At 40.8% G+C, this 72,089-nt stretch overlaps 1 long non-coding RNA gene across 2 annotated transcripts; it reads left to right on the forward strand.

Moving 5' to 3' along the window:
• Positions 1-8,539: 8,539 nt before the first annotated feature.
• Positions 8,540-30,428, forward strand: LOC109264199 (uncharacterized). 2 transcript variants are annotated; one of them, XR_002078651.2, is made up of 5 exons: positions 8,540-8,651; positions 11,865-12,015; positions 18,902-18,987; positions 24,090-24,341; positions 29,412-30,428. It is a non-coding gene; the product is annotated as an uncharacterized LOC109264199 (long non-coding RNA). The 2 variants fall into 2 exon arrangements; XR_002078650.2 differs by lacking the exon at positions 8,540-8,651 and having other exon boundaries at positions 11,145-12,015.
• The last annotated feature ends 41,661 nt before the right edge of the window (positions 30,429-72,089 follow it).

Here is a 72,089-nt window from a genome sequence, read left to right on the forward strand (position 1 = left end):
ACTCCATCATCAGGTAATTAGTATTTTCATTAACTTGCTTATTGTCAAGGAAAATGAGCCTTGATCATCTAATTTTTCCTCAATGAGTTGAATATTGTAATATATCTATAATTAATGTGCTTTATGCCACAAACGTGTAATGGAGTGGAAATCTGAGGCTGCTCCCAGCAGTCACTGTCAGTAAATGTTTGATGAATAAACAGAGACTTTCTAATGGGAAATGGTGGCGACTTTTATAAGCAGACACAATAAAGACTTTATTAACATACTTAAGAAGCATTCTGGGAAATAGAATTGAATGCATTATTACTGTAGGCTCCTTTTGTGAAAAGTAAATTTTACTGTCCCCATAACAAATGTTTACTTGTTTGATGCAAGTTGTAGTATCAGTATTTTATGGTGTGTTCTACAATTTAATACAATGAAGCTTAAATTAGCTACATATTCCTTATGGACTTGAGATTGTGGAAGAAAGTACCAATCCCATTTCCGGCTGTTAATCATTTGCAAACCTGGTTTACCTGGAAAGGAAACAGTGCACCTATTTCAGGATTTTTAGGAGCCCAAAGACAGATTTCAAGGTATTTTTGGTAGATAATAAACAGAAGAAGCGACTGTGGGCGTGCACTTATTTCCACATGTAAAGAGTGCAGTTTTAAATGACAGATCCCGAAAAGGGCCAGTGTATTACATTTTAGAATCTCTATCCACATGTTCAAGTGCAGAATCCAGAGACATGAAAATTTCGTTGTTATCAACACATTTTTCTTTGCTTGTGGAACAAGGTAGTGGTTTGACTTAAGAATTGCCCTTTCTTCATTATTTGTTAAGTAGAGCCAGGAGGGCAGAAGGGAGCCTGTCCATTTGTTCTGCATTTGAAAGATGAGGTGTCTGTAGTGGGAACATTTCACAGGACTGTCCCATGGTTTTATACTGAGAAAATGGCAGTCAGAGAACTAGAACCCAAGTGAACTGATTTTTCTCGTTGCACCCTGTCCCCTCGGCATGGATTTGTGAGCAGTAAGCTCTTCCATCATCGCCGTTGAACAACTCTCGCTATGGTGTCCCCAGGACCAGGGGGATGGCGGCTTGTATCTTATATGGACGAATGTGAATTGTTTCCAAGTCTGCCCTAGCCTGGCCCGAGCCTGGTTACAAGCATTCTGCTAAGATGAACAGACGAGAAAATCAATTTGGGCAAAGAGAGGCGTCGGGTCGCATTTTAACCATGGCAAGAAGGGAGCCAATCTGTCCTTTACGTTGTGCACCAAATGGGTTTCCCAAAACAAAAATCAGGTCATGTCGTCTGCTCAACACCCAGGGGCTTCCCATTGTTCTTGCTTTGAAGACTAAACTTGTTATAAGGCCTTGAAGCCCCACTCATACTTCCAGCACCTCCTCAGCATGCCCCCCGCCCCCGCCTCCCTGTGTATGGCCGCGGGCCTCACTCAGCTCCTCACCACTGGGGTTTCTTCTGTGCTGTTCTCCAGCCATCTCCTGCTCAGCCTTCAAAGTCGGATGCAAACATCACTTTCTTGGGAGAAGTTTCTCCAGGACAGTTCTCTTCCACACACTCACAGAACTGCCAAGTGTCGTCTCTTCTTAGGGTCCCTGACGTCCTCTGTGGGGTTATTTGCTTGGAGTCTGTTTCTTCCCACTAACTGGAAAGTTCTCTGGGCCCGATTTGTATTTGTTTTTGCTTGCTGTTCCTAGCACCAAACACGGTGCCTGGCCCATAATAAACACTCGGAAACATATCTTTGAGATAAATGGGATTATTTACACTCAAAGGATTGAAGTATTCCTCTCACAGACCAGGTCTTTAAATCACAAAGGTATTCATAGTGTTCTCGCTACTGCATCCTGCAGAGTGTGCAGGGACGGAGAGGTTGTAGTTGCACCGGGGCTCCTCTAACGTATGGAGGGAGAAACTGGAAGACAGTGTGTGATGTGAACACAGTGATGGAAGGGAAAGAATCAGCTCCTGTTTTCAAAGGCCTGCGGACATCCGGGGTTTTCTTCAGAGCATAGTGTACACGGCCAGTTATTGAACCTACATTCACTGTGAGCTCTGGATTCTTACTTTCAGAGGCCTCGGGGACACCCACCTGTATGTCTGTACATTTTGCTAAAGCAACTCAAGCGCCGCGGACTGAACGCGTTGCCTTCCCCCTCAGACCTGGCCCTCCCCCGTCTCTGTCACACAAGAACTATTCTCTATGGCCTCTACCCTCTCAGCTCCCAACCATAACCCATTTTAAAAAATTCTTCCCCTAGATGTTTCCCCAAACTGTTCTCTCCTTTCCACCCTGCAGCCAGTGGCCCTCATTTGAATCGTTTTACAAGGACTAATCCTTAGCTTGCTGAGTGCTTTCTCTGCTGCCCATGACCGTCCTCACCAGTCCTTCCTCTATACCACCAGAGTTTTCCTTTCAAAAGTTAAACCTTGAGCATGCCACACTCCCTCATTTAAAATAAAATTTAAAGTCCTTGCGTTTTCTTTTTCTTTCTTTTTTTCTTTTTTCCATCCATGGCCTCCAGGACAAAGTTGGAGCCCCTTACGACTGCAAATTAAGCTTTTCACAGTGTCCCCATCAATTTATCTTTCCAGAATCGTCCTGGGTGCACACCCTGAACCCCAGTCCTTTTGTGAACTGCTCCTTTGTCCTTAATGTGATCTTTCACTTTCAGGAATTACGAAACATTCCTGCTTAAAATCCTCTAGTAACTTCCCCAAACTGTTAGAATCAAATGGACCTAGAGACATTTTATTTTGAAAGATTATATTCATCAGTGAGAGATAGTTGAAGTTCCGGGTCTCATGAAATAAAAGTTTATAGTTTATAATTTCTGATTGCTTACACTTGATTGGGATTTTCAGGCTATGGCATAAGTAGTATTGTAAGGCGATAGGGTTAGAGGACTTTCAGAGATAAAATGGCATAAATTAATTCCCTTTACCTTTGATTCCCTTAAAACAGAAAAACAACACTTTATGAAGGCTGGGCGTTATGTATATGAGATTTTGAGTCGGATGGTCTGAATTGGAAGTCTTCCTTCCTCTGTCCCTTGCTTACGACTTTGGGCAAGTTGCTGTTTCCTTAATCTTAGTGTTCTCATGTGGGTATGTGGATAACAATCACTGACATGGGTGTGTTTTCAGGGTCAGCCTGAAGTATAAAGTGCCGAATAAATGAATTCAAGCATATTAGGTGCTTAAAATATCTCCTTTCATTTTTCTCATTTGTTCTAAGCTCCAGACAATGATTGATCTTATTTTTTAGAAGCGGCGGTATAATTTTTGATGGATGTGGTGGGGATCAAATGGGTGAAATCGTGAGATTTCTGACTTATGTTGAAGAAGAGTTCGTAGGCACTGCTGTCAAACAACTGGAAGCTAGACCTTCCTTACGTTGGGTGTGTTTTAATCTTGGCCTAAGTTTTTCTGTTTTATTTATCCTTCGTTACCTTTTTGGTCAACATAAGCTGGTTATTACTTGCATCCTTACTACGTTTCCTGTGTGTCTTATGTGCTTGGTTTTTTTCCATGAAATGTGACGCAGAGTTAGCCTTTGGACACACAGAAATTGTTTGAATCTGAATGGAAGCATAATAAAAATATTCATTTGGAGTTGAGGGGAGGAGTTACTGGATTAGGGATAAGGCATGAGGCATTTACATTTTAATTATATTTCTTTCCATATTCAATAAATACATGTTTATACATATGCTCACAGACAGAATTGGAGAGGAAATACAGAAAGTGAAGAGTTTAAAGGGCCCCCTAAGTTGGGGGGCTTTGGCCTGTGGCAGTTTGTTTGTTTGTTTCGAGAGAGAAAGAGAGAGAGAGAGAAACCACACCTGGGAGGGGCAGGGCAGACAGAGGAGACAGAGAATCTGAAATTAGCCTAGAGCCTGACGGGACTCCATCTCACCAATCCAGAGATCATGCCTGGAGCTGAAATCGGGAGTGGGACACAACCAGCTGAGCCACCCAGGTGCCCCGTGACAGTCTAGTTTTAAGCCTTTTGCTTTTTCCTCCCAATGAGCCATGCTAATTATTTATTTTTTAAATTTTTTTTAACGTTTATTTATTTTTGAGACAGAGAGAGACAGAGCATGAACAGGGGAGGAGCAGAGAGAGAGGGAGACACAGAATCTGAAACAGGCTCCAGGCTCCGAGCTGTCAGCACAGAGCCCGACGCGGGGCTCGAACCCACGGACTGTGAGATCATGACCTGAGCCGAAGTCGGACGCTTAACTGACCAAGCCACCCAGGCGCCCCAAGCCATGCTAATTATTAACAAGAGTGGTGCAACTGTTACTTTTCGTTATTATTCTTAAACTTGTCCACCCTCCTTTCACCAAACGGGTCCCGATGTTCTTTCCCGCCACGAGTGTTGCGGTGGTGGGAGGCCCACAGGCTTGCAGGTGAGAGGCGACAGCGATTCAAGGGGCACCTGTTCTTCCTGCACCTGCTGCATGATAGGCCTGCAGGAAAAGTTAGTCCCCCCTGTCCCCCCCCACTTATTAGTTCTGTCCACAGGACATTTGAAATTTGATCCCTATCAAAGCCTTAAGCCAGACGAATTAAGCTCCAATATTAACTTCTTGGGGAGTTGGGTGGCTGAGGCCTTTTCTGAGTGTGGGACTGAGAGGCTCCTGTGACGCTCCGAGTGACCGTCTGACAGCTGGTGTGGGAGCCGCGGAGGTCCTCAGGGGGGCCCTGTGGGCTTGAACCAGAAAGTGGAGAGAGACCTTTTCAGTTCTGCCACTTAGTAGCTGCGTGGCTTCTGATATGCCGATGGCCTTTCCTGAGTCACTATGTCCTTAAATGCAAAATGAGAGAAGCGACAGTGTGGATGAGGGCATTAGCAATGATTTATGTAAGTGCCTAGCATATGCCTAACACGTAATCACTTCTTAATAAATAATAATAACAATAATCATGATAATGTGTTGCTCCCCTCCCTCTTTTTTCTTTCTTCTTTTCCTCTTTCTTCAATACAACATGAGAAAGTAAGAAGCCACAATTAATCTAACAACTTCAAAATCTTTAATACAAGAAAAAAAAAACCAAAACACCAAGCATTTTAAGTACCTTTAAAATAAACCAGAGATCTTGACCGAAATAGAGAGAAGATGATACAAATGTCCATGCATTTTAAACCTTGTATACAGTTGTGGCTGGAAAATCAAATTATTGAGCGAGAGTCATCACCATAATGGAATTTCAAGGAACAAGATAAAGTTAAAAAAAAAAAAGAGGCATTTTTGTATATTTGCTTGCTGGGTAGAGATGCAGTTTTTTGTCTTTCAGAATAAGAACTAGATTAGAAATTGTAGTGAGTTTGTTTATTAACTCAATTATAAAACTATTAATATTACCCTACTTAAAATACTCAGCTCTTTGTAAATATTCTACTAAACATACAGAAAAATTTTACTTTCACAGTAAGAGATCACCGATTGTCTTCTCCTGGGATTCAACTGAACAATGTATTTCTGAAGTGAGAATAAAAGCTTTGGAACAGAATAGGCAAAAATTCTAAAGAGTATAGTTTAATGGCCTGTGGGTATATATAAAGCAGATAATGCTATTTATATAAATAGAAAAGTCATAGTGATCCTCAAATGACAAAAGACTATATGTGACTTGTTTTCTTTCTAAATTGTTTCTAAATGGTTGTACCAGATTTTCCTGATTGAATTTTTCTATTTTAATTTTCTATTTTTGAAGTTCAGTGGCACTAACACAGAATCCTTCAAGAGACTACTACCGAATAGTATCCCAGTTTAAAGTGTAAAATTCATAATAACTTCACAGAATATCTAAAATAAAAGTATATAAGAAATGTAATTCTTTATTTTGCTGAATGAAGACAGAGGGGAAAACAAAGTGGGCAAAATAATCCATGTAAAGGCATCTGGGTCCCGAGGCACACTGACACTTCCCTAATGGACGACAGTGCACATAAAAATAATTAATCATATGGAGAAGGCATTGCCAAGGTTAGAAGCGAGGTCTCTGGTTTTTAATGGAAATGTTCCGTGCGTGAACTAAAAGAAAAACTTCCCTAGCTCAAGCATTAGGGCATCTGTCATACTTAGCTCAGAATAGTTCAGGAGTTCAGTAAAATATCAGATAGAGTTCAGCACTTTTATTTCTTGGGGTATTAAAACCATATATAATAAGAAAAAAAGGGGTTGTGATGAACTACTTAACACGGTGGGTAGAACATCAAAGAGGTTAGACTTAGAATCTCAGAAATTTCAGGGAAAAAAAATTTCCCCTATTATAGCTACGACTTTATTTTGTAGGATTTTTGTTGTTGTTGTTGTTTATGGGTGCTTCTGACGATATTGAAGTAAATGATAAGCCAGTTCATACGCTTGAGGAAAAACATACACTGAATGAGAAGGAAGAAGGCTTGGATGTATTTCATTGTTTAATTTAATAAACCAGGTTAATGTGCTCATTTCTTTTTGGCTCCTGGAGAAAGTGTAGACAGGTAAAAGTGGAGTCTTCTGGGGAGTGACCGATGGTTAAATTGTACAGTTCTTTTCTCTGTGGCTCTGTATGGAAAACTACCGCTTGAAGGCCCTGCCTGGGATGGGAGGTGGGGATTTCCAGTGGGCAGGGGGCTCCTGAGGGGTGTAGGATGGAATGGATTCCTGGAAAAAGCATCTCCTGTGCTCCCAGGGCCAAATGCACAGACTAGAAGACTGGCCTTCCTTGATCTACTGAAGTTGATGAACGAGCTGTCACTATCCAATCATGAGCTTAATTCTTATAGTCTGTGGAAGGGCTAATTCCTGGGCGTAGTTAATATGCTTGCACTGGGAGAATTTTGCTCAATAAGCAGGATTCTCTGCAGAAGTGGCCAATGCTGGGATGAAGGTATGGGATCCAGGAAGGGCTGATGGCAGTTTAGGACCTCTTTGAGAGGGTGGGAGAGGAGTGTGTGTAATAATTAGCACAAAGGTTATAACATGAGATGATTAAAATGCGGTTTGAATTTTTGAATATACAAACCGGATTTCACACTCTTAAATCATTTTTAATATTTTTAAAAAATATATTTATTTTTGAGGGAGAGAGAAAGAGAAAGAGAGAGAGAGAGCATGAGTGGGGCAGGGGAAGAGAGAGAGGGAGACAGAGAATCCCAAGCAGGCCTTGCGTTCTCAGCACAGAGCCCAATGCAGGGATCAAACCCATGAACCTGTGAGATCATGACCTGAGCCAAAATCAAGAGTCAGACACTCAACCTACTGAGCCACCCAGGCTCCCCTCTTGACTTATTTTCAATCTCGTGAACACCCCCTGGTTGGATGACAGTATTAAGGCTTTCAGGTCTTTCCTGGACAGGATGGGGTAACTCTGCCCTCTCCCCACCCTCCTGCCATCCCCTCCACTGCAAAGGAAGAGAGGTTTCTAGAACGTATCCGGGGCCACACTGAAGTGGTCACTCTAGGTTCCCACTAAGTCTCTCTGCCAGAATGGTCTAAACTGCTAGGGCTGAAGCATTTTTCCTTTCCTTGTGGGCATCCATCTGCTTTGGATTCTGTTTCTTTGTGGTTTGAGATTATTGATGATTATCATGGGAGGGGAGAGTGTTTCTTCTCTGAATCGAATACACACAGAGAACACCACATGATTTGCAAATACTTTTCTTTGATTTGTTGAAATAGCAAATCCCAAAGTGCAGCTATGGGGAAGGTGGGAGGAGGATGATCAATCTTTTTCATCCAATAAGTACTTGTGTTACTAGGTGCTGTGACTCACTATATGACCTGATCCTTTGCTTGGTGGAGAGATTACATATTAATGTCTTGAGAGAGCTGGAGAGATAGGGCTGAGCAATCTGGAAAGAAACACGAGAGGATTTGCCTGGACTTAAAAAAGGCTGGCTCTTTGAAATACTCCAAGTTTTCCAAAGCATCAATTAGCTCAGATAAAAATGCAAATCAAAGGAAAACTTTCTCAATCTTTTAATATATAAATTCATAACTCAGTTTCCCGGCCCATCTTTTAGGTGCTCCCACCTCCACATCCCTCATAAGCATGATGATAAAGTTTACAGTTTGCAATTTACCTATTATTTTTAGAAGATGGCTTTTGGAAAGAAAAAAAAAGGAAACTGCGATTTTAAATATACATGTACTCAGGAGCTTTTGAGGAGAAGCACAGGGTACACAATGATTGAAATTTTATATAAATTTTATTAGCTCGAACACTAAAGTCAGGCAGATAATGGGATTCAAACATTGCGTCTGCCACTTAATTATTTTGTGACCTTGAACAAGTTTATCTGTCTGAATCTTCTTATCCTCACCTGTAAACTGGGATGATGGTGGAAGCTGTTTCTTACGTTGTGTTGTTATGGGGAATAAGCAAGATAATGCATTTAAAATGCCTGGCATGCTCTCGGGCACCTGAGAACATTTTACAAAAACGTTAGCTATTTTTATAATTGCTATTGTCATCATTATTTTTATTCCCCAGCTCCGTTTTATTTTCTTCTGTATTCCAGAATTTTCTGTCTTCAGTTCATCAAGGAGCATGTGAATTGAATTGGACACAGAGACATCCTGTTGTCCAGTTTTCATCTACAACATCTGCCATGACCCATACTGTCTGCTTCACAAATGTGTGCTCTGCCACTTGCAAATCATTCAAATGCCCAGGAAGCCCCAGGAAACCTTGAACCTACGCTTGAGCCATTTGCTGGCTTTTTCTTGTTTTGTCCACATTTTAAATTTATTGTTATTATTTTTTAATGTTTGTTTATTTTGAAAGAAAGTGAGAGAGCATGTGTGCGTGAGCAGACGAGGGACAGAGAGAGAGAGAGAGAGAGGGAGAGAGGGAATACCAAGCAGGCTCCACACTCAGTGCGGAGCCTGAAGTGAGGCTCTATCTCACCACCATGAGATCATGACCCGAGCCTAGATCAAGAGTTGGACGCTTAACCGACGAAGCCACCCAGGCACCCCTCCTCCAAATTTTTTTAATTTTTAAGGGTTTTGTTTCTCTAATGCATCTTTCGATTGAGTTTGTTTTCCATCATAGTTATATGAGATCTATAATGAATATTTCATTGCTTTACCCTTCTTTCATCTGAATTCTATTAATTAAGCTTGTATATGTTTCTCTTTTCCCTGGTGTTTCTGAAGCAACTTTTTAACTTGTAGCTACTTTCCATTTAAGAAAACCAATATTCAGTCTCCTCATCTTCCTCTTCCCTCTCTCCTGTCTGCTTTTCCCTGGGCCCTGACGCAAAGCAGCGAAAGCCCTCTGCCTCATGGCTGCAACCTGCCGGGCTGTGTTGGGGCCCTCCCATCGTGGAAGAGTGGATTGCCAGAGACTTGTTCTAACACAGTGCTAGTGCTTGTAATCCCTCCCTATGCCGAAAGCGTACAGAGTACGTCCTCTGCCTTCCTTGGGTGCATAATTACTTCCCCTCGTGAGGCAGAGCTTCCTGGAGGACAATCAGAGAGCCGCAGTGTTCAGCAGCCCGCTGATGAAGAATGTCTGCCTGCGGTCTCCTTCTAGGAGGCTATTGTGCTGGAGGAAGGGTTTAGCGGCCCAAGCATCAGCTCTCAAATGCCAGGTTCAAATTCTGACTCCGCCATTTGTCCCCATGCGGTGTTTGAGTAAAGCTGGCGTGGCTGTGCGTTTGGGGAGGGGCGTGTTGCTAAGCAAGAGCCCTGGTGCAGCTCTGTTTCAGATTACCCTAGGGCTAGGGAACCATTGATACTATCTTTGCCTCATAGAAGTAAGAGCTGGGTTGTTTTGTTTCTTTCCTGTGAAATATAGTTCCATGCATCTCAGAGCTTCACGTTTGGGGAGAAATCCTTTAACTTTTCACCTGCGTTTTTCTTCTGGTGCAAATGGGGATAATGTCACTTTTGCCAGTTCCTAAGTGGAGCTGAGGGAATCCCTTAGATATTTCTAATGTTAACAGGAGAATCGGGAAATGCCTGCACAACCATCGTGAACCGTTGTTGTGGCATACGACTTTACTTTCTCACTGTAGTAAATAACTTGTGTAAGGCCACATAAGACAGAGTTGGGATCTGAACTTAGCCTGTGTCTGGTCTTTCCGTCACCTCATGCAGCTCCTGGCCTGCTACTGAGGAGAGAGAGTGCCAGCTTCTTGGGAAACTTCCACTCAGTCTTACTGGAGCTCAGTGTTGGTCTTAGCGGGAGGCCAGAATCAAGGAGCAGTCAGCAGCTCACAGGAGCACGGGAAACATCCTGAGTCAGGGATCCTTCTCCCACTCAGAGCCCTGCCCTTTCGAAAGATGGGAACTGTTTTTATTTGCATTGCAGCCTTTAAGTTAATTAATGGGAATTAATACGTGTGTAAGAACTTCAGAAATTTCCCAAAGGCTCATTATAAATTTAGTGTAAAAGGAGCACTGGATATTTTTTTAAAGACAGGGCTCTCATTAAATTTTTAGGTTATTAATAAAAACATTTTTATCAGGGCAAGTTGAGTGTGAGTGCTGGGATGAAGACATCAGTGAATGCACTTGAGCCAAATTCAACTGACTCCTACAAGGGAAACCATGTGGGGTGTGTGTGTGTGTGTGTGTGTGTGTGTGTGTGTGTGTGTGTGTGTGTGTTTGGTGGAGGGGAGAGGCGGCTGGTAGTGTGAAGTACTAAAGGCTGCCAGAAAAGCACATATCTATAATTTTCTTTCATTAGGAAAAGGTTCCCGACTTAATTGTTTGTATTATCAAATCATCTAAGACTTCCTCCGCTATTACAGGATGTGGCCAAAAAAAAAAAAAAAAAAAAAAAAGCATTTAGTGGTATATAAAAACAGAATGGAGTGTCTGCTTATTTGGGGATTTATATCTGTTTATTCATTTATGACCACCAGCCAGGTAGCTTGATCAATGATAATAGGAGAGCTTTATGAGGAACGTCGCACGTGCCAGCTCCCCTGTTTCCATAGAGAATAAATGTACAGAAGTAAATCTTCAAACAAACAGAAAAGCGGTTTAACTTATGCTCTCTCTAACTGTCTTTGAATAGAGGCTTATCCTGCCTGGGCCTCTGTGGGCTTTCCCCTGGCTTAGCATCACTGCCTTCAGAGCCAGCAGCCACCCTAGGAACACCAGCCACCCACGGCACACCTGTGAACGGCGGAAGGGCATGCTGGGGATGCTTGCAAACCCCGGTAACAGTGGCTCACGCCTTTGCCAGGGTGCTCGAGCCATTGTTCGACCGTGGAGAAGTGGCACGTCTTTGTCACAACATACCTCTCCTTGGGGCGGCATCTCGCTTCCGCACTGCCCATTGTGCACACTGGTCCCAGTGCTCAGAACGGTCCCAAAGGGACCACCGTCCTTGTTACAGAGCACTTTCATGCCGTGTGAAGGGCCTCTTGGTTCTTTTCAACTCATATCTCTTCCTGGGTTAAACAGCTCCGTTTCCCTTTGCCGTTCTTTATCATATGTTCTAACTTTTAGAATTCTTGACATCCGAGTTGTCTCCCCTCTGAAAATCCTATAGCCTAACAACACATTTCCCAAGATATGACACCAGAAGAAGGCTTAGGACACCCTAAGCCACATGGGGTCCACGGGATCACAGGGTAGCGTGTTACTGTCACCTGCCTATGTCTGGAGCCTATATCCCAGCTGCAACAGCTAAAAGTAAGGCTGTGAATTTCTTATGGACAGACACTGGCCTCGGTCACAGCAGGCAGAAGAGTAAATGAATAAGGTTGTCCGAGTGCTTTTTAACAACAGCAGCCACACTTCACAAAGCACTGGTAAGGAAGCATTTCCCCTTCCCCTTTGCAGTCACATGGCTCCCTGGACTCCAGCAGGTCTCTGTCTCCCCTTTTCAGGTCAAACAGCATCTTTCCAGCTCCGCCGCTGACACCACCCTGGCCACCTGAGATCACCGCAAGTTCTCCTTGTCTTCCAGAACTCCAGCCACACCACCCAGTCCTATGCCGCACGCAGACCTGAAGAGCGTGTGGTCTACTCTTCCTACAGGTTAGTGTCGAAGGTATTGAACAGGATACATCCTTACACTCATCAACGCACTGGCCTCCTCTTCCCCCTAGCTCTGACTCTGGTGAATTCTACCACCACAGCCGTCACATCTACGTGGAAACCACAAGCACCAAACTTCAAATTTGCTATTTGTCCTTCTAAAATAAAAACACTCAAAACGTAGCCATTCCTTATATTCTAACATCTAGTCATTAAGAATTCAAATATGCATTATATGGCGCCATGAGTACAATGAGGATCAAAAGGGACAAGGCCCCTGTTTTCATGGAGTTTACATGGTGAGCAACTAAATAAACAAATAAAATGTTTGCAGTTATGGACTTAATTTAAATAGGTTAATTGTGATTGGCGTTACGAAGGAAGTAAGCAGACTGATAAGATAGTTCTGGGCAAAACCTGCTTTAGTACAGAGCAGGCAGGGCCTTGGGGAGTGACTGCAGGGTGAGAAGGAACAAGAGCATCTAAGCCCAAGGAACAGCTACAGCCCAGCTGCTAGAATGGGATATGCGCGCTCTGCGGAGCTCACAGAGGGCCAGTGTGACTGGAGCAGAGTGGGCCTTGTATGGGTTTCACTTGCAATACAACGGGAAGCCACTGAGAAGTTCATCTAGTGGATGCAGAATGGTGTTGTTTGCAGTTTTTGAAGGGCCTTTTGCTGTATGATGATCGCACCGGGGATGGAGGAAAGTGAAAGGGGAAATACCAATGATAGAACTCTATGACAAAGGCTAAGGGAAGCAAGAAAGGGCTTGCACTGGTGGGTGGCAGTGAGATGGGAAGATAGATTCAAGATCTATTCCGAATGTATCCTGCATGCAGGTCAAATGTAAGGGGTGAAGGGAAAGGAAGAGTAAGGGTGATTTCAGCGATTAGAGCGAGGGCCATTCACAGAGATGGGGAGACTGGGAGAAGAATCATTTGGGGAGGGGAGTGGATGTCCAGAGTGTTCATCTGGGACGTGTTAAGTTTGAAATGAATCTGTGACAAGAACACAGAAAGCTAGGAAAATAGATAAGACAATTTTAATTGCCAGAAACAATTTAAAATATGCAGGAAAGTAAAGGTAATTACCATTGATCCCACGGCTTAGCCTTGAATGGTGCAGACTCAAAATAATGTCCATGCTGAATGTTAATGTAATCAAACATTTAAAATAACTATATTGAGAGGCTGGGGTGTGAGAGGTGGGCATCTATGTATGGTGGAGACTAGGAAGGGAAGAGTGTAACGTGCTAACCTTCCATGTGGGGAGTCAATAGATAATGTCCAGAGCTGGAAATATCGAGTACAAGCAACATAAGCGTGTCATTTAGAATATACAGGTAAATACCAACACAATCAGCTACAAATGTTAAAAGTGGTTACCTCTGAAGAAGGGGAAGTTGAGGGTGCTGGGGGGAAGATGCTAACAACAGCTGCTTATTAACAAAATTTATAGACCTGGGTGAATCTTTAAAGTATGTGCATATATAAATTTAATAAAAATGAAAGATTAAAAATGTTAAGAGAGCCAACCAACTCTACAAGGATGTCAAGACAGCCAGCCCTATGAGCATACCTGAATCCCAGGGTGAGCTTGGAACTTCTGCAAAGCTAAAAAGAAAAATGCTGTCATTAGAGATGCTCCTAGAGATAATATGGCTCATTTACTTATGACAATGGGCCTCTAAAATAGATACTTGTGTTACCATTTTACAGATACGAAAACTGAGGCTCAATGGGATTAACTTGTTTGAGATCACCATTCATTCATTCATTCATTCACTTATTTGATATTTATGCATCATCTCTTCTGCACTAGCCAGGCTAGAAGATGGCCATAGATTTTCAGACTCCAGAGTTTGTATCCTTTTCCTCGTACCATTTTGTCTCCCATGAAAACAGCTTCCCCAAACTAGAGAAACCTCATGGACTCTTTAAGAGAATATGATTTTAAAGGGAATGGGAAGTTTAAATAAATATGTAATTCTGACTCTGCAAGTGGGACTAACTTAAGTGAGAAGGAAAGGAGATTGAAGGTTAAAGCACCTAAAATAGTTATAAAATTAGCTCCTTCATGAGTTCAGATTTTGTACTATACCAAATAAGACAGAAAGAACTCATGACTAAGAAAAAAATATAGAAGATAGGCACAAACCTTTAAGATCTGAGTCACCATGGTTGTAGATCAGTACAAGATAAAAGTTTATTAATGTTCAAGATCGTTAAAAATGGCTAAGAAAAATGTGAATGTGTCTGCTGTTCAAAGATGTTATGATGTTAACACATATCAAAGAAAGAGCCAACCTACTCTTTAATCCAGTTTGTTTCTATTTTCTTCATCAAGGAGAATGGTTTTCAAATGGAAAAAAAGAACATAAAAATTGCTGAAAGGTGGTTGAAGACCAAAACATGAGACGAGATAGTGAGTTAATGCTTGGGGAATTTAAATAAGTTTAATTCCCCACACCCAATAGAATTATATGCAAGCTTATTGAAGTTTCTGTATTTTGACCATTGGGTCATCCATGAAAATCAAATAATTCAACCGAGAGCACGGGGACACAGGAGTTATAATAAAATAGTGAACAAAATTGTAAAATGCTGATATATTAAGATTCAAGATAGAAGAAGAAATGGTTGGCTAGAGCTTTGGCTGAGAGGAAAGATGACTTTCTAGGAAAGACGTGAATTCCTTCAGCGTCAGGCATCAGCAGCCACAGCATCAAAGGACGGGCAGCAAAGCCGTCATCTTTGGATGGCTGAGTCCTTCATCACAGAGCCTTGGTGCCTTCATAGCACACTTGTTCCTTTGGTTATCTGCAGCTACAAGATGACCAAAATGATAATCAGGAAGAGGGATTCCTGGAATGTGGTTGAAAGCCCCTTTTCAGAATTCCCAGGTCTGCTCTGAAGGAATCTCGGGAGAGCTGGGGTCCTTAAGAAAGCAATGGGAGCAGAGCCATGAACGTTCTATTTTTTTTCACTCTTGTTACAAGTCTTCAGTGAAACCCATTCTTGGTCTTACAGAGATATTCTTGACTGGTGTGGTGAGCCTATGATACTAATAGCCAATATGTATTAATAGTCTGTGTAATGTTCACATTTTAACAGAGCATTCCTATGGGATGTTTTGATCCAAAGGAATGAATTCTTAATGGTGGAAATTTTGGCTTTAATGGTCTAGGAGTATGATTTAACAGAGGACCTTTGCCCTATTCCCCTCCCTCATATATTTTTTTGAAAATTTTTAATGTTTATTCACTTTTGAGAGACAGAGAAAGGCAGAGCACGAGTAGGGAGGGGTGCAGAGAGAGAGAGGGAGACATAGAATCTGAAGCAGGTTCTGGGCTCCAAGCTGTCAGCACAGAACTCGATGCAGGGCTCAAGCCCACGACGTGAGATCATGACCTGAGCCAAAGTCGGGCACCCAACCGACTGAGCCACCCAGGCACCCCTGTCCCTCCCTCATATTTCTCATAACTGGTGTTCTATCTCTGCTTGCCATGTATTTCCAGAATGTGTCTTTGGATCCCCCATTTTTTTCTCTTTATTGAGGTCTTTGAATTATTTTCTGATTTTCACAGTGGTATATGTCAATTGAAGTAGGAGTATATAGAGGCACTTGTGAGGTCTAGAGATCCGTTTCCTTCATACTATTTAAAGAGGTACAAAGAACACACTAACCGGATTGACTTCATGTTTCAGATGTTTAACAAATGTTACGAGCCAGAGTGTATATCTCAAATGTATATTTATATAGTTGAGCACCGTAGAATGTGTCTTCAGGGTACTATTGTAAACAAGCTGTCAAGCCTAACTGGGTTATCTTGGGGGAAAAAAAAAACAACTTTTGTTGCACATGCCATTTACAAACCTTGTAAGAAACATTCACTGATTGAATCAATTGTACACGTTTAAATACATGAAATGCCGTGATATTTGTTCAAAAATCCAAAGGTGAGACTTTTGCCTATTAGGTTTTTGGGAAAGCTGTCTATTTTAAAAATTAAAATTCAGCTGATTAACAAAGTGCCTTAAAATTTTTTTTTAATTTTTTTTTAATGTTTATTTATTTTTGAGACCGAGAGAGACAGAGCATGAATGGGGGAGGGTCAGAGAGAGAGGGAGACACAGAATCTGAAACAGGCTCCAGGCTCTGAGCCATCAGCCCAGAGCCCGACGCGGGGCTCGAACTCACGGACCGTGAGATCATGACCTGAGCCGAAGTCGGACGCTTAACCGACTGAGCCACCCAGGCGCCCCAAAATTTTTACATCAGTAATTGTTTTCATACTTTGAAGAAATAAAATTAAATTGATTATGTAACGCTGAGAGTGAATGTCAGACTTTGGGGTAAAGTTAATATACTCATTTTCTCATTCTTCTTTTATTAGAAAATAGGCAGCATTATCCCAAACATCCCAAATTTCTGTGATTAAATGTAAATTTGTTTTCATCTGAAACATAAAACACTAGAATACCTAAAATAAAATTTTACTCATTACATTTAATTTTCAGGTTTCTTTGTAAGGAGAATTAATGGAGTAAAGGATCAGCCTCAGCAGTAGCAGAGTTTGGTGTAGGGGAGACTATAGCCAAGGTTATCAGTGAAGGCTTCCTGGAGGAAGGGAGGTTTGAACTAGGCCTTGGAGAATGAAAAGAATAGAGTCAAACTTGAGGACCCTGAAGAAGGAGGAAAAATAGGGAAAAATCTAGGTATGTCTGGGAAATAATGACCAATGCAATTTAGAGTAAAGTATTAAGTAGTGGGTCTGTTGAAGGATCTCTCGCAGCAATCCAGGAAAGACATTGTGGTAGAGGTAATTCATTCATTCACTTCTTGATCCATTTGTCCAGTATCTGTTTACTGAGCACCTGTCACGTGCCAGGTACAACTGTAGACACTGAGAGTATAAAGGACGGGATGTACGAGGTAACTTATGACGGGCCTTTGGACAGAGTACAGCAACATGCTAGTACATTGTAGGCAGGAAAGGCTGAAATTCTCAAGCATTCGGAAGAAAATCACCAATGATACGGGTGGTAGGCAAGTGCCTTCCACTGTAGTCCGAGGAGTTAAAATAAGTGTCAGTGGATAAAAATTCCTAGAGCATTGACTTCCATTCATTAATTCAGCACGTTTTGATGGAGCCCCTGACTCTGGACATAGTGCTGTGCTAACAGGGGAAGGAATTCTCAGCTGCTAGAATGGATGGCAAGGAAGGCATAGAACTCCCTCCCAGGATGTGTTGCCGGAGAGGGCAAACCTGTCTGGAATGGCTGGAGCTCAGGACACAAGAGGCCTGTGACCTCTTTGGATGGGGCAGGAAGCCCTCTGGGCTCCTGCAGCCCTCGGGTCATCGTTATGGACATTGGCTATCTTTGAACTACAGTTTTGCAGAAGTGCCAACTATTAATAGACAGTAGAGAGCAGAGTTTACTGTAATAGGCTGACAAATATAGATCTGAGATATCATTATACGGCCAATTTCTCTTCTGCCCGCAAAAGCTTTGTTGGCCCTTGAGTTTCTTCCTTTCCCTCTCGCTCAACTAAACACAAATGGCTGGGTACAGAGCATATTCTGGCTCTGCCTGCGAACAAAGATAGGACACAAAGTAAGACATAAACTCTGGTATTATAGGGCCCATTTCTTATTTTCATTTATTTATTGTCAGACGTTTTAAAGGACCCAACAGACTTCTTCTCCATCCTTTGCTCCTGTCCCCCCTCTGAGCAGCCCAGAGCATTTGGACTTACATTTATTTTCATGCATGATTTACAAGCCTTGTCTTTGGGAATCTTGATGCTAGGTCACTAAGAGAGAATCCCGAAGTCATGTCAGGGAAAAGATATACTTTTATTTAATGGAGCAATAAACTGGTTATGGAGTCTCCTTAGAACTTTTTAAAAAGGTTGCTGTAGGCAATAGTTTGAATGTCGTCCAAATCCTGAACGTATCTTTTTTAGTCTTAAATAATTATAGAGCTGGCGCGCTTTTGTGATTATCCCAGTGATAGACTCACCTAGAAATAGAGCAAAGGACTCTTATTAATAGTGTCCACACGGTGGTTCCTTCCACACATGAAGACTAAAATAAAATAGTCAAACTTGAGGGAGTTTTAGCTATAACCTGAAAAAATATTCAAATGATTCTGTGCCTCCACTTGTGAAAAAGCTAAGATCAATTTCCAATACATTTTTAAGGGCAACAGTATGTGGTTCAAGTTACCCCTGAATGCAAACACATAGCACTGTGGGTTTTTAAGTGAATGATAAATGTCAGTTCACAGGTTCCCTGTACTGTTGAATTGCTTATCTCAAGACATGGTAGAATCATGGCTTGGGACTTGAAAACATTCTTCCCTTACGGATCTGTTTTCTATCACCTCAACTCTGCCCTCTATTTTGTTACCAAAAATTCTATTGTGTTTTCCTCACAGACTTCCTTGCCTGTAGGTATTTTATAGCATTGTGGTAATATCATCTTTCCATGGCTTGCACTTTTTTCATTTTAACCCTGAATTCAAGGACTACTTTTCCGGCATTTAATGAGGCAAATCTATGTTTTTAATCCATTTATATAACACGGAAGGATTTACTTTGAAGATTTCTTTTTTAATAAGGCATTGTGAAACTGGAAAGTATTGTTCATATTGCAAACGTGGGCATATTTCACCTAGAAAACAGCGAGAAAATAAATGACTCAGAAATCCGCTGTTAGTGATGATGTGAAAACTATCATGTGTTTGTTACGCTTGTTATTTGTTAGTGCAATGTAGACCTTTAAGTTATTAGATATGTCTGTGAAAATACTGGCTGAATAGGAGAACTGGATAAAAATCCAAGAAGATAACATGACCTTTGAACCTTATTCATTGGCAGGGACTAATATGTCTGAAGAAATGCTGTTTGGATAATCATTGTTCCTGTTCATCACATGCATTGAGAACCATGCTGAGACTACTACGGTGAGCAAGAGAAAATCTCTGGCGGAAAGGGCTTGACACATAGTGGGGAGTAAGCCATGACATTACTCTCGGATAAATTCTATGACTGGAAAGTACGGGAAGGCACATGGGAATTAGAGAGTAACTCCACTGCAGAGAACAGCAGATAATCCTAAAGAAAGTAATGTCAAAGTTGCTGTGGTCAGCATAACTTCAAGAAGATCCCCAGTGAACCGTGTCTTTAAGTAATGCCCCTCCCTTGAGGGAAATGGCCCTCTGTGTAATGCCCCTCCTTGAGGGCGAGACCTGTCAATTACTTCCATCCATAGAATATAGCAAAGTTGATAGGATGTTACTCCCATGATTTTGCTACATTGTATGACAAAGGTGGAAGGAATTTGCATAGGTAAATCAGGCTCCTAATCAACTGACTTCATGTTAACCCAGAGGGAGATTATTTTGGGTGGGCTGACCTTATCAGCCAAGCTCTTTAAAAAAGACCAGAAGTCAGGAAGATTTGCCTCTTGGCTTTGAATCAGTAGCTGCCATGTTTCTAGAGGGTCTGGGAGTGGGCCAAACGGTGAAGAATTGTGGGGGTCTCGGGAAGCGGAGAGAGGTGCCTGGCTGATAGCCAGCAAGAAAGCAGGAACCTCAGTCCTACAACCACAAGGAATTAAATTCTGCCAACAACCACATGAGCTTGGAAGAGGACCTTGTGCTCCGGAAAGGAAAGTGGCTCAGCTGACACCCAGACCGCAGCCAGGTGACATCCTGAGCTGTGGACCCTAAGCGCTGGGCTGCACTCAAACTCCTGACTCATGGAAAGTGTGAGATGATGCACGTGTGTTGAGGCAGCTAAATTTGTTATGCGGCATTAGGAAGCCAGTACAGCTGAGACGTGACTGATGGCCCTTAGATGGGGAATGCTCCAGGATTTTAGTAGTATGTGTAAAATCACAGGCTTTCTGGTCAACATTAACTTAGCTTCTTATTTAGCCAGCTGCCTCTGAACAGGTTAGTTAACCTCTCAGTTTGCCTATTCTGGAAAATGGACATTATCATTATCATCACCATCCTCCCTACCATCATCATTATCATCACCGTCATCATCACCACCACCCCCTGTCTCTGTCACATCCTTGTCATTGTCACCTTAATCATCACCGTCCTCATCTGCGTCATCACCATCATCATTCTTCCCTTACAGGGCAGCTGTGAGGATTAAGTGAATTAAGCTGCTGAATGATTTTAAATAGAAGCAGGGCATGAACAGAGCCAGGATTCTAGTTCAGTCTGTCTGACACCGGGTTCTAGAATGCTCTTCTCAACTATAATGTATATTGTCCTTCTCTATTGTTATGCATTCACATTTAGTCATCTGACAGATCTGACTTTAAGATCCAGCTTCACCTTGAGCAAGAAATTAAAATTTTAGGGTGTGTCCTCATATATAAGGTATGAAATAATAGCACCCAGCTTATAGGACTGTAAGGATTAAATGAGATAGCACATACAAAGTGAGTAGCAAAGTATGCACTTAAGCATTTCTTAGACAACTTACATTGCTTAAGAAATGTTTATATGTATTACTACCTGCAGACTTCATTCACTGTACATATGATCCACACACATAGTCCTATCTACACATGTATGAAAAGCTTCTCTGCATAAGGCATAGATTATGGGGGAAGATTATGAAGATCATTGAGACTAAGACACGTTTTGATAGGTCCAGAACGTGTTAGGTCAGGTGAGCGCCGGGAATCAGTGGACATGTTAGATGTGCAGAGATCATCCTTCCAATCGCTGCGTTTCTTAATTTTAAAAATTCTTCACTGTAATTACTTCCTGTGTGTGTGGATGTAGCCGAGCCAACTGATTTACACCCCTCAGGTCCTTCTTCACTGATTATATAATTATTTGTTCCTTGATTTTCAAGGGCTGAATCATTGCTTTCTATTTTCATAGCTTCCCTTTCTCTAAAAGGGCTTGCCTTGCCCTGTGAATAGGTCCTGGTGATGTTTAGTTGGTGGAAAGCACGCTTTTTCACACAGTGTGGCTTATTATTACTATAATTTTCTAAGCTTGGCTCTTGCCACTGCTAGTCCTGAACAAGCCGCAAACTGAAAATGCTGGAAGTCATGATGAGGAGTGGAGAAGATTTGTTTTATTTTCTCACGGTGCAAATGCAGTCTTTCCTGTGCCTGCTCTGCTTGTTTTATTGGCTCTTCTGCTTCCTCCCTCTTTCTGACTCATTGGTATAGACTGTGTTTATTGTTGTCTTACAAATTATCCTTCCATTTGGCATTTGCTGTTGCTAATTGCCTACTAACTTTCTCGCCATTCGAGTAATGAGTGGCAATTTCGCATCTACCTCCAAGCAGATATTATGGTTTCTCATCATTATTACACTGCATCTATTTCTCTCTTATACTCTATTTGACTTATATGTATATAATGTCTTTTTTTTTTACATGAAAGAAGCAGCAACCATTTATATTCATAATTATTCCATCTTTTCCAGAGCAAGGCAAAATAAGTATATTCAACACATTCTGTATGGCGATTTAGATTAGGGAACTGAATTACAGTTACTAACATTTTCAATAAAGTTTGAAAATCGTGCAATTGTACAAACATATCAGAGCCTCTTTATCACTTTTGTCGGGGCAGAGAGCTAAAGCCTGTATGAGTTCTAGAACTGGGTGAGACTCCTGAGCACCTGTGGTGAGCTGACCGTTTAGATGGGGACCTTTTACTGATCATCCAGGGGCACATTTCAAACTCTTCAACCAATTTGCCCACTGACTGATGGCACCTCTTTTCCTGGTACAGGTTGGACCACTGAGAGCCAAGAGACAAAAAGCAATAGAGGGCAGTGTTCTTCTGCTACAGGAAGATTATATAAAACATGGTCAAGTTATTACTCCGTAGCTCATTTGAATAGGCATTTTTACCCAGATTCACCTGATTTTGGATAGCAGAGATCATACGTGTCCTCTAGAGGCTGGCTGATTGTTACCGGAACCACTATTGACAATGCTGCTCGTTTAAGGTCTGTCTCTTGAACTGAAATTATCTCCCACTTGTCTTAACCCTACAGTCATCCCTCCCCAATCCATCCTTTCCATTGTTGCCAGAATTCTCTGTTTGAAACAGAAATCTATGTCATCCCCGTGCTGAAGAAGGCTTGTTATTTCCGCACTGTAATGAAGAGATGATGGTTAAGTGCACAACTTTGGAACAATGGAAACTTGGCTAGACAACTTTGCCTTAGTGATTCTACTTGAACCTCAGCTTTCTCACCTGAAAATGGGGGTAATGATGTGCACTGCATCGGTTTATGTGCAGGTTAGAAATAACATGCCGAGTGCTCAGTGGAGCCTCTTATGTAATGTGAGCTTTCAGGAAACGCTAGCTCTTAGCTAGTCTTTTTTAAATAAGCCTGATGGATTTAAAGTCAGCATTCCTTTCAGAAAAAGGGAAAGCATCAGGAGCGACAATTCATGTAATTTGGCCTCTTCCTCCAATCCATCAAAACTTAACATAATTCAATTGTAAAGCAGTTGTAATTCATGGCTCTGTTTTCTCATGTGCCAGGTTATTTTATATTCAAGTGATCATGACTATTAGAAGAATATTCCATTTTTAGAACCGGATTTCAGGGAGTTGACAGAAATGTCAACATAACATGGCCAAAAAGAAATACATAAACAATCAGATCAAAGAGACTCAGCCAGAAGAGAATCCTATTCAGAGGAAGAGAGAAAAGTGTTCAGAGGGAAATTAAAGAGGCTGACAACAAATTAAATATCACCGGCAAGAACATTTTTATCTGGCGCATGATGCTTTGTGGGTTCTGATTCTTCTTTTGAACACCCGCACTCATGTGAATCCCTTTGCATTTGGGGCCTTCCCCCTGGGATGACCCCAGAGTCTACATGCAACAACATCTTTGCTCATCTCTCATTTCACCTCCCTTGGTTTTGCCTTCTCTCTGCCCCATCTTGTGTTGCCCCCAATCAACACCTGTCCATTTTACTGCCTTTCTCTACATTCTTCTTCTGCATATCACTTGTCACTACTATGAAATATGCAATATTTGTGCATCGTCTTTCTGCCCCACTCAAATGCATCCTGTCCAAGGGCAGGGTATTATAGACTGAATGCTTATGTTCCTTCCAAATTCATATGTTGAAATCAAACCCCCAGTAAGATGGCATTTGGGGCGGGGCTTTGGGAGGTGATTTGGTCACGACAGTGACACTGCCAAGAATGGGATTAGTGCCTTTATAAAAGGGGACCCCAGAAGGCCCCCTCGTCTCCTCTATCATGTGAGGACACGGTAAGAAGATGGCTGTTGATGAACCAGGAGGTGGGTTCTCACCAGACACCAAATCTGCCAGCACCTTGATCTTGGACTTGCCCAGCTTCCAGAACCGTGAACAATAAATTTCCATTATTTATAAGCCACTGGTCTGTGATACACTGTTACAGGGGCCTGGATGAACTAAGACACAGGGGCTTTGTGTTATTCAGAGTTATATCCCCGGTACCTAGAATAGAGCTTGATATCATAGGTAGTCAATAAATCCTTGTAAGATGAGTAGATGGATGGTAAAGTTAAAGTCCAAATCCCCAAGAAGAAATGTTTACAAGCTCTATTTCTTTCTTGTTTTTTAAGTTTATTTATTTGAGAGAGAGAGAGAGAGAGAGAGAGAGAGAGAGAGAGAGAGAGAGAGAACGTGAGCAGGAGAGGGGCAGAGAGATAGAGAGGAGAGAACGAATCCCAAGCAGTCTCTGCTCTGTCAGCACAGACCCTGACGTGGGTCTCGAACTCACGAGTAGTCAGATCATGACCTGAGCTGAACTTGAGTCAGAGGCTTAACCGCCTGAGCCACCCAGGTGCCCCTCTTCTACTTTGTTAATTGTCAAAGAGAGAAATGTCTCATAGATTGGGACTTCTTCCTAAACAACTCTTTAGTGATGGAAAGCTGCCTGGGCACCCATTTTCTTTGCAAAGTGCCTGAAATTCGCTTAATGCATTTATTGGCATATGGTGTTTTGAGTACTTATTATTATTATTCTAAGTATGATAGATTAAAAATGAGATTTCTATTCAGGAATACAGCCTGCGTTACAACAGCGTGCGTCTATTTCTCACAGAGCTGTCTCTGACCATCGCCCCTTTGTCAGACGTGAGTGACTGCACCTAAATGGACCGGCTGAAAAATAGGAGGGGCCCCACTGTCAGCACTGATAGGAACTGCAAAGCCTCACAGCCGCCGCTCCTGGGGTCCCTTCCTGCTCTGAAATCTGCAGCAGTTCCATCTGGCAGAGTTTTCAAAGTTCTTCCCTGTTTCTTCATCTTCCGGGTAAGAGGATTCACAGCAGTGCTCCGAGGGGCACAGAAAGAGGGGTGATGAGTCTGGAGACGTGGGTTCCTGATTTAGTCCCACCACCGTGTACCCCTAATTGAACACCACTTACTCTTCTGGTCCCCCAATTTCCCGATCTATAGATGGGAATAATGCTAGTGCCCTACAGTATCCCAGAGGAATGTCACGAGGAGAAAATGAAGGGCGGCGTGAAAGTATCTTGACAAATACAAGCACAAGTCTCTTTCAAAAGCAACATCCAGTGCAGTATATCAGCTCCTTTCTTGCATCACCAATGGAGACAAAGAAAAAAACTCCACTGTCATTTCAAAAGGTAGTTCCAACTACGTCAAGGACACTCAAGACTATGTTAATATTAGCTCTCCTGGCATAGTCTTCAAACCATCATTTGATATCTACTTTAAATGTATAAATATGAATGGCAGGTTACAAAAAAAAAATCAGGACTAAGACCAAGAGAAGAAATAAAAGAGACTCTGCGAATATATACATGTCTCAATTTTGGGGTATGTTACTAACAAACCACCAAAAAGCAGTCACATTTGTAAGATGTATCATCCCCTCTTTCTCTGTCTCCTCTCTCTTTCTGATTTCTCTACGGATTTTCCAAACTTTGCAGAGGCTCTTTTTGCATATTAAACTGAAGTCAGCTTCAAACACAAGCACAAACAACCCTGCTAAAAACATTTTGTTCAATGAAGGATAAACTATATGACTCACCACATTATTATTTTTGCAAAAAGCTATTATGTAAATATACAGGCTTATATGAGCTTAAATAGTCCGAGGCAAGGATGCAAAGAAAGGAAATACATACACATCTACCGAAGCAATGCTCACGGCGGCCTGGTTTTAACAGACAATTGCACACCCTCACTTAAAGGGCAAAGAAGAAACCATATGTCTATTTTAGTGACTCCATCCCGAAACGGTGTACTTATTCCTTTTATTATATTTTCAAATAAATACATATGGGACCCGTCAGATGTCAACAGTGGCTCAGAAAAGAGTATGAATTAGTCACACTGGCACACAGGGCTCGGGAACAATGAACGGTGCTCTGGAAGACCCTTGAATACAAGCCTATTTGCCTTTTAATCCAAATGAATAATTAATGATAATTATCATGCTGCAGTTATTATCTGTGATAATAATATATCCGTAAGGTGAATAAATTCAATCTGCTACTATGCAGAAATGGCAACTCATAATATTCTTAAGAAATACAGATATAATTATCAGTATTAATGGTCAAGGAAAGAAAGAGACTTTTATATGAGGAATTACAGCAAAAGGTCTAAAGTAAGGTGGAAATGAATCCTCCTGATAATAGTGTTTTCACCGCCGTCACCGCCATGGCCCTGCTGCGGTGACGTTGGGGTTCTTCCTTTTGTGGGTAGGTTCCATTTAAGTAAAAGCTTTACTCTGCACTTGTGCATCGCAATCTGCCCGTAACACTTCCATTATCGCTCTTTAGAAAATGACTCGGGTTAAGTTTAAGATCCTATAAAAGGGGCAAACGAAACATCTTAGGATAGATGGGGGTGGTCGGGCCACCAACTTGACAATTTAACACTTAAAGGGAAAGAGCGCAAAACCCAAACCAAATAAAATGTGAAAAGCTTGGTTTATTTGACTGGGGGGAGTTGGGGCAGTGCTGGTTCATGGCGTTTGGGGGTGATGGCGGTTCTTTATAAAACGCCCTATGAGCATAGAGTCAACTAGTGAAATTAAATGGAATCGTGGTGCATGACCTAATCCCTCTGATCAGTCCTCATCATCGGCGGGCAGGCTGCTTGGCCATCACTTTACCTATGGGTGTGTAAACCCACTCACACACGTCTCCTTTTAGGGAAAGGTCTGTTGAAGGTATAATTTTCATAAAGTAAAAATTACCCTTTTAAAATATCTTACCTCCTAAGTTTTGGAAAAAGTAAATAGGTAACCTCCATCACAATTTAGAAACAGAATCTTTCCATCACCCCCAAAGCCTCTTCCATGTGCCTGGGTAATCATTCTCCTTTCTCACTCCCAGCCCGCAGCACCCACCAGATCTGGTCTGTCCTTATAATTTTGCCTTTTTTAGAATATCATACAAATCGAGTCATGGAGTTTTCTCGTGCCTGACTCCTTTCACTTAGCATATTGTTTTTAAGATTCATCCACGCTGTTGCAGGTAGCATTAGTCTGTTCTTTTTCATTTTCTGAGTAATATTCCATCATATGCTTGTGTTACAATTCATATGTGCACTCATTAATTTGTGGACATTTGGGTTGTTTCCAGTTATTAACAATGATGAATAAGGCTACTATAAAAATTAACCTCACAGGTCTTGGTGTGGACATGCCTTTCCATTTCTCGTGGACAAATACCTAGAAATAGGATTGGTAGACCAAATGGAAAATGCATCATAAGACTGCCAAACTATTTTCCAAAGCGGTTGGAACATTTTACATTCCAGGAACAACAGATGAGAATTCCAGTTGTTCCGTATCCTCACCAACACTTGGCACTGTTGGTTTAAACACTTTTGCCACTCTGCTTGGTTTGTAGTGATATCTAACTCAGTTTAATTTGTATTTCTCTAATGACTTAATGATATTGAGTTTCAACATGAACATGATGAACAACATGATATTGTTTCATGTCTTTAGTTACCATCTGTGAAGTTTTGGGAAGTTTGTTCAAATGTTTTTTCATTGAAAATAATTTAGCTGTATGTCTTTTTCTTGTCAAGCCATGGGCGTTTTTAAACTTGTTTTGAATGCACGTTCTTCATCCAATATATATTTTGCAAATACTTTTTCCCAGTTTGGGGTTTGTATCATCATTTTGTAAATAGTGTCTTTCGAAGAGCAAAAGTTTCTAACTTTTTGATCCTGTCTGAATTTAGTAAGCAAGCAGACTGGAGAGATTGTGCAGATTAAGACACCTCCCTCTTCCCAAATAAATCACTGATATTTACTGAACACTAACCACGTAGAACTGTCTAGGCTAAACCCATAAAAACATGTAAATACTCAAGAAAAAAAAATAACAATTGCAAGAGTAATTCAGTAGCTTATATAATTTAGTTAAATGCCATTCCACACTATGTTATTTTGTCTTTATACACACAGCTGTAGATAGATGTTTTTACCTGGGAAAAATGTCCCAGGGCATGTGTATCACCATGAAAGTGAAGTTTCCCTTTGATAAAATATTATACATTTATTTGAATTCTACCACTTGTAACCTTTATACACTTGAGGTTTGTAAAGAGAGAAACGTTATGAGTTACTTGGTATGTTTAGTATATTAGCACTGAGAAAAGTAAACTTCTATTTGACATTGGTGGAAAACGTCTAAAACATTAGAAGAATATAAGACAGTTAACTCCAGAGAATGCTTAACAGCCAGATTAAAAATAAAACACTTTTAAGAGTGCTATTTATTAGGAATTACTACAAAACTTTCAAGGTTTACGCTCAATAGCCTCAGATTTTCTTGTAAAATATTTCATGTACTTCCTCATTACTGATCAAATGGGGATCAAATGGGAAAAATGATCAAGCCCACTATTTGCAACAACGTTGAAAAGTCTCTCTTTTTTTTTTTCTTTTTGTACTATTTCTAAGTTCTCTCGCATTTGTTTGGTCTTTCCTTGGATGTTTTTCTCAGAGATCCTAAAGGTAATCTGATTTCCATCCTCCAGGAACAAGAGTTTATTTTTATAGAATTAGATTTTCTTTGTCTTTTTTTTTCTTTTAAAACTATTTTCACATCATAATTTTGTTAACAAGTATAAGTTTTAAGAAATTCGGAAAGCTCAAATATTAATTTCTTGTCATATTGAAAAGAAAAAAAAATAGTCTCTTTTACAGATATCCTGATGAACTATATGCATTGTGTTTTTGCTTCTTTTGAGGCAAAAAAAAAAAAAAAATCCCATAGTAGAAATGCCTGTCAGATGTTGGGGAGGGAATAACAAGGTAACAAGAGTTTATCTCCTTGAGGTCTTTGTCTTTGACAGTAGAAAAAGATTTTTTTTTTTTTTTTTTTTAGCTGTGCCCTGTTTGTGCCATTATGAAATTACTCCATTTCACTGGTTTAAATTGACTCGGCAGAGCTGGGAGAGAAAAACAAGTCATTAGAATCAGAACATAGAAAGTCTGACTTTCTTTAAACATATGTATATTTCCCTAGTTCAGGACAAACTTTGACTTGTTACTGAGCGTCATAAATTAAAAATTCATTTTATAATTGTTGATAATAAAAGTTCAATATTGTGGTGTCTTTCAACTGAGAGCTCCCAAAGCTAGGATAGGGTATTGAGTATCTGATACTTAAATATCAGCTTTACAGGAGAAAAATAGCTTTTCTCTAAATTGTTTGAATAATTGATAAATCAGTACAGAATCACAGATAATCAAGAATTGACTGAACTAGAGAACCAGAGATTCCATCTTACCCGTTCCTTTCTTAGGTGCAGAGAGATGAAAAACTGGCTCTGGAAGATCTTTGAGAACGAGTCCTCAATCCAGCTTGTTGTTTGAATCAATTATTCAATAACACTCAAAGCCAGAAAATGTCTGAATCCAATGCCTTCTGCTGTTGCCTTATGAATCCAGTGCTTTTGGCCTTACACATGGCTTCGATTCCATTCTTCCGTGACTCTGTACTCTGTGTGGGAGCCTCACACACCCAAAGACAATAATTAAACCTCCCCAGAGCTTTCTCCAGCACTTGCATCCTCTCGGTGGTGATATTTGGCGGAATCTTCTCAAAATTCTCCATTTCGGGCCCTGATGGAGGGCAGTGCGTCTTGATAAGGTCTTGACTAGCACTGATTCATATGGAGAAAGTGATTGCCTTTGTACATTCTAATATTTGAATTGTTTTGTAAACATTAGGGCCTCCCGTTACTAACTCACTGCAAGTTTATTACTCACTGTGAGCTTCTGATCATTTGATCCCTGCTCATATTTAGTCATTTACTTTCCAGCTTGTATTTTTTTGCATTCTGAAACTCTGTATTAGTTTCTCTCCGCTTCTTCACTCAACAGGGTCACTCGGAGGGGGGATCATAGCCTTTGGTGTGTTGGAAAGTGCTATGATCTGAATGTTTGTGTCTCCCCCAAGTTCACATGTTGGACTCCTAATGCCCAATGTGATGGTGTTAGGAGGTGGGCCGTTTTGGGGGTAATTAGGTTGTGGAGGGCCCTCACGAAGAGGATAAGTGACCTTATAAAAGAGACGCCCTCACAGGGCTTTCTAGCCCCTTCTGTCAGATGAGGACCCAGCAAAAAGTGTGCAACTCAGAAGAAAGCTCTCACTCGACGATACTGACACTTTGACTTTGGATCTCCAGCCTCCAGAGCTGTAAGAAGTAAATTTTTGTTGTTTCTAAGCGACCCAATCTGCGGTATTTTGTTATACCAATCCAATGGACTAAGACAGAAGGAATTGATGGGTTGGCAGAATTTTCATAATTTTGCTGTGTAATCTTTCTGTTATTCACAAACGCAATATAGGAATTAAAAGGGCTGGAAGAGTGCCAGAAACCACTGAAGACGTTGAAGGTGGTGAGGAGGAAGCCGTACCATTGCAGCAGCAATGAAGGCCAGCCTGTCCGCGGGGAGTCTGCAAGCGTGAGCAAAAGTGGAGGTTCTCTTGGTGATGGAAGAAGTTGGGTTTCTGAATGCTTATGGTAGACAGACTTAAGGCAGATTAACTAACTGGGGGGTTCACTGGTTCCCTTGCCCCTTATATTGTCAGAAACTTTCTAAATTTATAATTTCTGTGATTACGAATTCAGTTCTAACTGAAGGCCCAGATATAGGACTGTGTAGAATATATTCACCAAGAAAGTCCACTTGCAATATTGAGACTAACTGATATTTATTTATGATATTTCTTTAATTTATCTGGAAAAACTACATGCTACCTCTTAAATATAAATGCTCTGTTAATCTGAGAAGTAGGATTTTTTGAAAATTTGCAAAAAATATTTTGTGTGAGGTTGTAAGTAATAGTTATGTAACACTGAGGTATTTTCATAAACTGGTCCCTTCATAACCAAAGACTGAGTGTGCTGCCTGATATATGTGGAGATGATACTGTGGGGATAAAGATAATATAGAGTTTAGGCTTTCAGGTAATGGATTTATCCTGATCTACTTATGTTCTCTTATTTGGGAGAGTGTATTTATACCCAAAAAACCTAACGCATGGGAATGAAATTTAGAAGTATATAGGATCTTTTGCACTTAAAATTCTATTAGAAGACTTTCTACATCTCATTTATGAGGATCCCTGGGTTTATCACCTGATTGGGCACATTAAAAAAAAGTATACACACACACACACACACACACACACATACACACCACATTTACAAATCTATAAATGTCATATATTTTGGTAACAGCAGGTGGTCTGATGTATGGCATAGTAGCAAATGTTGAAAAGGCCATGCCATGCTTTTGTGTGTGATGGCCCAGAGCAAGATGACCTAGTTTTGATTTTCACCATGGTTGTCAAAACTGTGTGATGAATGAATTTGTACTGAGCTTTTTCCATCTTTCTTTTCTGACTCCCTTCCCTTCATCGGCTGAAACTTGTGGTCCTCAGTGCTTAGTATTCTCAAGCTGTTTATTGGTTGCTTAGAATCTTCTACTGAGGCATTACCACTTGGCCTTCCTTCTTCCCAGAACCCTGTGTGCCACTCTTTTCCTTTGCCCCATCCCAATGCATCTGCCCTATGTGTTTCATTTTCAGTATTGTTGGGGAGAATGATTTCAGTACTGATGGGGAGAATGAATGTGATTCAAAAAAAAATGTGAGCCATCAAATTCTTTACTTACAGTGATTACTATTACAGGAGTTTAGATTATCTTGCAGGATTGGGGGGGGGAGATATTTGGGGACTAGAGAGTGATTTGGATTTGTGTATGTCATGCCTATAAACCCAAATACTTCCTTAATCTGGCTAACTCAGAAGAATGGCTAGGAGTAAAGCAGGAAGGACAGTAGATTTCCTGGAGCTCATGATGCTCCCTCCTCAAGTGGTGCTTTTCAAAAACATTTTAAATGCAGTATCACTGACATGGTGATTTTTAACAGTGTAGTTAAAAGACTTTAGAGAAAGCAAAGTAATAAAGAAGGAAGTAACCAGGCTTCAGAGGGCAAATGTTCTTACTTTGTGAGTTTCACCCCACCTGGCCTCACCTTGATGCTGGCTCCACCTGGCGTTAGGACCTGAGATTGACTCCGGACTGTGTCCATCCAACGGATTACGAGTCTGAGTCTGAGTTGTTTGGGGGAAGCCTCTTGTAGCTTCTAGAACATTCACTTCTGGCATTTGTCAGCTCTAGGGGAAAATTTATTGCCTAGGAAAAGCTAACTTTTAATACACATGTATTGGCCGAATTTGATCTCTATTGACAGAAGAGAGACATTTTTAGGCATCATGTTGCTGAGGAATTATTTATTTTGAAAGGAAGTCAGGGTCTTTGGATAATTCTGGATCTGGAGACTTATTTAACATGTTTTTCTAAAATTAATGTTTATTTTTAAGAGATGGAGAGACAGAGTGTGAGTGGGAAAGGGGCAGAGAGAGAGAGAGAGAGAGAGAGAGAGATACAGAATCTGAAGCAGGCTCCAGGCTCTGAGCTGTCAGCACAGAGCCCAATGTGGGGCTCAAATCCACCAGCTGTGAGATCATGACCTGAGCCAAAGTCAGACGCTTAACCAACTGAGCCACCCAAGCACCCCTATTTAACACATTTTAATTGAGGACCTGTTTAGTTAATGTCCTAAAGATAGAGCTGAGCCAAAGACACATGGACATTTAAGGAGCTCACACACTAGTGTCACAAAAGCCTTTTGTAGAATTTAAATCACTATAAAAATTAGTTATTGGTTGTAATTTACTATAAATACTTATTCAATAAATATTGAGCAAGTATCTGCTATATTCTAAGCCCCGTGCTTGGTGCTGGGAATACTGGAGAATATAAGGTGCATAAAATATAGTCTCTATCCTTGAGGAATTTATAGCTTGAGATAGAGTTATTGAAACAAATAGCCAAAATGTCAGGAATTACATAATGTCAAGAATGAAACTCCATAAGAGAGGCAGGTACAAAGCACTTCAGGTCCATAAGAATGGTACTTAGTGCTAACTACCTGTGAAGGTCTCGGCAGGCCTCTCCTGAGAAGATGGTATTTGATTTGGATTTGAAGGATGAGAGAAATCTGTAAAATGGAAGACAATGTGGATAGACCGTACTTGTAGAAAACTTAGGGTGAAGAAATCCAAGGTAGAGGGTAATAGGTTCTTGTTACTAATTCTGATGAGTATGTGTGTGCTTGTGTGTGGGTGGTGATGGGAGGTTTCCCCACACCAATAAGCAGTTCTTGGACACCAGCTAGGTATCCTACAATTCAATTCACTCCTAACCCTACCTATCTAGAGACAGCATCAGATCCCACAGGTGAAGAGTTCAGTCCTACAGGACTGCCCCCTCCTCCCCACCACCACTTCAGATGCAGGTATCAAGTTCAGGTTGTCACTTGTGCTTTTGACCTACCAACCAGCTACAGATTGGAGGTTCCCACAACCCCCTCCTGGGCTATGATACATTTGCTGCAGTGGTTCACAGAACTCAGGAAGCCCATTTACTCACCAGATTCCTGGTTTATTATGAAACCATAATTTCTGTTATGGTTTCCATAACAGAAGGAAGGAAGGAAGGAAGGAAGGAAGGAAGGAAGGAAGGAAGGAAGGAATGCAAGGGCAAGGTGTGGGGAAAGAACGTGGAGCTTCCAAGCCCTCTTCCATTTCACGACTCTCCCAGCACCTGCATTGGCCATTGGTGATCGATCTCAATCTCTAGTCCCATTCTCCTCCCCGGGGGCCAGGGGAGGGCGATGGAAAGCTCCAACCCTCTTATCAAATGCTTGGTTCTTTTGGCAACCCCCAGTTTTAGGTGAGGTCCAAAAGTTACATCTTTAACATAACAAAGGACACTTTTGTTGTTTTCTTCACTTGGAAATTCTGGGTGTTAGGAGCTCTGTGCCAGAAAAGGCAACGAAGACCAAATATATATTTCTTACTATAAATTCCAATATCAAGGGGGAAATTTCCAAGGTCTGAAATGTTGTGAATTTGTTCATGTACAAGGGCATATGAGATTAACTTTGCACATGAGACACACCTAACGAACTACATGACTTTTCTCTAGTTAACACAATGGGTTCATTCTCTTCCTTCATATTTGGGCTAATTCTGGTCATAACACCTTGGCCTTCATGGGTAGATTGTTTATTCTGTTTATTGGAATTTCAACAATATCTTTGCATTTGCATAATATATCTCTTTTAAAATGTATTAACAGATCAAATGTAGTATGGCAATAATGTGTATTAAATAATGTATAGTAAAATGAACAAAATAGAAAATATTTATGTTAGTATAATCTGAAATTATCTCCGTAGAAGATAGATATTATCACATAGTCAAGTTTTCAAAATGCCCAAGATGTATGAGTACTCATATGCCCTTCAGTATTGTCGTTTTATCTCTGTATTATCTTTTTAAAAAACAGTTTCTGAAACCCTCAGCTAAATTCTTTTTCTATGCTGTTGTTCCTTGGAGGTCTGGATATAGAAGTCCAAGGGCACATTTGGCTCAGAGAATTGGACAGAAATCCCATGCACTGGCACATTGACGCACCACCCTGTTGAAAGTATGTTGAATCGGCAAATGTGAATTCGAGTTATAGCAGAGAAATGTCTGCAGAGATTTGCAATCTATTTTGATGGCCCTGAATGTCACATTTCCTTCCCTTCAGAAAAAAATGATCCTGTCATTCAACACCTGTAAAATTCAGGTCTTTTAACATGCTATGATCTTATGACTTGTACCTGGCACGGTGGCAGTTTTCTATTTCTTTTCTTAAGCTACAGTCTCTACCCCTCATTTCTTCAAACTTACAACCTATGAATCTCTGTCATTGATATTCTCTCCTCATAACCCTCTTCTTCTTTATTCTGATCCTATCATTCCAGGACTCCTTTACTTACAGTTTGCCCCATAAAATACCCTAATTTCTCTTCATCCATATTTTTCCATTCATTTCCCTTTCTTTCTCATGGTTTTATAGACCCTGGACTCCTCTGCTTTCTCATCATTCACTAATTAGCATGTCTCCATGGTAACAGACAGTTGCAGAGCGGGAATCATTCTCTGTACCAGCTACTGCTGAGTAACCTCTGGGCCTAGCAAGGAGGGGCCTTGACCTGATTAAGATAGGAAGACTTTTCACTTCTTGGCAGGAGAGGATCCATACATTTCAGAGAAGGCCCTGTTTCCTAGGGGAAGGAATAAGTCAATTTGGTTGAAAAGGAGTGTATACTTGGACTGAGGCATGCGAAATCAAAGTATGAAATAAACTAAGAAAATACTAAAGAAGATGTAGGAAAAATATCTAACGCTGATGCTCTGCTCCTGGTGTGTAAGGATTAGCAGTACTTTGATCTGGAAGATGCTATGAAGCAAATGGTAGCAAATACTTGGTAGCATTTACCTTCTAATTTTACATGTGGAATTCAGTAAGTGTGTGCCATGGGGGTGAGTCAAAAGAGAGAAAAACCCTACTTCCAGTGTTATGAGGTTTATTTATCATTATTTAAAATTTTATGTTCACTCTTTTAAGCTATCAACCCATAATCATATACTTACTAAGCAACTAGAATGGTGTTAATTATTAAAGAAGTTTACTGTTGCATTTTTAAATAACTTACATGGCATTGTATAGTGCATATACGAACACTTTTCCTGTATATTTTCCTATGATTTAGAGGCTAGGAAAGATATTATTACTTATAATTTATTGAGCACCTATTTTGTTTTTGACACTGGACTATGTGGTTTGCGTGTATTGTCTCTGAACTTTGTGACAGATTTTCAAGATAAGAAAGTATTATTTCAAGTTTGTATATGAAGAAATTGAGACTCACAGAGGTTAATTATGTCCCCAAGGTCAAAAGCTAGACAGAGCCTAGCATGGGACTCCTGGATACCTGAAACCAAGTCTGTGTGCAGATACACATTACCTGTACCTTCCTATACGAAGGCGTTTTATTAGTAGAACGCTATATGGGCACAAAGTGTAGCCTCCTATTTTCACAGGAAAACTTTCATCAGTAAGAAGGAGAGGCCGAAGTTTGAGGTCTCCTGTGTTGGAAGCTATAGTAGCTGAGAGGTTGAGGACCCGAAGCAGCAGATGATTTTACTGGTGTCAGGGCATGAAATGTTTTAGCAACATGTGGAAACTACAAGAGCAGGAATTTATCGCTTAAGAGCTTGCTGGTCGTGTTGCAAGCTTGTGTAAACTGGCTGTAAGCATTTTGTCCCCTGACCTATGAACCTGGGCCTGGCATTGTTATCCCAAGAACTCTGCTCTTAATAGCAAGTGGGGATGAGAACTGGAAGAGTGCTAAGCGAGCCATCACGCTCCTCTCTCCTCCGTGTCTCTGATGGAAGCATCCCTTTTCCAAATTTGAACGAGAGGTTACCAGTTTGTGTATTGCATTCTGGCGAGTGAAGGTCAACTTACGTCTCAAATTTGATTGGAACTGGGGAAAACTATACCCTTCATTCAGCTTATGAACACAATGTCTGACATCTAAGGGGAAAAATGTATTTGTTGATTGTCTTCTGTATGCCAGTTACTGTGCAAAATGCTTTTGTATGCAGTTGGTGGTGGCCGTTGAGGGTGCATCTCTCTGATCGCCTTTCCCAGGGAGTGTAACTGTCTGGCCCCAGCTGCTGTGGTCTGAAATCTGTCACTAGTTTTGTATAGAGGCCGAGAGGGTCTGGTCACTAATTCCAATGTATGCGTGGGGGAGGGTTTCTCCACATCACCAAGCAATTCTTAGACACCAGCTGGGCATCCTACAATTCAACTAAATTCTGACGTGGAGATGGTGTCAGATCCCACAGGTTAAGGACTCTGTCTGGCAAGAGTGTCCCCACAGCTCCCACTATAGACACTAGTCATAAGCCCAGGTTGTTACCTGCGCTTCTGACCAACAGGCTATAATCAGAGGTTCCAATGACTGCCTCTTTGGGTTTGATTAATTTGTTAGAGGGGCTCACAGAACTCAGAGAAACATTTTACTTACTAGGTCATTGGTTTATTATAAACGGAAATAACTCAGGAGCAGACAGATGGAAGAAATGCAAGGGCCACGTATGGTTGAAGGACACTCCGGTGAAGGACACTCTCCCCAAGTCTCCAAGTGTTTGTCAACCCAGGAGCTGTCTGAACCCTGTCCTTTTGGAGTTTTAATGGAGTTTCATTTCATAGGCATAATTGATGAGATCATTGGCCATTGATGATTGATCTCAATCTCCAGTCACCTTCTCTTCCCTGGGGGGTGTGGGACTGAAAGTTCCAAACTTCTAATCAAGGGGTTGGTTGGGACCCTGCCCCCAACCTTAGGTGACCCAGGGACATTCCAAAAGCCTCTCCATTAACGTAACAAAAGACACCTTTACGGAATCGCTTAGGAAATTCCAAGGGTTTTAGGAGTTTTGTGCCAGAAACAGGGACAAAGAGCAAATATATATTTCTTTTTATAAATTACAGCATCACAAGGCCACACTTCTCAAGGGCTGCCCCTAGCCAACAACTAGGCACGGAAGGGTGGCCAAGGCAGCTCTGTTGCTGGGAGATAGAGAGTTCTCCCCATCGGCTTTGCTGCACTTTCTTAGAACTACCATCGAAACTCTTCCACTCACCTGTCTTTTCCTCCCTCTCCTTGACAGGGGCCCAACTGCCGTTGGGTCTGACGCTTCTCTCAGCCTCCACCTGTTCTTGCCTCACTTTACCTCACAGATGTGTCCCCTGATGAACTTCCCTGACACCTGCTTCTCGGAGGACCTATATCGACACGTTGTCTAATTCAGTCTCCCCAAACTTAGGAGCTATTGATGACTATAAGAAATTGAGCCTCGGGGATTTTGAAGTACACATTCAGGTCACCATGCCAGTGAGTGGCAGTCTTCCAACCCATCTCGGTCTCTTGACTCGTCTCATTGTGCCACACTGTCTAGGACACCTTACTGTACATGTATGTTTCTTCTTTATGTGTTACTTTGCCGGTTGACAAGTTCTATGGTAGAAAAAGGAATAGGTAAAGATTAGCCTACAGCTCTCTGCCAAAAGGGAAAACAAAAAAACAAAAAAAAAAAGATCTGGAAGGCAAGTTGTTAATATAAAACGTTCACCCTTTTTCTAGAGGAACTTACAATTTAAGCTTCCCTGTACGTGTCACTGACAGGGAGCTGTCTGGCTACATGAATATGTTGTTTTTCTTTTTTTTTTTTTTTTCTCCCTACACCCCTTTTTAGGTAATTCAGAGCTGCAAGTGCTGAATCTATTTTTCAGAGATAACATGTGAATTTGTGACATTCCCTGTGGAGTTTGAGGTCTAGGAACCTAGGAAGAGATCACAACGAAACACAAGCATTGCTTCCAAGTGCTAGAGTGATTATTGTCTGGAAGTCTTAGCGTTATTTAAAAGGCAGCTTCTTCTCATTTGGATCAGGCAACGGTGTGTTTTCTGAAGGCGAGAAGGCCTTTCTATAAAAGCCAGTACAGAGTGGGGCTGCAGGCTGCTTGTGTTGTAGCAGAGGCCAGCGGCAAAAGCCACGGTAGCCGCTTCAGGGAAGCACCAGCAAGTGGAACCGATGCCTAATGAATGGAGGGCCCAGTGGGGAAGTGAAGAAAACAAAGGGAGACTTTTTTTTTCCCTTCATTTCCCCCACCCCCACCCACCACTTTTTTATTCCAGGAAAGAAAAGTACAGTTTACTGCGATTCATTCCCACACCTGGTGAAGGTTCAAGAGGACAGGGAGCCTGAGGACCTTCACCTGAATGGCTTCTTGAAAGATGCTGTGTTCAGATCTTTGGTGCCAGAAGAACACCGACTCGTCTCCCTCTTTGCTTTGCAGGGCCTCCTTTCATGTGATTTAGAAAATGTATTCTTCTCAGAGCTACGCCACCGGTCTTGTGGGTACTCCTGCTGCCCATCCGTTCTATTTCTCTGGTCGGGGCCCCAAGCAAGAGCAGGCACCTCGATCACTGAGTCATTTCCTCAGATGAGTCTACCGCAGAATCTTAGCTCTTGGATGGAGGCCCCCACTGTTGGTCTTCTGCCTCAACATTCCTTTTAACTGAATGGTGTCCCGCTTGCCTCTCTAGTTCGTCTCTCGTGGCTTCTTCACACCAAAACAAAAGTGCTTTCCGTTCTAGAAGCTTCCATTTTCCCTATGCCACATGCCTTTGCCCACGCTGTTTCTTCCACCAGTAGCGTCCTGTGCCCCTTGCTAACTCCCTTGCTGTCTGCCCATTTGGTGCGTGTTTAATTCCAGGAAGACGGCGTTCAAGTGAAACCTCCGCGAAGCCTTCCGTGACATCTCCAAACTCGATTAATTACTTCATTCTCTGCGTGTGTCAGTAATTTTGTTTAGCAGAAATTAATTTTGCCTCTCTGTGAAGATACAGATTCACATTCAGTAGATTTTCTGAGTGACTACTAAGTGCCTGGCACTGGAATGATCACTTTCACATACAGCACTTTTTGAATTTCTTTTTAGTGAAGAGACCAGAGAACATGAGCCTTTTGGATTGAGACGCACTAGTATGGCTTTCTGAAATTACTCTTGACTCTTCAGAAGGAGGAATGGGTATACATATGAGGGGCATTTTTAGTCACTTTTAGTTTGATGAAAAAACAACACAACAAAATCTTCATTGTTCGAGGTCTCTGACTTCCCCAGAAGTTTTGGGGAAAATCGTGAACCCCGCTTCCAGTGACCCTCTGCCACACGAGGACACATATTAATGATCTCTGTAGGTCTCTTTGGAAGGTGCATTATGTTATCACACTTGCCGTGAGCTCTGGGGGCCTCCAGACTCCCTGAGTGGCAGCAGGCATAGGCCCTGCCCTGTCCCACTCTGCATGGCCACCTGAGCCATGAGCAACCCAATCTCAGTCACTCCTTCTTGTAAGGTTGTAAGTAACAGCCAGCATATCTGCAGAATGCAACAAGTACCACTGTTTAATGTGTATAGGATTTTTGACATGCTAATTACATCCTGCTCCAAGCCGTGAGGCTTAGGTGATCAGCTCCGTGAAATAATCAACAGTCGGAAAAATAGCTTTTATTTTTCACTGAGATGACTGTGAAAAAATATTTTTTTGCTGTTGATAACTCTGCTTTTAGTTGAAAACACAGAGCACAGGCTGGTAAACTATAGCCTATGAGTGAGCCCGTTCTGTTGTTTCTTTTCACACGTAAAGGTTTATTGGAACACAGCCAGGCCATGTGCTTACATATTGCCCGTGACTGCTTTCACATTATAAACACAGAGTTGAGTGGTTGCAGAGAGGTTGGATAACCCACAGAGACTAAACTACTCACTGCTTCGTCCTTTGCAGAAAAAGTGTGCCGATCCCTGACACGGCGATGCAGAGTTCTTCCAGAAACCATCAAGGCAAACTCTCCAACAGCAAGTCCTTACCAAAAGCCTGATTGCAAGAATATTTTTCTCTCAGATCTTAGTATCAAGAAAGTTGGGCTTGCTCTTGAGCCACTGGTGAGTTTGTAATCTTCTGGGCTCTCTGAGTCCTGGCATGGACAGTGTCTTTCCTTCAGTTTTGGCTATGAGCACTTCCTGAACCAAAATTGCCCACCTTCTCTGTAGGTCGTATCGATCTCTACTCACTTTCAGCTTGACCTCTCTTAAATCTGCTTGGCTCTGATTACCTGTTAATTTTCACCTGATAGTCTTTATGGACATACTTGGTGGCAAAAGATGAGGTCTAAATAAATATGTAAGTATGTACATAAATACGAGGTACTTTTTGCACGTCCATAGTCTGTTGTCTAGGATGAGCTGCTGATCTATTTCTACTTCCTAGATCAAAAACTTTGAGGATACTGGCCATGTCACAGGGTGCTTTGCACATAGAACATACCCAATAAATGTGTGGATTTTTTGTTGGCTCATTTTTGGTTTGTTTTGTTTATTTCAAAACAAGCTAGCTTAGAAAACGTTTCAAAGATCAGCATATTTTCAACTTAAATTAATTGGCTGCTGTTGGTATAAATAATAGTCTCTGCAAGATGCTACTGTTGATTCTTTGGTTGAAAAATTGACTTATTTTCATGCTTTTATTAATAAAAAAGACAGTAATTGTTACTACTTATTAAATGGCTAGCATTATCTGATGCATCAATGTACATTGTTGAACTTATCTCTCCTAGCAGTGTGCAGTAGTCCTCGACGTTCCCACTTGATCAGATTGTGAAATAAGACTCAGACACCACTCCTTGCTTGGAGGGAATGTACGGGGCTCTGACCACTGATGCCTGCAGGAGTCTGGCAGGTGACGTCGGTATACGAAGTGGGTGGGTGTACACTGTGGAGTGGTGGGGACCCGTGAGCACGTGTTTGGCCAAAGTGGCAGCTGACACTCAGCCCCAGCTAACTGGGGGCTCAAATATCACCTCACTGTTGCACGCGTTTCCAGTTGTTCAGAAACCAGAAATCCAGATTTTCAGTGAGATGTTTTCATTTTAAAAGCATTGTTCGGGCATAATGAAACGTGCTGTGGATCAGGTCTGGCACCTGCACCACATGTCTTCAGACTCTTGGTGAAGACCACGGGGGTTGGGGCAAACTTCTCACCTGTGAATCTGGATTCTGGACATTCTGATTGGCAACATAACCTCCCTAAGCCTCAGTTTCCACCAAATGATGCTAACAATAGTACTGATTTATACCTAAGAAGTCCGGGACACTTAAATGCCAGTGTCAGACATACTGCAACAATCAGCATGTTGATTCCAGCTGTATTTTGACTTCCTGATAGATTTTGGTGAAGTGTTTAGCCCATGCCTGTCATGTTGAATATAATTGTGAAATGGTTATATACTTATGATTATGGCATAAGGACACGTAGCTAGTAATTTCCTATCTAGGATCTGTAACCAGGTCTTCATGGTGGCAAAGCCACATTCTTTTCTTTTGGTGCAGTCCTGATTCTCATAACTCAGTATTTTGTTACTCTAATTTTCCAGTTGTTTATCACAATAGACGCAGACCAACAACTTGGGAGCAAGGAGTTTCTTCATTTCACTAGTAGACCTATTGATGCTGTCTTGTAAATGAGCAAGCATAGCTGTAGGCATCAAAGATGACAAGAAATATCGAATAGGAGGAAGGGTTTTACTGGGGTGAAAGGGGTACATAGACAAACATGCAGTGCAGCTGATAAATACCTCTTCACTGGTATCGTCGCATCAAACCGGTATTTTTACTAAGGGAAATGGTTAGTATAGTAATGTAACATTTTCCCTAATACGACCTTTTTTTTTTTTTTTTAATAGGAAACTACATACACTACCTGCAGGGTTATTTTGTCCTTAAAGATTTGGGTAAGATACTAGCATATTTTGGCATATAGCGGCAGCACTGAACAAAGGACTGGATTTGGAAATGGAAGTCACAGATTCCACTCTCAGTTCTGCATGTAAATAACTATGTGATTTTAGGCAAATCACTCCTTGTATGATGATTAAAGATTATAAACCTAAACTACCAAGAGTGAGAATATTTGTGGGAGTTCTTTGTTTCTAGATAAAAGTACAGTATTATCACTAGAGTTATTTATATATGTGATGATAGTGGCATAGAGCACACATGAAATCATAAACACTTCTCTACTAGGGAATTAAACAGTGTTAGTAGCTTCAATAACAGAAAGATGCACCTTCAATTGTATTCCTTTTGATTTAGGCCTCATAGAAATAGATAAGTTGAGGTGTTTAATGTCTTTTTTCTTTATTTGTTTTTTGTTCTACCCTGAGAAGCAATTTTGCTCACAGCAAAGAGAATAAAAATGAAGGACTTGAGGAGAGAACAAGAAGTTTGGAATAAGTAATATAAGGAATGTACAGTGGAGATGCTTGGTGTACATGTATGAAATGTTAAGGAGACTGAAAACCCCAGTTGTGTGTAACGTACATGGATTAATTAGCATATTTCATTTTTTTCATTATTATTACTATTTTTTTTGACAGTATCCAGTACTCTGGACACAGGAGCAGAGACACAAGCAATATGTATCCATACAAGACCGATTATTATCCAGAGGAATTCAGGAAAAGAAAAACAAGGTAAATATATCAAGGGTTTGGAGACAGAATTATTTGCTTGATAAACAAGGTGTTTCAGGAATAATGGAAAAGGAAATGGGGAATGAAGGTCCAAAGGAGACTGATTTTCATAGAAGATGTGTATATACTTCAATAATTATCTTTTTGTGAGAATCTGTGAGTGTTAAACTCTTTTAGTCTCTGATGTCTGAAGAGATCTGGTTATGACAGTTTAGGTGGGTATAAAACTGCAGGCTTACTGATTTCCTCCTTAAAATTTAAGAAAGCCATTGTATTCTGGCATATGTTTTTGCTGAGGGGGAAATATATTGTCTAATTGTTGTTCTTTGGTTGGTAGGTTGGTTTTTTCCTCTGGTAACTTTTACGATTTTATCCTTATCCTTGATATTCTTCAGCTTTCTCTCATGTGATGAGGCATGGAGTTATTTTATTTATGTTGGGACCCAGGTATTCCTTCAATTTTGGAAAATTCTTGACCGTATCCCTTTAAGTATTGTGTTTCTAACATATTTTTCTGAAGTTAGATATATGTTTAAGACTCTCATTCTATCCTCTATGACTTTTTGAAGGTTTTTGTTTCTTTTTTCTTTTAAAATTTTTTAAAACATTTATTTATTATTGAAAGACAGAGAGAGACGGAGCATGAGTGTGGGGGGGCAGAGAGAGGGGGAGACACAGAATCCGAAGCAGGCACAGGTTCTGAGCTGTCAGCACAGAGCCCAATGCAGGGCTCGAACTCACAAACTGCGAGATCATGACCTGAGCTGAAGTCGGATGCTTAACCGACTGAACCACCCAGGCACCCCTGAAGGTTTTTGTTTCTGTTTCTTGTCCATGATGCATTAAAAGTAATTTCCACAATATCATCTTTCAATGAATTGTGACTTGTCTAGATATTATTTCTGTGTGTGAAAATTCTTATTGCTCCATATCCTTGCTAACACTTGGTATTAGTTGTTTTTAGCTTTAAGCATTTTGATAACTGTACCAAAGTGGTACCTCATTGTGAGGTTGGCACCTTTATATAAATCTATTGATTCTTTGGATATTCTTTTTTAAGAATACCTGTTCAAATGTCCTACGTCTTTTTCATTGGATTGTTTGTATGTTTCCCTAATTGATTTTTATGAGTTTATATATATTTCGGATATAAACTTTTATTTGATTAAATTGTTGAAAATATTTTCTTCTACACTGTGGCTTACATTTAAACACTCTTGACAGTGCTTTTTCCCTCTTCAATCAACAGAACTTCTTAATTTTAATATAGTTTAATTCATCATCCTTTTCTTTATTGACCTGCTTAAGAAATCTTTTCCTTCCCTAACATCACAAAATATCCTATGCCTATTATTATTATTGTTGTTGTTGTTGTTCTTGTTGTCAGCCATTCACATAAATATCTACAAACCATTTGGAATAGATTTTGTCTACAACATCATGTAGAGATAATTTTTCTCTCTGTGGATATTCAGTTATGCCAGTAACATTCATTAAAAGACTTCTTTTTCCACTGCTCTGCTGTGGCACCTTTATTATAGATCAGTGTTTATACATGCAGCAATCTGTTTCTGAGCTCTCTATTTTCTTCAGTTGTTCTATTTGTCCACCCTTTGTACTACCAGTATATCATCTTAATTTTATAGCTTTATAATAATCATTGATATCCAATGATATTTCCTCTTTATCTCAGTTATTCTTGGCCTTTTGCATTTTCAAATAGAAATTTAATAATACTTTTTCTCTTTAATTTTTTTATGTTTATTTATTTTTGAGAGAGAGAGAGAAACAGAACACAAGCAGGAGAGGGGCAGATAGAGAAAAAGACACAGAATCTGAGGCAGGCTCCAGGCTCTGAGCTGTCAGCACAGAGCCCCAACATAGGGCTTGAACCCACAAACTGCGAGATCATGACCCCAGCTGAAGCTGGACGCTTAACCGACTGAGCCACCCAGGCACCCCGAAATTTAATAATACTTTTAAAATCAGCTTGTCAAGTTACACGCACATCCACAAAACTGTTCGGAGATTGAAATTACATTGGGTCTATAGATAATTTTAGGGAGACTTGATATCTTTATGATATTGACTATTGAGTTGATCAAGAATTATCCTATGGGCATTTAGATCTTTAAAATTCTTTTCAATATTATTTTATAGTTTTCTGCTTAGAGATTTTTTAGTCTCTTATATTTATTTCTTTTTTTAAAATTTATTTATTTGTTTTGAGAGAGAGAGAGAGACAGAGACAGAGAGAGAGAAAGAGCACAAGTAGGGAAGGGCAGAGAGAGAGAGGGAGAGAGAGAATCCCAAGCAGGCTTTGTGCTGTCAGTGCAGAGCCTGACGCGGACTTGATCTTAAGAACCATGAGATCATGACCTGAGCCGAAACCAAGAATGGGACACTTAATGGACTGAGCGACCCAGGCACCCCCTCTTATATTTATTTTTAGGTATTTGATATATTTTGGTATTATTATAAATGATATTTTAAAAAATTTTATTTTTGTGTCTCTAGTGTATGTAGATTCAAATGATTATTGTAATTAACCTTTATCCAGGAAATTCACTTCTTTTTTTTTCAAAAATTTATTATGGAAATTTTTAAACATACAAAAAAATAGAATCGTGTCAAAAACCTCCATGTGTCCATTACTCAGCTTCAACAATTGTGATTAGCCTTTCAATCTCCTAACCTTGTATTTAATTATAATAACTTTCTACATATTATTTTGAATTTTCTATATACATAATCATACTATTGGTAAATAATGACAATTTTATTTCTTCTTTCCCAATATTATTTATCTACTTACTTTCCCTGCTCCTTAAGATATTGAGAAAAAATTTGAAAAGAAAAAATAGCTTTCTTACCATGTTTGTAAACCTGACCGGGCCTTTTTATTTTCATCAAATGGAGCTTAGGAAGGAGATTCTCGGGTATCTGAGTGTCACAGGGATCAGTGTTTTGACTAAGTTAAGACATGTTTATTCTTAACTATTTGCATAACTTGAGAAGTGCTAGTCATAACTATAACAGATTCACAACTGTTTTAAAAAAATACCAAAAGCACATCAATATGTAGTTCCTGTGTTTACATGTACTTACATATTTAAAGTTAATTCTTGGCATTTACAGGGGCACCTGGGTGGCTCAGTCGGTTGAGTGTCTGACCTTGGCTCAGGTCATGATCTCACAGTTCGTGAGTTTGAGCCCCGCTTTGGGCTCTGTGCTGACAGCCCAGAGCCTGGAGCCTGCTTCCGATTCTGTGTCTCCCTCTCCCCTGCTCATGCTCTGTCTCTCTCTCTCTCTCAAAAATATATAAACATTAAAAAAATTTTTTTAAATTCTTGGCATTTACTTTATGGTTACTAAAGTAATTTGAAAGTCTCATTGAAAAGATAAGGTATAACCACCTACAAACTGACATACTTATGTGTTCTAGAGTTTGTGAAAATGCCTTTAATTGGCTTATGCAGAGAATGAATTTCAACTCTGACAGTAACCTGCTTTTCAACACACTTTATAGTTCTTATCCGTAACAGGCAATAGCAAATGTAAAGAAATTTTTAACTGTGAGAATTGAATGCTAAAAAAATTAACAGTTTATTAGGTTGTATTTTATTTAACAACCTAGGAAGTTCATGGCCATTTGCAGTTTCAGCGTAATTTTCAGGTGCAATTGGGAATTTGGCATTCTCAATGGAGCTGTTAGTCTGGCAAACCTTGTAGGTGAAATAAATACATTTAATAACACATGTGAAGGGAACATTCTAAAACCAACTTTGATGGCTTCATTTTCTACAACTGAACTGGGTCACCCAACATGGCTCTTATTGTTCTGATGTTGGGGTACAGTCTTTTTTCATAATAAATGTATGAATGACTGTCAGGAGACACGAGCTTGACATACATGGATCTCAGCCTTCATACCTCTGTCTGTTACGTTCTTATGAAATTCTTTTTCATTGCTCTAGCAACTTCGATAGTTTCTTCTCAGCTACTGCATTGGGTCCCTGTGTTCTTCCACAGCCCCTACCACAGGGACATCCCCCTCTCTTTGTTTTTAATATACATTTTTTAAAGTTTATTTATTTTGAGAGAGAGGGTGCGGAGAGAGAGAGAGAGAGAGATTGAGCAGGAGAGGGGTAGAGAGAGAGGGAGAGAGAGAATCCCAGGCAGGCTCCACACTGTCAGTGCAGAGCCTGAGGCAGGGCTCAAACTCATGAACCATGAGATCATGACATGAGCCGAAATCAAGAGTCAGATGCTTAATTGTCTGAGCCACCCAGGTGCCCTAGGCATCCCCTCTCTTTTACCCAATCTTTTTTATATTCTTTTAGGATATAAAATACATTTTACATATGTTATTGCTCTGTATTCAGAGTAGAACTGATGCATCAGAGTGTGAATATTGTTTCATCTTGACCAGAAGTCAGATTTGGGGTCACTCTAGCAGCAAGGTGGAGGACAAACTGGAGGCAAGCAAGAATGGAGACAGAGTCACTGTATGAATCTTGAGAACAGGGCCAGTGCCATGGAGGTGGAGAAGGGAAGAACAATTTTATAAATCAGCAGATGTAACTAGAGACCTCTGAATCTGTTTCCCGACTCAGAATTCTGGGGACTATGGGTGTGTGAGGAAAAGCTGCACTGAGAATCAGGAGGGCAGATATCAATGAAACCGAAGATGTTGATGGATCTTACAGTTAAGGATTTAGGAGTCAACATTCCTGAGATGCTTGGATCAGAGCCTAAGTATGGTGTGGCAAGATGGGGACAGGATGGGAGGAGATACAGGGTCAGACTAAGATACACACTGAACTGGCCACCATCATGGGGAGAAACTAGCTTTGTGCTTAGAAAATTTACAGAAATGAGTTGGAAAATGGTAATAAACCTTTCGAAGAATAGAAAGATATGACAGGGAATTGGGGGAGGGGTGTGGAGAGAGAGAGAGAGAGAGAACTAAATCAGGGAGTTAAACAATAAGTGAATATTTCTGTTAGTCCAAATTCTTCCCCAAACTGAAAGCAGTTATGGGTGCCTGACTTGGCCCTGTGAGAATTATCCAGTGTTGCTCCCTCATAATATCTGGGAGTCTAGAAAATGGAGGGATACAATGAGTGATATAAGAAAACACTCATGTCTTCTTTTCAAAATAAGTAACATAGACTTCCTGTTCCATTTGATTTTATGTTTGATATACTGTGTAACTATCTGGATGTTTATATCCCACTGCAGCTTAAGTAAACCAGAGCTGAGAGACCAAAGAGGCATGATCTCATAGTACCTATGAAAAGAGAGGTTTCCATCTATTCATTCTTTTGCTCTATTCATTCATTCATTCATTCATTCATTCATCATTCATTCATTCAGCAAATATCTATTAAGGGCTTATTAAGTGCCAGAAGTAGTCTGAGCCCTGGAAGTACATCAGTGAGCATTATTGTAAAATTTAATTTGTAGAAAACTGGAGTAGTAAAACACAGAAACAGAAAAGACATGTGTACTTTCTTTCTGAAGTCTTCCAGTAGCAGTGGAAGAAGAACAAGGACCAAGTCTTTTAATCACTAGCTTGATGGCCCTTCAATGACTTCAGTTCTGAAAGCAAATATTTTGAACAAATGTGTTAGTTTACACGTGACTGCTAAGAGTTGGGGGTACAAATGTAAAGTAGGATTGCAGGTCTTAAGAAACAGATTTGAAGCCAGCTAGCCAAACAATTACAAACAAATGGCGTGATCATGGTTCTGATAAAGCTCAACACAGGGAGCTATGGAGCACATAGTAGGTTCAGTTACATGCCCCGGAAGGTATAGAAAGGCTTCTAGAGAGGCCCTCCCAGCTGGCTCTGGAAGGAGAGGGAAATAGCCAGCACTGATATGGAAGGAGCAGGCAGCGGGAAGAGAATGTGCAAAGATTTTCACTAACACTACCCTGGAGCTGGCATCTTGTTACAATCTCTTCAAACCTTTTTGGAATTAAGCTTTCTCCCTCTTTCTTGACACACTAGAGGGTATTTTCTTCACCAAACTCCCTTGCCTGACAGAAGACGGAAGAGTGACCAACTTTGGGAGTGGAGGTGCACGTTGACTGGGAAGAAATAAGAGGGAGACTTCTGGAGTGCTGGAATGTTCTAGATCTTGATCTGGGTGTTGGTTGCATGCGTGTATACACATGGAAAATTCTATTGAGCTATATGCTTGTTAGAGCCATGCATTTCACCATACATTGAGCTAGAGCTCAATGAAGCAAGAGCTAAACCTCCCAGCCCAAGTGACATGATAACACTCATGCCATTCCTGTCACATTACTTTTCATATGATACAATCTGTGCTTGGCACCAGGTATATTCTGGGTTTTTTTTTTTGTTGTTGTTATGTTGACTTTTATTTTTCATTCTCTGCTTATTTTTTGTAGGAGAATCTTTGCAGAAACCTTTTCAGATTACCTATGCCATTCAAAAGCTTGATTTTGTCCTGGGCTCCTCCTTGTCCTCTGTTAAGGAATCTCCACAGTCTTAGACTGAGAATATATGAACCCATACACAGGGTACAATTCATTTGATAGTGTTTTAGAGGCTTCTGTGGCATACAGCTATGGAACACGTGGTTTTTTTTTTTTCCATTAAAAAAATTTTTTTAAATGTTTATTTATTTTTGAGAGAGACAGAGAGACAGAGCGCAAGCAGGGGAGGGGCAGAGAGAGAGGGAGACACAATCTGAAACAGGCTCCAGGCTCTCAACTGTTAGCACGGAGCCTGATGCAGAGCTCGAACTCACGAACTGTAGATCATGACCTGAGCCAAAGTTGGACGCTTAACTGACTGAGCCACCCAGGAGCCCTGAAACACGTGTTTTTGTTTCTCTCTTTGGGTGCATTGCGGAAGGGGATAATTCTACTACTTCTCTTATTGTATTTGGGAGAGTGAGCTACGTATGCTGTTATGTACTCTATAAATTTTGCCGAGACGAAATGAGTGTGGAAAAATCCAGAAAATGTTTGTTTCTATTTTGATTTATGAGCTTCTTAGAAAAGAGAAGGGAAAGACCTAAATAGTATACTTAGGGGATCTTATTTCTTCCCAACCCTTGGAACAGATTAAAAGAGGAGAAGAAATAAAACAATCTTGAAAGTTGATTGAGGGATAAAACACCCACAGAACAAATTTGACTTATTCAAGTTTTATGAATCTCCAAATAGCAGGTTTAAGTAGGTTTGCCAGAGCTTAGGTATATGTGTCTGCCAAGCAAGCTAACTTTCTAAAGAACGGAGTTCTTTGCATTTTCTTAGGTCAAAAATCAAGTTTGTAGCTTAGCTTTTGCTCTTGGAAAATATCAGATGAAAAAGAGAAGAAAACAGGCCATTTATTTAGTGATTGTAGAATACCTTGAATGAGAAATCTAATCTCAGGTAAGGCAATTCACGGGTCAGATGAAGCTCCACGTGAGGGTTAGAAAACTAAGCCTGGATTCCTTTCATGTTGCTCAGACAGGGTGATATTTGAGGCTCGCTAAGGCAAGCCTCATTGAATACTTGAAAAACCCTTCAACAGACCTGTACTGTAAATGTTAAACTTGCTTTAAGAGGCCAGATTTTAAGTGTTTCCCAGCACTGGAAGAAATGATAATTATGTAAAGTGATAGAGGTATTAGCTAACAATACCGTTGCAATCCTATTGCAATACAAATATATTAACTCAATATGTTGGGCATCTTAAACCTCCACAATGTTGTGTAATGTTACACAAACATCACTCAATGAAAAAACACAAATCAAACCAAACCACAACCGCCACCGCCACAAAAACTCCTTCTAGAGCTGTCCTTCCTCTGATGGCCTCGGTTCCCAATTCTCTCTTCTTCACACCAGGACTGCCAGTCACCTCACAATGGCTCTGTGGTCCAAGGCCACTCGATATGGGTCCTCACCTTGGGCTTCAGGAATGCTCACACCTTGTCTATCTTTGGTCCTGACCAAGGGATCCTGGTCCTCGGGATCCTGACCTCTGTCATCTAAAGGTTACTTGTTGATTCCAGAACCAAATTGTGCAAATGTGTTTATTGATGCAATTCTGCTAATGGGAGATGTTATTGTACCATGATGCCCTCTTTTTACTTTCATTAATCAAATGACATTAAAATGTTTTGTTGTAAAAAAATGAGAGAACACAGTAATCATGCTTAAGAGAATGAAAAGATTCAGGATCTTTTCACCCAGTAACTACTGTTAACATATGCATATTTGTGCACATGCATATACACATGAATATAACTTTTTGCCTTTTTCATTTAAACAATATTTAACTAAAAGCATTTCCAAGTCAGTAAATATGTTTCCAGGACATCATTCTCTGTGGCTGTAAAATATTTTATTTTTAAAATAAATGACTATTTATTTAATAGTCACTTGCTCTTGGATAGGCAACTACTGTGCATTTTTTCTCTATTAACTAAATTGTGAATCCTGCTAAATCATCTATATTTCTGAATAATAATGTTCTTAGAAAACATCTTCGACCTAGAATCTCCAGGTCAAATGGGTGCATAAGAAACACCTGGTCACTTTCTCAGCTAGCTTATCTTTATTATTTAAAAAAAGGAATGTATGCCCATTGTAAAATCCCGATCATATATAATGAAAAGTAACTTCTTCTTCCACCAGAGACTCTTGGTTCTCCCATAGGCAACTACTGTTAAACATTTCTTCTGGTACCTTCTGGAAATAGTCTGTGTAAGCATATACATGTAGTATATATTTTTCTTTTTACAAATGGATGTACATGCTTTATTCTGTACTTTTATTTTGTATAATCAAAATAAAATGTATTTGGAGCTTCTTCCAGTTTAGAACACATGGATCCAACTCATGATTTGTGCTGGCCACATAATAATGATGGTATGAATGTATCAAATTGGATACGATCATTGTTCTGTTCATGGAATTAGGCTGTTTTCTCTCCTTTGTTAAGACAAATACAGCAACAACACTCTCATTCATCTGGGTTTTTGTACATATATGAACCTTGACAAATTCTTGCAAGTACAGTTTTAAGGCTTTTGATACATATCCCCAAACTGTCCTTTATTGAAGAATACATTTACGTTATTATGAGGAGAAAAAGGACATAGCCCTCCCTTCACCCCCTTCCCCCCACTTTATTTTTTTTTTACAAAAAAGCTTTAGGGACAATATTTAAGTTCCTTTTTTTAAATGTTTACTTGTTTATTGAGGGGGAGGGAGGGGCAGAGAGAAAAGGAGAGAGAATCCCAAGCAGGCTCACACTGTCAGTGCAGAGCCCGACATGGGGCTCTATCCCATGAATTGTGAGATCATGACCTGAGCTGAAATCAAGAGTCAATTGCTTAACTGACAGAGCCACCCAGGTGTCCCTAAGTTCTAATGACCAGCTGTAAAGTTGGGGTTTTCAGCCCCAACTGGGTAAAGAAGGAAACTGGGTAAAGGCAGCATCTCTTTAATATCCTTCTGTTCCTCCCTCAAAGAAGCCATTTCCTAACATGCTGGATTGTTAGTGAGTATCCACAGAGACATTTCAACTTCAGCTCCTTCACCAGGAAGGGCACCATGACTCTGCCCAATCAAATTTCTCAGTCTATTTCTTTGCCAACCGTGTCACCAGTTCTTCTTAGCATTTTTTTTTAATTACTTAAGTATCTCTGTCTCAGGTATCTTATTCCTTATCTTTTTTTACTTAGAGTGTAAACTCCTTGAAAGTAGTGGATTATTTTGTTCAGTATTACATTTCCTGCTCTATTCACTATTCAGTATTACGTATTCCTGGTCTATTGGAGTGGCTTAGTCAGTTTTTATTGAAAGCATGTGTCAATTCAGTCAAGCAACAGAAGTTTCTAGAAATCCCCATATCATAGCTCACTTGTCACAAGTTTCGTACTATTGTTTTGTGTGTTATCACCCTCTGAATTAAAGCAAGAATTTTAAATCTATGGTTAGGGATGAGCTTCAGAGGGTGTGTGATAAGCTTATAGGCCAAGTCTGGGGTACATGTGAGAGTGTGTCTTTTGGGGAGTGCATGGAGAAAAGGAGAAGTTTCCTCGTGCTTATGGAAACTCATTTGTTTCATCTTTTTATTTTTTTTTACTCTCAAAAATAATTTAGCATAAATTATTCTAAAGCAGATATGTTAAGAATCATTCTTTTAATGTGACTGGTGAACTAGGTGTGATGTTCTTGACTTTAAAATAGATACTAAGCTGATTAAGCAGCGTTGGGTAATTGTAGGGCAAACAATATTATGGGGAGCAAAGAACGCTTTCTGGTCAGAACCATGCTTTTTCTTCTGGATTTGTAATGATTGCTGGAGAATTCTTGGGGAGAAAAAAAAAGGTGTGTTATTTTCACATTCACTTTGAAAGAGAGATAATCTAACTTACATGGCAAAATATTAAAAAATAATTAAAAATGAAATATTCTGATTGATGACACTTATAGATCAGTAAAGAAGATTAAATGTAATGTTTTATAATTTTAAAATGTTTTTCATGTGATTTTTCTCATATTACAAGAAAAGGTTCAGAGAGTGCTAAGTGGATTACTAAAATGATTTAATATTTTTAAATATTTCCCTGTTCAAAGAGAATTTAAGTAACCAGTATTTTGAACATGAGATTGTTACACACATGAAATTCGGGGGATACATGGAAAGGCAGAGCATGTTCCTTTTGAAGAGGGATTTCGTTAGCATGTGGGAGGAAACAGCACAGTGTTTGGTGTTCTGGTTAAAGGTAGTACTGAGAGAATTGACAGCTTAGCCAAGGGACCTGGAAAGGGGGCTGTTGGACAAAACATAATGAGGAGAAGAAATTGCTTTAGAAAGCTGTCTGGAAAAATAATAAAGGTAATAAAGTAATAACATGTTATTTTCAGAGTCAATATTAGCATGTGCCCAGATCCCTTCCAAAACAAAAAACCAAAAAAAACCCTACAAAAACCAAAAAACGAAACACCAGAAAAACAAAACGAACAAGTCATTTAGGAAAAAGAAGGAGATGGGGTGGGGGGGTTTGATTAGATGAATCTGGACTAGATTTCATGAATAAGTGGTTTGGCCTTGGCACAGAACACTTTCATTCCTTTTCGCATTCACTATCAGGTTAGCAGCTGCTATCTCTTATTTTATTTATTTATTTTTAAATGTTTATTTTTTTTTTGCGGGAGAAAGAGAAAGAGAGAGAGAGAGAACTCATGGAGGAGGGGCAGAGAGGAAGAGAGAGAGAGAGAGAGAGAGAGAGAGAGAGAGAGAGAATCTCAAGCAGGCTCTGTGCTGTCCGCGTACAGCCTGACCTCACGAACCCAGAAGCGTGAGATCATGACCTGAGGTGGAATGAAGAGTCCGCCGCTTGACTCACTGAGCCACCCAAGCACCCCTAAGTTAGCAGCTGTTATATATTAGTGCTGTGTTAAGGAACACAGGCTATTGGCGGCTCTGGCCAACGCACGGGAAGTGGCCCGCTTCAAGTACAGTTTAGTGTTTTGTGGCTTTTTAGAAGGCGAGCTAAAAGTGGGACAGGTCCTTATCGTACTCAATTTTATAATGAATCAAGATTGTGATTCTCTGCGACCCCACTACGCAGGTAGGGAAAATAAACTGCAACAGGGACACAGTCCTAACCTCAGATTCCACAGCTTGGCCAAACTTAGTCTCGTCACTGATGCTCATCTAGACTGTCAACCTCTGGCCCATGCCGAACATGCTTCAGGTGAATTGAAATAAAGATTATATTGTAATATGAACAAATTACCCTGTTAAATTTGTAAATGTTTCCTAGTTGACAGAGGCCGGGGTTACTCACACAGAGTAATTGGACATTAAGCTGCTATACGGTGGCCTATTAACTACAGAACAGCTTTGACGAGAGATTGATTTTTAACATTTTTAATTAACAAAGAATGAGCAAGATAAATCTGAAAGGTGAGGAGCCACACGAAGTTGTGAAGAGTGAGAAATTTGAAAACAGTTATTCACTATCCTTCAACGTATTAACATGATCCAGCATGGTTAAAAATGTTTCAGTTTTTAAAATTTTCTTATCAGAAGTGGAACACCCACATTTATGATTGCCCAGGTGTAATGTATGTTAAGATGTGAAATTTATAATAAGTATTTAAAATGCTATGTTATCATGAATTTGATGGATGTACGATTAGGAAATGATACAGCCTCCCCCCCCCCCCCCATAGCAACTTTTAAAAGAAAAGAAAGTCTAGTTAGAAAACATTCTCATATATGAAATAAGCTTTCCAGTTGTGGATGGATATTCATTAGTCATGTGTTTCTTGTTTTAGCTCAAGTCTTAATATTAGAAATAAGATAGAGACTTTATTAAACCACACACACACACACACACACACACACACACAGACACACACACACACAAATTCACCAAAGTTAGAACAAATTACTCTCGGCCATGAAAATAACCATGGATTCAATTAGTAGAAATTTGAAATGGCTGATACCCAGAGAGGTATCCATATACTAGTTAAACATATTTTAAAGAGGTAATGTTCAATTTCTCTCTTGTTTTAATAAACCTTCATTTTGGAAAAATAGAAAGAACCTAGACATCACTTCAAAGTGGCTCATTAATTGGGGCGCCTGGGTGGCTCAGTCGGTTAAGCATCCAACTTCGGCTCAGGTCATGATCTCAGGGTCCATGAGTTCAAGCCCCGCGTCAAGCTCTGTGCTGAAAGCTCGGAGCCTGGAGCCTGCTTCAGATTCTGTGTCCCCCTCTCTCTCTGCCCCTCCCCTATTCATGCTCTCTCTCTCTCTCTCTCTCTCTTTCTCAAAAAATAAACGTGAAGAAAAATTAAGAAAGGATTCATTAACATATTAGTAAGTTAGGATTTATAGTTGTTCTCATAGTAAAAATTATGATTTATTTTTCACATAAGTGAGTTACCTCCATGAAGAAACTAAAAATTTGCATGATGCAACTTAGGTTGGTTTCAGAAATACCTCATGGACTCCATCTTTTATTTCCATTCTCTCTTATGATCTATGATAATTTGCCCAGTCTAATGGTTGCCCGATTCACGGTACAATTTTTGTGCCTTGGTAACAAATCAAAACTATGACACTTTTTACTACTATTCTTTGATCTACAAACTTACTTGGGGGAATCATGCTCTTTCTCTTTCCCTTCCTTTCTTTCTCCAACTTTTTAAGTATGTTCCTCCTTCTCGTATCCATTTCCTTTTAAATAAGTGATGTCCCCTTAGCCTTATCTAATCAGATTAAAAACAGTGACTCAGATTATGAAATTATATTTTGACAACAGGGTAATCTGAAGCCCTTTCCAAGCTCAGTTGATGCTCAGACGGGTTATCTCTTTGCTCCTTCCTCTGAAGTAACTCGTGGATCTGATGCAGTAACTCCCCTCCAAGGGGGATGACAGGTAACACTGGCTCTAGCAGTCAGTTGTTATAGTCACTTATTCTGACCCCCAGTTTCTTTCTCTCTCTCTGTTGCTCCCCCTTTCTTTCTTCCTCACTCTTCCTTTTGACTAAAAAGTGATCTTTAATGACTCGCTAAATGACAATCCCCTCGCACCAGGAATTTTCATGCCAATTTGACCTCACCTTTCTGAGAACCAAGGGGCTAAGTAATCAATTCAGACAGAAGAACAGATAGAAATGAATGTGAAATGTGGCAGGGGTCTTAGCCCAAGTTGTGTCGATTGTGAGATCCAAAGATGTGTGAGCCTGTCAGGTGGATTGATGGGGAGGCCCACTGAAAGTTGTTTTGTGGGAGGCATTACTGGACAACCCATCCAAGGCAGAGAGGGAGCCAGGCATGAGACACTTCCTTCAATAACAATACCTCAGACTTATGAGGGGAAGGGAGATTCTGGGGATTTCTTGGGTGGCGGTGTCTATCAGCCCAGCACATTCTTCCCCCCTCCCCCAGTTGAACTCGTGTCTGAGGCTTCCAGTGACCTGTGAGCAGTGTCTGTAAGTGCAAACTGAAAGAGCCGTTCGGCCATGTGAAGACTCCTGGGGCACAAGCATACTGTTTTGGCTGCGGCCATCTGACATACGGTGATACACAAAGAGAGAGACACATTCTCATCCACTTCAAAAGCTAACTGCCAACAACATTGGGTCCTCACAGGATCAGGTGCGTTAGCAGTGGTAGGAGGCTGTGGGGTGTGTGGGGTCAGCCGTGTCCAGAGAGGGGTGGTGTGCGGGAGGCATGATGCCGGGCAAGTGGAGAGCGGCGCACCGTAGAGGTAGTGGCATGATGGCCAAGCCGGCAGGTACCGCATGGTGGGTAATTACACTTGTGTGAACCAACTATTGGCCCCCTGAAATACGAGGAGGAGGAGGACTTGGCAGCGGTCTGAGCCACTGGAGGAAGAAAGCAGTGATACTTGGGTTATGTGTCCAAATTGGCTCTACGTGCTACAAGTGTGGCTCCTGAAGAAACACACGCTCTCAAAGGCAGCATGCGATAATATTGCCATGACTCAATAGTTTAGTCTTGAAGCCCATTTCCATTCATTCTACTCTGTAAGAAGTTAGGATAATGAGTGCTACGATGAGAAAATGGGTCGCCATTTTGATAAGGAAGGCGATTGTGAAATATGAGGGTGGGGCGGGGAGGAAGCCAGGAGAATTAACAAAGGTAATTAAGGTAGCCAAAGCGAGATAAGCTGATTTTCACATTACAAAATATATTTTAATTGAGCAAAAAAGAGAGCTATTCACATACATGTATTTACAGGAGGCAGAAACAGCAAAGATAACTGTGAAAACTGACACTGGGAATTATAGAGGAGGAAATAGACCAGTTACTTCTTGTACTCAGCCTCATTTTTTGTTTTTTCCCAAGGCTGAAAAATGATAGTGGATTATATAAACAAAGCAAGAATAAAATTACTGTGAAATAATGCTAACTTCTAGCAGTCTCCTTTAAGTGCATCCTCATTATTTGTCAGTTCACCGGCCATGCATACAAGAATATTAATTTTTTTTCTTCATGAACTGCCCAAGGATTGGGCAATCTTCAGACACTGAAAGCATGTGTTCCTTCGTGCATTGGTGCATGCTGAATAGGGTTGTCCTTTTTCTAAATTATCATCTGCTTGCCTGTGCAATTTCCATGAGCAAATATGGGTATTTGCACACGCAAATGGAAGTGCATGAAAATAATATGCGCTCAGTATTAGTGGGCCCAGCCAGCCAGGGTTTGACTTTTTGGAGTTAAGAGCCCTGTACATGCTGCGTGAATTTCTGAGAAAGCTCACTTAGCAAGCACAATACATAAGCTGAGGCTATAATTCCATTAGCTAAATATGTCTTCGTGCAAAACCATATAGTTAGGGTCTGGAGTTGTAAAACCCTTCCAAGGACATTTTACTAGGATCTGATAGAAGCTAACCCTTGGCTGTGAACATATTCACTGATAGATTAGGGTTTGAACTGTAGGATAAATCTTTCAATTTTCTTTTAAGCGGTTGCTTAAAAGGTTGTATTATTATGGGAAACAAGAGGGGGAGCTTACACATTCAGGGCTATATTGCCAAATAATGTCTGAAAAGCAAAAGATTACAAAAACGAGCAAGGTTGGTAATCACACACAACCAGGCTTCCTCTCAGAGGCCCTGTATATCCTAATATTTTAAGGAATCGATTTACCATTTTACTAATGCAGGATACTGATGTGTATGTCTCATAGCTGTGCTGACCTGTATCTATACCTTGAGAAATCTAATGGTTTCTTTCAGTCTGAAATCTTCCAGCTGTGGCTTAAGAGATGACTTTGGATGCTCCTCACTATTCTAGAATCTCTTAAAGCTGCCCTGTTTACAGACTCTCAAGTCCAGCTCTCTTTTTCATGACACAGACACAAAATCCTAAAATACTTTTTTCAGTTTTTATTTCCACAACATAATTTTCTTAGTCAAGCTATTCTGGAGCATCATTTAAGAATTTCTACTTATTACATGGTCTCTCGTCACTGTTCAGCTTGTGAATTCTTTTTAAGGAAAAAGAATATTCACATCGCACCAAGGGGAAAAGGGATGTTTTCCTGGATCTTTGGGAGGCCAAATAACCAACTGAGAAGTGAAAAACTAAATTGATCAGCTGGAATTGTTATATATCATGATGAATAATAATTCAAATGAAGTTCCCCCTCATGGTCAGTTGTTGTTTGAATCTATGGGGCAAACTGCATTTCCCAAAGTTCCGGACCCACAGGCAGCTGCAGGGGCCCCAGCTATCTGCATGCACGCCCATGGCTACACAATTTCCCTATAGCTGAGGATGCTGTGGTTGAGGCAGGTGTCTGGGGCTTGGCAGGGGTGTGCCGCTGCACAGCTGCAACATGACCTCCTGTCCTGCATGCTCTTCTAGAACCTTTCTCTTACCTCCCCAAAACACGGAATCAAATTCTCCCTTTCTTGGCTCTGGGCAAGCTTGTGATTTGCTTATAACCTGTAGAATGTGGTTCAAGCGACACTGCGATTTCTGAGGCTCAATAATCAAAGACAGCACAGCTCTGCCTTGCTGGCTGGGACACTCACTTTTGGGCCGCTGATCCATCAGGTAGCAGCCAACACCCTGAAGCTCCACACTATGAAGAAGCCTAGGCCACCGGGAGAGGTCAGGTGTTGGTGCTGCCACCAACAGCCCCTGATGGGGCCAAAGCTGACAGCCAGCATCAATCACCGGTCATGCGAATAAACATACCTCCATATGACATCAGTCCTCGCTATGGATTCAGCCTCAGCCTTTGAACCTTCTAGCTGGGAACCAAGTCTTCAAAGAGCAGAGAGAAGCCATTCCCATGGTGCCTTGTCTAAATTACTAACCCAGAGAATCCGTTAGCATAATAAAGTGCTTGCGTTAAGCTCCTGAACTTAGGGTTAATTCAACAGAAATAGCACCCAGAAGAATTAACAAGGTACTTGAGATATTGCAAGGTCCACTTGGGATGAGACGTTGGGTATCTAGTTCTAAAACCCAGTGATACTGAATACTTTTTCAGAGAGAAAGTCACTGGTTAATTATTTCAAGGACAATATTCTCAGTTTACAAATTAGCTGTAGCTAGAAAAAGTATACACAAAAGTCTGTTTTGAAATGATTAGTAAATCGATCACACTGGGGGATAAGTTGCACAGAGAGCCAAGTCGGCCAGAAGACGTTTTGTCAGGCCACGTGGGCATGGGTGGTGCCACCCCCATTCTGTTTTCATTCTCTGCCTTTCTCTTCCCCTTCTTTTCTCTCATCCTAGCCCGCAGCCCCTTACAAGGTGGGCTGGTGTGCTTATGCGAAGTCACGTGGTCCATGATCGTGTGAAGTCAAAGTGGTTTACGTTTTGCCCCTCATCATGCACATGCCTGATGATGGGAAAAGTTACTTTTACGTGCAACAAACACCAACTTTCTATTTCTCCCCACAAGCCATAGTGACAAAGAGCCAAAAGGATCTCTTCACAAATTATTTTGGAAGTGACAGCTCCCAATGATGATCCACGGCTAGAGAAACTCAACAGAAAAATGTAGTAATAACTGTCCAGGATATTGTACGTATGTTTAGTGGGAAAAAAATAAATTCTAAGAGGAATAGTTTGGAGTGCAAAACTAAAGTGTAAGGTAAAGAAAGAAAGTGCATTTAGAAAACATTTCTCAACATTAGCCCCTCCATTCCTGCTAATTCCAATGTGTTTATAGGTAGACACGAGGCTTGTTTCACCTGGAGGCCGAACGCGGGACAGTTATGGTAGGTTCTGGCCTCATGTGGCCCGTCCTTTTGTACTGAAACGTTTGTAGCGGATCTCAGGTAGATTCTGTGCTGTCTCAGCACTCTACGAATTTTCATATTACACATTGAATTTCACCTCTGGGGGGAAGGCTGTAGAAGTGAGTGGACACTGTAGACAATGGTACTGGGAACAGGTGGATTCTTGGTTACTATATAACATGGTCTGAAATGGGTCCCTTTCTTGATTGTTCACAATCTAAATGATAGTCAAAAAAAATAAATTTGCACAACCATTTCTATAGTTACTTTTATAACTACTAAAAATAAATGCCCATGATATATTTCTATTATATGAGCAGAGAATTATTGCCTCCTGTGTTAGTTCCAATCAACCCCCCCCTTTTGTTTTTAAATTGGGCAGGTGTGGGAGAGATCACACGGCAGAGACAAGAGCACAGGTGACTGTTTGCTACAAGCACATCTTGCATTCTGCATCGAAAGCATCACTTCTGTCACGATTGCCACACCGCTGTTTACAGAAGCACCCCCAACTTGGCGAATTTAATGACACATCCTCCTGTATGGGTCACCGGATATCTGGTCCTAAGTTTCTACAGTTCTTCTTGTTTAAGAGGCAATATCTGCGGTGGAAGGAGGGCACAAACTTAACTCCTCTGAGCTCTGGCACTGCTCCTGTGATTAACATTGCACCTTCATGATACAGAAAGAAAATCCTGAAATATATCTTTCAATTTGATAATCAGTAGAGGGGCTATTGTAGTTTGAAATATTCATAAACTTTTCCTCCTGAAAATTAGTCCTATGCTTAGTCCCATTTAGACAAGTAGGCATCCTACAGTCAAAGGGTAGGAGAACAGAAAACAAAAAGGCAAGAAATATGTGTTAAGTGATAAGTTTTTGGTTTGAGGAGAACAGGAAAACTCCCTTGGGATTCCAGCAGGTAAGCTAGTTAGAGGGGAACTTCAGAAAGCTCAGAGGCTAGGGTCATTTCCTATCCATGCTATGTCCCTGGCAAGTTCACTAAGGGAAACAGGAGGTGTTGGAAATCCCAGAATAGGTTTGGAGAATCTGAGATCAGATGAGACTTTAGCTCCTATGTCTGGAGAACAAAGAGATTTCACGGCCCCAGAATCCTTCACGCACAGCACAATGTAAAAGCAGAAGGGAGATCTGTCTGCACGTCTAGACAAGCATGTCAGGACAGAAGCACAACCAGTTGATGACAAGGACAAAGCCTCTCCTCCCCTGTCCCCCCACCATACTTCTCAGCATTACGACATTACTGAAGCTTCTTAGAACTTACACAGTTCTGGGGAAAGCAAGGGGGGATGAGCGATGTGTGGGTGGGAGGTAGGGGTGGGAGGCAGAGGGACAGTGGTGGAGAGCAGAAGGGGCAGGATCGGAATGAATTCAGATTATGTTTCTTCACTTGGCAGGATACACGCTCCCATAAAAAAATTAAAGTCAAATGCAGAATAAATTGTGCATAAAGATTCTAGCCAGATACACTAGCCAAAAGATCTTGGGTAAGACACAACCCTAACTTCTTCCTTTTTAAAATGGGGAGAGGTAAAACTTAATGATGTCTTTTCCATTTTAGGGTCTCTGCTTAAAATGTCACTTCTTGTAAGTCTTCCTGACCCAGTCCTTCATTGGCCCCTGCTCCAGAGTACAGCTTTGGACCCAAACCTGCCCCCACCCCCCACTGTAAGATCAGAAACTACAGCAGGAGTGGGGTAGAGTCTCTTATTTATGGGGGTATCCCTGGTGGGTGGCTGGCACCATACTTGGTCCTGAAAGGGTAGGAGGAATGAGCACAGGGTTGACTGCAGGGTTCTGAGACCTTATGCATATTATTTATATGATGCTTAAGTGAGAAATGGATTAGGTAAAATTATGCGAACCAGTAAAACTTCAACAGTAGTAAGAGTTACTGCAACTTTTCAAGCACATGGACTTAAGAATCATACAAGGGGGGAATCAGTAGAAGGTGTATCAAGGCACCGATCCAGCTCTGTATGTTAAAGCTTCTGCTTCCAAATGGTAATTTTTAGAACCAATCTTGGATGATTTCTGCTTGTAATGTAAAGTCCTTTTTTTTTAAAGGCTTAAACTTTATCTTCTTCCTTCAATATCCTCAGTGCCTACTTGACTCGCTATTTTCTTTCATGTTTATTTATTTTTAAGAGAGAGAGAGAGAGAGAGAGAGAGAGAGAGAGAGAGAGAGAACAAGCAGGGGAGGGGAAGAGAGAGAGGGAGCCTCAGAATCCGAAGCAGGCTCCAGGCTCTGAGCTGTCAGCACAGAGCCTGACCGGGGGCTTGAACTCACAAACCAGGAGATCATGATCTGAGCCGAAGTTGGGCGTTTAACCCACTGAGCCACCAGGTGCCCCCGACTCATGATTTGCTCTGAATACACCTCCACAACAACAAAATGTTCATAGAAAAGAGCTTCCTTTCTAGTCTGAGCCGCCCAGCGTCCCGCGTGGGAGGGGCTGGGGAGGGAGGCGGGGCTTGGAGCACTCCGGGTGGATCATACCCACAGGCACGGGGCGCTGCAAGCCGTCCACCCTGCTCCCCGGGGCCACAGGGGCGTCCTCCTGCCAGAGTCAGATCCAGCGGGATCTCTGCGGTCACCAAAGATACACCTGGTCAGGGCCCCGCCTCCTAGATGCTCAATTAATATGCCCTTGAAGGAAGAAATTGAAGGTATCCTCTAACGTGCTAGCGTCCGTCCCAACTCCACATGCAGTCTCTCTCCCTTCTAACGGAGGCTGATGGCACACCACAGCTGCACGCCGGTACAAGAACCGATGACAGCGGTAGCTGACGTGTGTGGAGCGTTTGCCACGGGCCGGGCCCTGTTTTAAGCCCTTCGCCCATCTAACGTAGTCCTCACAATGACCCCATGACTTAGGTGACAGTTTTTTTCGTGCACTTCACAGGTGAGGAAACAGCCTCGGAGTGGCCGAGCCTCTCTTGACCTCTCCACGAAGCGACGGGGCGGTCTTGGGGGAACCGAGGCAAGTGGGGGAGGACGGAGGGGTGCTGTGTGACGCTAGGACTGGGTTTCTTCTTGAGGACGCAGGCACCATCTAAGAGCGTTTTATTCTCCTCTTCTCCTTTCCCTTCCTTCCAGTGTGGTCAAACTTCGATTTCCCTCTGTCGTTGTGGGAAAGGAACACGGGCCACATGGAGAGGGCACGTGCAGGTGCTTCTCCCCACAGGGCCGGCTGAGGTCCCCGCCAACAGGGAGTCCGGACGTGGGTCTAAAGCTGTACCTTGGCCCCATGCTCCAGCCTCCAGCTCCCCAGCTTTGTTTTACATTTGTATGGCTAAAGCTGTTGGAATTTAGAAAACCCATGTCCCCCCCCCCCCCCCCCCCCGCAACAAAATCTGACTTTTAAGGTTATAGCCATAGCCTTAGGGAAAAAAAATCTAGTTGGAAACTTGACAGTGAGGGACCACTCCTTTATTTTAGACTGATGGTTTCCTCTAAAGTGGGAGAGGCCACTTCACAAGGGCCACCCTTGTGAGTGGGAACTCACAAGGAGACAAGATTGACAGACTATGAAAAAAATATCAGAAAGTATTTCAAAAATGTTATCTTGCCTTATTGTTTTCACTTCATTAAAAATTTTTTTCTTAATGTTTATTTACTTTTAAGAGAGACAGAGTGTGAGCAGGGGAGGGGTAGAGAGAGAGGGAGACACAGAATCCGAACCAGGCTCCAGGCTCTGAGCTGTCAGCACAGAGCCCGATGTGGGGCTTGAACCCACAAACCAGGAGATCATGACCCCAGCTGAAGTCAGACACTTGACTGAGCCACCCAGGCACCCCTTTTATTTTATTTTTTTTTAAGTTTATTTATTTATTTTGAGAAGACAGAGACAGTGTGCGTGTGGGAGGGCAAAGAGAGAAAGAGAGAGAACCCTAAGCAGGCTCCCATGCTGGGCTGAACACATGGAACTGTGAGATCATGACCTGAGCTGAAACCAAGAGTCCCACGAGTAACCAACCGAGCCACCTGGGCACCCCTCTCCTGTGTTGTTTAAAGTAGCAGTGTGAAGGGATAATTTAGTCTGAGTTCTGGGCCAAATATTCATTCATAAGCTCTTCACCAAGCATGCTCTATTTGGTATCTCCAGTCTGCTTACCGTTCATCAGTCTCGTCTGCTAGTCCCACATTTACTATAAAAACAAAACTCACCTGATTCCACGTTCTTCGCCTCACCTATTCCCATTAGAATCAGCTCTGTGCTCCAGGGTCACACCAGTTCTCATTCACTTCTCTGTTCACCGTCAACCTTCTCCCACTTAACGAAAGGAAGACATACTTCTCTATCAACCCAAATCTTAGGTAGGGCGGTGCCTTAAGGTATAAATATCTTCAGGGTGTCAAATAAAGGGATAATTGGGTGCCTGGGTGGTCCAGTCAGTTAAGCATCCAACTCCTGATTGCAGCTCAGATCATGATCTCACGGTTCATGGGTTTGAGCTCCACATCTGGCTCTGCGCTGATGACACAGAGCCTGCCTGGGATTCTCTCTCTGCCTCTGTCTCTCTCTCTCTCTCTCTCTCTCTTTCTCTCTGTGCCCCTCCCCCATTCACGCTGTCTCTGTCTCTCAGAATAAATAAATAAACTTTAAAAAAGGGATAATTGAAAATATTAGTGTCCATAAACTTTTCTTTAATCCAGGAACTTGAAATAAAGCAAACAAACAAAGAGCTCAGAACAGCATTTACATACATGGCAGAGAGGGCTCACTGGGTTCTCACATTTCCAGTTTATCTCCCACTACACTCAGTTCCTTGAGTAACGGGACTGTGTCCATTTTGTTCCAGCATTGAACAGAGCAATGGACATATAGGGGCCACGCATTAGATATTTGTGGAGTGAAGTTGGGACACTGTAAAATGATGAACACAGGAGCGTTCACAGATCCATTGTCTCTTCTCCATTCATTCCAATCCCACTCCCTGTTTGTCTCCCCCTCTTGGCCCTCTCCTCACGCCCCCTTCCACAGAGCTCTGTCTTGGCCAGAGCGGCTTCTGGAGGTTGGAAGCCAAAGCAGACTATGGGCAGGAAAGGAGCAGATATGAGAGGTTGGAGGTTGAGGGAAAGAACCTAGAGGAAGAGAAAAGTTAGTGGATCAGAAACAGTGGTGAGGGAGTCCGAGGCTGGGTGGGTGGCTGCGTTGTGTTAAAGTGGTAGTTGGGATATTACAGGTTTACAAAGGTTTGAAGGGCAAAAACCTGACTAGGAAAAATAAGAGTTGTGAGTTTAGTTGGGTGATTTTGAATGGAATTGTCTTCAATGGCTTTTGAAAGACACAAGTCAACAATGGGACTCCACGTGTGTTTAGATATTCTTTGTGGGTTTGGACTGAACTTTTTCAGAGGAGCGATCGGGGCTTCACAGGGTTATAATGTGTTCCGAAGGTTTATCAATGAACGGATATCCTCTTTGGTCCCACCTTCTCCTCCTCCAGCTGCCAATCACTAACATTCATCGAGGTCTACTCTATCCCAGGTGCTGTGCTAAATACTTCACTTGTGTGATCTTATTTAATTATCATGGTAATGCTTTGAGGCAGAAATTACCCTCTCTGTTATCCCAAAGACAGAAGCAAAGCTGAGAGATGTTATCTGAGTCACACAGTGACAAATAAAGGATTTGAACCCCGTTACATTCAAAGACAAGCTCCATATTCTCAAGTACTATGTAATAGTGCTTCTGGAGATTTTAATTGATAATTTTTTATAAGAAATTTCTGGAGTCATGAAGGCTCTGGGATTTAATGCTCTCTGCTCTATGATATAGCTCATGATTTATACCACATGCTTTTATTTGTCCTTTTGGGCTCCTCAAAATGCATCTGAGATACTCAAGAACACATTTATATAAATTCCCAGTACAAGGCTAAGTTTTCTGGGTTCTGCTTTATAAATTTCCCCAAATATTTGTGATGTAACCAAGGCAATATGTCTGAGGAAGCAGACATGAGAATCTAGCTTTCTTCCATTAAGACAGATGTTAGGAAGACTTGAAAAAATTTTAAAATGCTACCCTCTCACATAATTTTTCTTTTGCTTTAGAAAATACAGTCTTTAAAAATAAAAATATTCACTTATGTTACCATATAATGGGGTTATTATTGTTTTAAATGGCTTAATAAAGTAACGTTTGAAAAAATTCTCAGTTTTAATTTCTAATACTATAAATATCAATATAAACAAAAGCCCTTTGGGTTCTGGGATAAAAAGACTTGAGAACTACTGGTAGATTATTTACAAATCCATGCACCGTGTATTTTTTGAAACCTATTATGGTCCAGCACTGTGCGAGGTATTGGAAATAAAAAGGTAAATCTGACATAAGTACAGCCTTGGAGAGCTCCAAAGCGTATGTGCCATTGACATGTAAAGATAATTACAGGATACTCAGTAACACTATGGCAGGGATGCAAACAAAATGCACATTTTTCTGAATTGAATTCAACTCAGAATCCGAATTGCCATCCCCTAAGCACCTGAAATGTCTTTAACATCCCCAGTTTACAGATAAGGAAACTGAGGCTCAGAGAGAAAGCCACGTGGCCAAGCAGCTAGTGAGTAGTGGACCAAAGTAGCGAACTCAATCCATAAGGTGTGTGTGTGTTTTCATCAGGATTTCTTCATCCTTTTTTTCTTTTTTCTTTTTTTTATCTCCAATGTTCTTGGATTGTTTCATAAATATAAATGTCACAGAACTCAAATTGTTAAAGAAAACTAAACTAGCAAAACTCCTTTTTGGGGATAATTTGTACAGTCACTTAATGATCCTTAAATATCCTTATTAAAATTAAATTAATCATTTGGTATAAATTATGATAAATTATGTCTTAGAGAATGAATGATTGTTTGTTACTTATTTAAGATGTCAGTGTCTATGAGTTTCCCCTTTTGTGGGGTAACAAAAGATCTCACACCGTTAAATTACAGTGCCTTAACTAAGAGAAATTTCTGTTTCTACTTTTCTTCAATTTCATTACATTAAAATGTAAGAAAAATATGATCTAAAAGAACCAATCTCCAAATAAATATACAAATAAATAAAATAAAATGCATTCATCCCACTGGGAAAATCACCCCATGCCAAATGATAGGATTTTACTCTGTGCAAAACAGCGTCCCTTTCGTAAGGAGCTTAGTGCAATAAACGTGGCTCAGTAGAACTTTTATTCAGTAAGGAAGCCATAAATACAGACCTTATGCATTTTACTTGATCTGCTGTAGAAGTGCATTTTGTTGAATCATAACTTTTAAAAGCTTATAAAGACATCCTCATAGATTCAGAAATACCATTCTTGCAGGGAAAAAAAAGCAACAGTGAATCCTTTAATCACGGGCATTAAAGAAGATCTGTTCAGAGATTGCAAGGCTGCTGACTCAAGTTAACATTTGCTTGGCTTGCTTCTGGGCTGCTAGCTAGCTTTGCATGTGCATGATGTTGATGTAAAATGACATTTGCACCTGTTGTTGCCATCCTATGTTAATTAGCATAGTGCCCTAAGTAGTAACCGGGCCATCACATCCAAACAGAAGCCATTAACATATTGCAGCTGTCATGACTAAGAAAGATACTGGAGCTGGGAGATGTGCACATCCCTGCATACCTTGGCTCAGTTAGCAAAACTCTCCCAACTGGAGTCGCTTGGGAGAAGAAAAGAAGCATGGGATGTAGGCAGTCAGGAGTGAAAGAATACATTTTACTGCAGGTTTACTTTCATGTATTATGCATAGCCTTCAAGGTCACTGCATGATCATTTATAAGATTTTAATGAGATATCAAAGTGGAAAGAATGGAATGTAATTAATGGAATCTTATTGGAAAGATAGACAGGTATAATTAGAGCCCCCAAATACAATGCAGTCTTCCAAATTCTAGAGCTAAGTGGGAGACTAAATATCAAAATCACACTACAGACTAGATATCAAAATCACATTACCATATTGAGATAATACTTCATTACCAAAAGCCTTGAACTCTTTTCAGCAATACAACAATTTCAGAAGGAACACGTAGATGGTTCTGTAACAGAGTAATGATGGGTACCTGAGTTAAAATATACAGATTTTTTTGTAAGCTCAGAGAAGGCAATGACCTATTCCAGGACTTGAAGAAGGGTTTTTATTAAGTATGGGTATATTCTATGAATCATTGGACCGGGGCACACAGGTCAGCTCTCTTATGCTGCTGAGCTTTTCATTCCCCAGAAGGTGTTTTGTTCAACATACAGTCAGGTTTCTTTGAAGTTAGTTTGGTTCTATATATTTTTTCAACTTATAAAAATTGCTCAGCTCATACCAATGTTGTTTAAAATGTCGACACAGCATAAGAAAAATCTAGATTGATGAGTACCTAGTTAACCAGAGACTTCACTCAACTCACCTTTTTTTTTTTTTTTTTTTCTGCATTCAGCCTAGGAGAAAAGAGGCAAGTGGAAAGAAATTAAATGAATAACAGAGGTTTAATAAAACAACAAAACAACTTCCAGAATATGTCCTGGGGATTGATATCCATACTACTAGATTTTCCAGAACTTTATGCGCACATTTTTGTTCAGGAAGAGCTGAGGTTAAAAATAATGATTCCCAAGCCCAAAGGACTTTGAAGTCTTTCATCATTCATCAAAGAAAAATAGAGTCCATTCAGCAAACTGTCCTAAGTAAGGCAAGAATATGTGGCATAGTTTAGAGAGATCTCATAGGTAAAAATCTTGAGGAGGAAGCATAACTTTATTTAATCACTGAACCCCCAAGTATACATATTTAATTCCTTAAACATTCTAGTTAATTTCATTCAGCCTCAACTTCTGTCTTTTAAAAGGCAAGTTGTTAGTTTGAGTAAAAATTTCTTTTCAGGATAATATTAAGGAATGGGACCTGTATCTACCCAATACTCCCACCTCCCAATTTAGTCAATTTCATATGGATGCAAGCTTATGGCAGAGGGAATGGGAAATAGCTAACCCAGGTCAGTTGAAACTTTACCACATACTGGTTGGCTGAATGACTAAATGTTTCACTCTTTGGCAGTGGTAGTTTTGGGGTTGAAGGGAAGACACCTTTAGGTATGTCTAAGGCTGTCATAAACCAAGAAGTTTAGTATTAAAAAACATGTTTATTGGTCATGAACAAATGTAATAAAATCATAGACTTTTTATTGATGATCTAGGAATTTTTATGTAAATGTCTTATAATGTTCTCAAAAGTGTATTGTCTTATGGTTTAATTACAGAAAAATTAGTCACGTTTGAAGGATACTCGAGCAATTGAGAAATGAAAAAAAATCTTTACTTCTGTAGATATTTATGTATATAGTATTTAGATAGGAAGAAATAAGTGGAGATAATGGCCATATATTTTACATTTGCACCAAGATATTTTACCTCCGTTAATAAATTTTAGGTAAGTAAGGAGCTTGCCTAATATCAGTGACAAATGTGAGAATAGAAATTTATCTCCACTTCCTGTTCAACACTGGGGTCATGAGAACGTGCTAATTGTCTTAGATGTGTTATTACCCAAGCTGTCACTAATATGGCCCCTTCAATGCGTCACTGCGAATACTGGCACTCCAATTTATATTTCCCCCAACTATGACTCAACAAAATTCGATATTTGGGGGGAAGAAAGCAAATCATCATTTTAATCTAATCAACAATGGTAGACATATGAGAAAAAATAATTTAAAATTCATGAAGAAACCACCTTCCCATTTTTAAAAGGTTAAGTTCCCCTAAGCTATGAAAGGAAAACACCCTCTGAAGACCTGGGGAAGCAGTAAACACTGGTGGCAAGTGACAGGAATTGATCCTTCTTAGCTGTGCCTGTCATGTCTCTAAGTTTTATTTCCACCATCCCTAGAATGCTATGAAAGGAGAGAGCGGGCTCCGGACTATGGCCCGAGGGCTTGGTACCTAGGTCTCTGACTTTTCCTCAATTAGGAGGCCTCCCCGCCTGATGGAGAGACGTGCGTCTGACTGGGGGCTTGGACAGTTGCGAGGTATTGATTAGCCATAATGTGAAGTCAAATCTGAATAAAAAAGCCCCATGATCAAAAGACCTTCATTGGAGACAGCATGCCCTCTAAGTCAAGGGTCCAGAGATTCTGATGAGCTCTGTTTCCTTTCTGAGAGAGAGAGTTCCAGTTTCCTTATAAAGGCTCTCTTGATAAGAAAGTCCAGTGGACCTTCTGTCAGAAAAGCTGAGGCTTCAGATTTGACAGGCGCTTGTTAGTTTTTCATCGCAGATCATTCAACATTCAGAGAAGAGAGGAAAAAGGAGATGGCTCGTATTGCCGGGCGCCATGAAAGCCGGCCTCGCACCTCCACGGCTGCTCTCTGCATTAAAGAGAACGCAAGCCCTACCTGGCCTGCAAGGTGCTCGTCAGTGCTGACCTCCCCACAGTGCACAGAACAATCACCAAGTAAAGTATTATTTAGACCATGAAGAACCAACACGTGGCTTTTAGCGGAATTTAGAAAAATTATTTGTCTTTAAAGTAATAATATCTCTGCCTTCTCTTAGCGGATCCCTTATTATGATTTTTTTTTTTTTAATTAAAATGTCTTGGTGCCTTTCATTTGTGCTATGTTTTAAAGACAGTTCTATATATCCCCTACCTGGAGCCTTTATTACAGCCCTGTGAAACAGTATGTACCAGTGTCATTGTCCCCATGTGAAGAATGCAGAAACAAAGATATATACAGAGGCTGTGAGCCTGTCCAAGGTCACACAGATAATTAATGGTAGAGTCGGGATCAGAAGTCAGGTATCATGACTCCTGGTCTGGTTTTCTTATCAGAGGACAAGAATTCAACCATTCAGATTCCCACATGATACATTTGCAGTCATGACTGAATGCTCTTTACGTAGCTTCATTCTAGAATTGCCATACTTTAACAAACCATCCCAACAATGACTGTGTTGTTTCTAAAGTTATCAAGGATGTACAGTGTTTTCCGCATTCTCCCTTCTTTCATATATTACTGTGAATGGATGCGAATCAAACTCATTCCTACTGCGAATGTTCTCCTTTCCTTCCAATACTCTCTTAGTATGCCTGTATGCATTCATTCCATCACAACTCCCCAGGATCTTAATTTCCCTGTTTCAAGGCTATGCTTGTTCTAGTCACTGTTGTATGTCCCAATCCAGCACCATCACTGGCCCAGAGCAGATATTCGATAAATATCACTCGCAGGAATAAATGAACAGATGAGTGAAAAGAAGCTCCAGAAGTCAAAGGACAACCCTAGACAGATTACATAGTATCGTGAGATTAGATATTATAGAGCTCTTTATAAATTAACAGAATACACTTGTGAAAATTATGGTCTGTCTCAAATTTTGGACACCTTGATTAGAATTTTGGGAGCTCCCATCAGAGCCTAGGCCCCCTGAGGCCAGTGACAATGTCTCGTTCACCTTTGTATTTGCAACTGCCTAGCACAAAGGAGGCACTACCACTATGTAACTGTTTGTCCAAGTGACAAATGTTTGTACTCTTTCTTCCCCTTCTATTTCTAATACACATGCAAACACTCATTTGTAATTTATTCGGTACTGTGACAGGCAGAAGGCCACGCACTTAATGTGCACTAGGATGTTTATTTCTCAAATAACCGGAAGAAGGAGGAACAATCATTATCCCCATTATGTA

This window comes from Panthera pardus, unplaced genomic scaffold (genome assembly GCF_024362965.1).
Source record: "Panthera pardus isolate Hobbes unplaced genomic scaffold, ASM2436296v1 HiC_scaffold_1, whole genome shotgun sequence".
NCBI lineage: Eukaryota > Metazoa > Chordata > Mammalia > Carnivora > Felidae > Panthera > Panthera pardus.